At 45.7% G+C, this 71896-nt stretch overlaps 1 protein-coding gene across 2 annotated transcripts; it reads right to left on the bottom strand.

Annotated features, from left to right (window-relative positions):
* Positions 1–14098: 14098 nt before the first annotated feature.
* Positions 14099–45862, bottom strand: LGI2 (leucine rich repeat LGI family member 2). 2 transcript variants are annotated; one of them, XM_059164497.1, is made up of 8 exons: positions 45446–45862; positions 43489–43560; positions 41631–41702; positions 39524–39595; positions 34067–34138; positions 33168–33337; positions 27037–27201; positions 14099–19492 (listed from the first exon to the last, which is right to left on the bottom strand). In XM_059164497.1, the coding sequence occupies exons 1-8, from the start codon at positions 45640–45642 to the stop codon at positions 18675–18677; spliced, it is 1638 nt and encodes a 545-aa protein (XP_059020480.1). In that variant the 5' UTR covers positions 45643–45862; the 3' UTR covers positions 14099–18674. The 2 variants fall into 2 exon arrangements, with proteins under 2 accessions (XP_059020480.1, XP_059020486.1); XM_059164503.1 differs by lacking the exon at positions 41631–41702.
* Positions 45863–71896: the final 26034 nt, after the last annotated feature.

The raw sequence follows: 71896 nt of genomic DNA, 5'->3' as shown, positions 1-71896 counted from the left end.
GTTCTCAGCTACTGATGGATGTTACCTGTCGGCGCAGGTGACTTTTCTTGTGGCGTCTTCCCTGGTTAGCAAGCTGGATTCTAGCTCTGCTTCACTAACCTCCACATATCAGAGCCCGCATGGGGACAAATTTGACACCCACGGTGGCAGCAAGGTTGTTGGAAACCTTAGGCAACCAAGAATTCCCAGAAGTGGGATTTTGTTTCAGTTCTTTCCAAATATAAAGGCACATTGAACTTCTCTATGACTTTGATGCCATGGATGAAATTTCCTAGAGGACTTGATGGTGTCAAATCCGGGCCATGTGATTAGCCAGAAATACCATGGGTTTACAGCAGAGGCTCTGGGAGAGCAACCTCCTACTGCTGACTCACTGCTGGAAAGAACTGAGGTCGGGAGATCAGACCAAGCTCTCTTGAATACCCCTTATGATTCCCAGGGCCTCGCCTCTTAACCCTTGCTCCCCAGCAACCCCTGACCAGCTTGACATGTGTGCAACAAGGCACCCTGAGTGGGATTCACCCTACACCTGTGTCCTTCAGGCTTGGGAGGACATGCATCCTGATGCCATCCTGCAGAGCACCCTCAGAGGCTGGGCACCCCCAGAAGGGGACAGCGGTGGATGCCTACAAGGCCACCTCTTGGCTAATAGGGGATGAGAGTTGAAGCATTAATGCTTAACGTTTCATTCCCTCAGCAGGCAGCTCTGAAGTACAGTTCATGGGCCACTTGGAAGGACCTAGTAGGACTGGGCCGCAGCCCCCAGCTCATCAACGAAATCATTTCCTCCTGCTGCTCCTCAGTCCTGCCCCCATGGTTCCTGCTCCCTGATTGGAGCTCCTTGCAAGGAGGGCTTTGTCTCAGGTCCTGGGGAGCCAGGGGTCCCAGGTTCATCCAACCCCCATAGACTTTCCTGAAATTCATCCATCCATCCATCCATTCATTTATAATAACCTACCTCCACATGTAGTATTTTAAAAAATCAATATAATGCTCTAACTGTATTTTAATGGAGAAATAAAAGTAAGTGATCTACATTAAAAGAAATTCAATATTTTTCAATTGGTATAGGTTCAGGCAAAATTTTACCAGAAGCCTAAGGGAGTGGTGTAGATATGGAGCCTTTATGTCAATTCACCGTGAATGTGACCTAGCACTGAGAACTGAAGAAGTAGGGTCAGGCGCCTGGGTGCTCAGAGTCAGCCCCGCCATTAACCTCCCAGTAGGTCCACTCAGGTCCTTTTCTCTGGGCAGCTGTTCTCTCAAGGATAAAATGTGTCATTGAACTGTATGCTCACTAAGGACCAGTCCTGCTCTATTTCTGTACGGTTTTCTGGCCTTCTGACCTCTTCTGGACACTTGCTTTCTTGTTCTGGCCTCCCTGCAGCTGTTAGATCAGCCGTCCACAGTTGAACTAGTAAAGTTTGTACTGAGCTTCTGTTCCTGCCAGGCCAAGGGCTTGCCATTATGGAGCTCGTACCTGAGGGGCAGAGAGGTGGGCTGGGGAACAGACAACAGGCAAACAATAAACATAGTGTGTGCCGGAAGGAGAGAGCAGTGGAGATACATAAAACAGGTAAGGGCTTCAGAAGCTTGGGGGAGGGACACCTGGGTAGCTCAGTTAGTTAAACACTGCCTTCAGCTCAGGTCATGATCCCAGGGGCCTGGCTTCAAGTCCTGCATTTGGTTCCCTACTCCGGGGGAGTCTGCTTCTCTCTCTGTCCCTCACCCCACTTGTGCTCTCTCTCTCTCAGATAAATAAAATCTTTTAAAAAAGAACACACATTGAGAGGCATAGCGGGGGGCTTGGTGGGTAGGGAAGGAAAAAATGAAACAAGATGGGATCGGGAGGAAAACAAACCATAAGAGACTCTTAATTTCACAAAACAAACTGAGGGTTGCCGGAGGCAGGGGGGTAGGGAGAGGGTGGTTGGGCTATGGACATTGGGGAGGGTATGTGCTATGGTATGTGCTGTGAAGTGTCTAAACCTGTCGATTCACAGACCTGTACCCCTGGGGCTAATAATACATTATATGTTAATTAAAAGAAAAAAACGAAGAAGACACAAGTCTTATAAAAATGAGACCATTAGCGTGGTCCCCATATCAATCCAACTGATGATGATAAGAAGAGGAAATTAGGACACCCAAAGAGATACCAGGAGGCATGTGTAGAGAGAAAGGACCATGTGGGGACACAACAACAAGGAAGCTGTCTGCAAGCCAAAGGGAGGGGCCAACCATCGGCAGAAGCCAAACCAAGCCAATACCTCAATCTCAGGTTCCCAGCTTCCAAAACTGTGAGAAAATAAATTTGTGTGGTATAAGCAACCTGATCTGTAACATTTTGTTTTGGCAGCCTTAGCAAAAGAATACACTTGCCTTGGAAGAAGTTGGCTGCAGTCACAGGACATGAATTCTACCAAAAACCTGAGGATGCTTGGAAGTGGATCCTTACCCAGTTGAGCCTCCAGATAAGACCACCACCCAGCCATCACCTTGACTTCATGCTTGAGAGACCTGGGCAGAGAATTCTGCCAAGCCCTGCCTGGACTTCTGACCCACAAAAAGTGTGAGATGATAACACATGTTGTGGGAAGCCAGTAAGTGTATGGCCATCTGTTATGCAGCATGGAAACCACACCCATTTTTTATGATCCAGCCTGGAAAGTTACAACACAACCTCTGCTGTGTTTCATTTGGGTGCAAGTGAGCCATAACCCCACCCAAATTCAAATAATGGGACCAGAGGTATTGTAGCAGCCAGATTTGGAAAATACAGCCTGTGGCACCTGCATTGTTTGAATTGTAATTCATGGCTCATACGTGAAACCGTAGCTTGCTTCCTCCATCTACATCAATGTTATTGACACTGTGTGTGTTCTCCAATTGGTCCTCACGTGAGCTTCTACTGAGGCCCATTCGAGCCCCCCCGGAGGATGTCTGTCTCTTCCTTTAAGGAGACACACAACAGCGGGTGTCACAATCCCTCCATGTATTATAAAACAAGCTTTTCCAAACATGCTGCCCACATTTGATGACTCTCCAGTCGAACAGTTTCTCTTGATGCCTTGATAGATGATAGAACCATTTTAAAAATTTTTATAGATTTTTCCTTCATCCCACCTTTGCGGCTCCTAGTGGCTGGATCCATTGGTCGAGCCTGGGGAAACATGATCGTAGTGAGTGGAATGGAAGTGTGTCCTTGGCACCATGAGAAATGGCCTTGGAAAGAGTCTGGTCCTTAGCTAGGCCCCTCCCTGTTTCTAGTGCCTCCAGTTAGAAAGGGCCTGGGAGGACATTCGGCCAAGCAGACATCTGGGGCTCGGTTCCCTTCTACAACATCCCCACCTAGTGGGCCTGCCAGAGTGCTTCTCCAGTGGGGATAATCATAACTTCCAGTTGCCCCAGGGAAGGAAAGGGAAGGTTCTATCCAGAAGAAAGAGGCCATTCACCAGCTTGACTCTCTAAGCTGCTTTCCTTGACCTCTTTAGTAAGACAATAGCCTTGACAGTCTGGCACTGTCAGAAAAGAAGGATTTTCTAAATTTCTCCACTGTCATTATGATATTAGAGTTTGGCTGACTAGATCCAAGAGTTTTACCTAGAGACAGAAGAGGAAGAAGCCATGGTCTGAGGCGGGGACAATGCGAAGACTATTCCTTCTACTTTGGGAGGTGACGGGAGGGAGAAGAGAGAGAGGCAGGAGAAGCAGAGAGGCTGGCCAAGGTTCTGGATGCAGGGGTGTGGGGTGGGAGGGTGTTGCGGAGGTCAAGGGGAGGACCAAGAACTCTGCAGAGCCATGACACACTTCCCCATGCATCCAGGCAGAGACTGCCAGGATCTAGGAACAGCCCACCAAGTGACCTCTTCCAACATGGCACAAGGTCAGGGCCAGTAAGTTCGACAGAGCAGCACTTCTGGCCCCTGGGGCTCTCAGAGTTTATGCGCCTTGGTGAGGAGACCAGGGCGTGCTGTGGAGGGCTGGAAGAGTGGCCTGTAGGGGGACAAAGAGGCCACTATAGGTAGGCACCTAAGACTGGGGCAAATGGCCAAGACCCAGTGTCAGGCCTGGTTAACGACATCTGACCCATAGTGACCACTTAGTGAAAGTGAGGTGTTGCCATAAGACCTTACTGTTATCTCATTTAGTCTATGAAATTCATCTTGTGAGGTAGGTACTACTGCGATCCAAATTTTGCAGATAAGGAAACCTGTCTGAGGCTCCTCAGCAAGGTTAGATAAAATCAGCCAGACCTTAGAAGTCCCAAAGCCAGGGAGCAAACCAGGGCAGGGCAGAGGCTGGTGGGGGAGTATCTATTCAGGCATTCTGAATGCATGTGAGGACCCTTTCTGTCTGACTCCCACTGCCACAAGGGCCCTGAAAGTTCTCCTGAAGGAGAGGCCAAGATGGGGGATATCTGAAACACTGTGCATTTTACTTCCCTCAGCCTGAACGATCTCACTAGACTATTTAAATAGTTGGATTAACTGAGTTTATGGAATTGGCCTACATTGACTCATTGTCCACCCAGTGGGGAGAGGTCCATAAAAAATGTTAATTCAATTAGAGGAAAACTAAAGAAGCTTAGTTTTTTGCATGTTTGAGGGGAATGCAAATCAATCCATGACTTGACTTTTTTTCTTAGCCTAGCTTATGTCGAAGGAGCAATTTGATCTGAACTTGAGAATCAGAAAGTTCTGGGTCTGAACTCCTGCTGAGCTCTTCATTCGGTATTAGACTTTAAACAACTTAACCCTCTCAGGCTTCATCTTCTTCACATGTTAAATGACAATCGCAAGTAAATATTGTTTGAGCCAGAGACCAGTAAACATTTTCCAAAAGAGGCCAGAGAATAAATAATTTAGACTTTGCAGGTCATAGACTCTCTTTTGCAACTCTTCCACTCTGCTCCTGATGCATGAGAGCAGACACAGACAATCCATAAATGGATGAGAACAGCTGTGTTCTAATAAAACTTTATTTACAAAAACTAGAGCCAGATTTGACTTAAGAGTCTTGATATGCTGGTGCCTGTGTTAGAGCACGGAGCTACAGAATAACAAAGAATCCCCCAAATATGGGGGAGTTATTGACAGACAAAGAGTTATTGACAGGCAAAGAGGCAGGCAGAGAGAGAGGGGGAAGCAGGCTCTCTGCTGAGCAGAGAGCCCGATGTGGGACTCGATCCCAGGACCCCGAGATCATGACCTGAGCTGCAGGCAGAGGCTTTAACCCACTGAGCCACCCAGGCGCCCCCTGGACATATTTTTAAATGGAAATGTGCCCCCCACACACACTTTTTTTTTTTTTTTTTCTGGGAAGATTCATGACTTTATTCATCTTATCCAAAGTTGATCCTTCAAAAAATTACAGATCACTGACACATTTGGAATGTGACCACAGACCTCAGGGAACCAGTTTCCGGGCATCCTCACAGCAAATGGGTCCACTCAAGTAGGTAACAAATCTATTTTGTTAGATTCTGAGTCTCCAGTGCTTAGCACAATGCCTGGCACATAGCTGGCTCTTAAACAAGTATTTGTTGAATGAACGAACAAACAAACAGGTGAATGAATTTCCCCAACAAAATACAAACCCGCAAGGCTACGGATTGTGTAGCAGCTGACACAGAGTCAGCAGCCAATAACCAAGTGTTTGTGTGACCTTCCGAGCAGACGTACAGCTTTTACTCTGGAGCTGCCACCACGTGAGACTGAGAGAGCAACAGAGCCGAAAGGAGATGGAGGGATGGCACCGCTGACTCAGCCCCCGTTCAAGGGGCCACAGAGCCACGGGCCTCCTGGTTGTGCTTCAGTCAATCCCAAAGGCAGAGGCTGTTACGGTCTTCGTGACTTGGAACCGAGATGGTTAAAGCCGCAGATTCCAAGGGGCTGCCCTGTTCAAAATCTTTTCTTCGAAGACACAGTAAAAGCAGGAAATTGCTGGGTCTAGGACCTTTGGGCAACACACATTGTGACGGTTAATTTTATGTGTCATGGGGTGCCCAGCTGTACGGTAAGATATTATCTCTGGGTGTGTCTGCGACGGTGCTTCAGAATAAGAATTGCATTTGATTTAGTACACTGAGCAAAGTGCCTGCCCTTGTCCTCCCATTCCTTGAGGGCCTACACAGAGCAAAAGACTGATGGAGGGAGAATTCACGCTCTCTGCCTGATGGTCCTGGAGCTGGGACACCGTTCTCCTCCAGCCTTTAGACCCAGACTGGCGCTCTCACCACTGGCTCTCGCAGTTTTCAGGTGTTCAGACTACAGATCTAGAGAGTTCTCAGCCTTCTTTATGGCATGAACCAATTTCTTATAATAAATCTATGAGCGCTCTCTCTCCAATTGGTTCAGCTACTCTGGAGACTCATGGCTAATACACGTGCCATTTCTGGGCCTTGGCTTACCACCTAAAACAACCACGTTGGAACCAGAGGTTTCCAAAGGATGTCAGGCCCACATGAACCAGGTCTGTGGACTCGGGTGAGTTCCTTAACCCCTCTGTGCCTCTGTTGCTTCATCTGTAAAAGGAGGAGAATGATTGGACTTCCTTGCAGAATTAGTGAGGATGAAATGAAAAAAAAAAAAAAAAACCAGGTAGAAGTTCTTAGAAAGCACCTGGCATGGGCAAAGTGCCACATGAGGGTTAGATAGGATTAGTGTTTTTCGGCATGACCTTGGGCAAGTGATGTGAGCTACGAGTCTTGGCTTCTTCATCTATAAAAGAAGATAATAATGTTAGCCTTGCCCCTCGGTTATGAGGGTCAGATACAAAAATGTTATATACCATGTATATGACATATAAACTAAAATGAGAATGGGGCTCATGTTCCCCGACTGTACTCTGAGCATTTTGAAGACGGTGCAGTGGTTAAAAGAGTGGGTTCTGGATTAGGGTAGCCAGATTTAGCAAACAAAAAGCACGGGGTGCTGTTAAACTTGAATTTTAGAAAAACAAAGAATAATTTTTTTAGCATATGTCCCATGCAATATTTGGGGCATTCTTAGACTAAAAAAAAAAAAAAAAAAAAAAACCAAAACCAAAACTTGATTATCTGAAATTCTAATTTAACTTGACACCCTGCGTTTTAAATCCAATTCTGGAGGCGAACTAATTGTGTTCGTATCCCAGGTCTTATTTGCTGTTCAAACCTGAACAAGTTACCCAACTGCTCTGGGTCATCCATGGTTTCCTGGCTTGGCCAGTCTTAAGCTGTGTGACCAGAGAAGCCCTCAATCTCTTTGTCCATTCATTTTCTCATCTGTAAAACAGGGAGATGAGGATGCTTGCCTCACAGAAGAGTTACGAGAATAAATGAGTTAATGCAGGTAACATTCAGCTCAACGCTCACCAAATGCCAGCCATCACTCAAACAGCATTCTTTCGGCGAATATGAATTGAGACGCTTTTTTGGGTAGGCGACACACTGGGTGCTGGGGAAACAGTGGTGACCTGCATAGACCTCTTTTTAAGGGGCCTCCTGCCATGGCCTCCTTTAACCACCCGTGACTTTAATGGTTATAGAAATTGCATGTCTTTAATTTCCTAACATCCACTGAGTGTTTGTTTGAATTCACTTATTATTGCTTTGCAAATGTCCACTTTTTCTTTCCCCTGGGCCATCACGACGATAAATCATTGTCTTGTGATTCCATGCTTAGAAAGAGCCAGGGCTAGAACCTACTCATTGGAGGTTTTACTGGGTTATTTATTGTGACAGAAAATGCAAATAGGTTGGCAGTAAACATAAGGGGAAAAAAGCTACCTCAGCAGTCTGCACAGAACGTAAATGCAGATGGAAACGGTGGGGAGACAGTGTCATTTTTAGTAAGTGGAGCAGATACTCCACTTTGCTGAAAATATGAAATGCCAGAAAATTCTCCTGACTTCCTCTGTTACTGAAAGACACTTGAAGTTGACCTGCTTCTTCTTTCAGGACCCCAGAATGACATTCTATTTTACTGTATTTGGTGCTCTTCAGTGTGAAAAGGCTGATGAGGTAGCGAATAACACACTAGAAGGGAGGTATGGGGCAGAAGAGAGGTCTGCTAAACTCTACCAACTTCCATCACCCACAGAAAAGACCCTCTCTCAGGCCTGGCCAATTTCCCTTTTCTACAGGTATATTTCATCCCAGAAAGATCTTTGCCAAGTGGGAAAAAATATATTCTCCTGGTCTCCATGGGTGACTTACACACAGAGGTAGGAGATAGGGAGCTCTTGTTCCGCAGGTCTGCTCGTGGATACAGAAACACTGTGGTGTCCTGAGTTGGTGATAAGGGCAGGAAAAAGACTTCTTGCCTACTCCTGATGTTTCCCTCCACACAGGGAACCCCAGGAGCATCGTACTTCCCACACAGACCTGTATGCTTTCCTCCCTCCACTGAGAGGAGGTGGAACATCCTGATGTGACTGGTGAGTTTGCACGGAGAAATGGGCATGCCAAAACCAGCCTCCCCCTCCCCCTCTTGTTCTGTCCGCAAAGGGCTGTCCCCTGCTCCTCCATACTGTCTGTCTGTCACCGGCGATGTCTGTCTGTTTCAGGGTTCAGTGTTAGGAAACCCACCTGCCTGCAGACTCTGACTCTGTCACAGACTCTGATGTAAACCCCATCAGGAATAAAGGTGCTATTCTGGCATTTTATTTTTTTTCAATGGGTATAGTTTTCAGAAGGAGAACATGAGCTTGTGTCTTAGCCTAATTGCACTGCTATCAAAGAATACCATAGACTGGGTGGTTTAACATTTATTTCTCATTGTCCTGGAGGCTGGGCATCCAAGATCAAGGTGCTGGAAGGTTTGGTATCTGGTGAGGATCCAAGCTCACAGTTGGCCACCTTCTCCTATATCCTCACATGGCAGAGAACAGAGAGAGAAAAAGAGATCCTATGTCTCATCCTCTTTTCATAGAGACCCCAATTCTATTTATAAGGGTTTCATCCTCATAATCTAATAGTCACCTCCAAAGACTTCATCCTTAAATACCCTCACTTTGGGGGTTGGCCTTCAATATACAAATTTTAGAAGAAAGAAACTTTCAGTCCATAGAAGCTAGGGACAGAGTTAACCTCCAAGCTGGGGGGTTGACCTAGCTGTCTCTGAGGAACCGTGGATGGTCTTCAGAGCATCATTATATTTCTCTACATCAGCCACAACCCAAGAAATATAGGCCAGATGCTGCTTTGTCACTAAGAAACCTTCTTGGGAATGGTTAAGGAAGCTAAGACAATTACATTTTTTGCCATATTCAATTTCCAGTCAAGACTTCACTTAAATGCCTTGACCCTCCCCTGAGTACTGTGGAAATGGTGCCTGACCCTCAAACAATGTGTATGGAGGGAGAGGAATGGTAGGGTGTGCATGTATGTATGTTTGTGGTATGTACATGTATGTGTGGTGTGTGGCATAGTGTGGTATATATGTGTGTGTATGTGTATTGGGAGTGGGACTGCAGTGGCAGTGTGTGGTGTGTTGTAAGGGGTGTGTGTGTGTGTGGTAAGGGGTATGTGTAGTGTGGTGTGTGTGTGTGTGTGTGTGGTAGGGAGTGAGGGGGATTTATTTGTGGTATGTGGTATCGTGTAGTGTGTGTATGTGTGTGGTAAAGGGTGTGTGTAGTGTGGTATGTGTATGTGTAGTAGGGAGTGAAGAGGATGTATGTGTGGTATAGTATAGTGTGTGTGTGTGTGTGGTGGGGTGTGGTAGGGGTATATGTGGTGTGTGGGAGTAGTGTGTGGGAGTAGTGTGAGCTGTGGGGAGTGAAGAGGGTGTGTAGTGTATGGTATAGTGTGTGTGTGGTGAAGGGTGTGGTAGGAGTATGGTGTAGTGTAGGGTCAGTGTGGTGGGGAATGAAGGGGTTGTACAAGTGTGGTACATAGTATAGTGGTGTGTGTGTGTGTGTGTGTGTGGTAGAGAGCGCAGTGGCTGTGTGTACTGTGGGGTGAAGTGGGGGGCATATGTGTGCACCTGTATGTGTAGAGTGTGTGTGTGATGTGGCTTATGCGTGGAGGGTGGGGGGTGCTGCATGTTGGTTCCTAAACTTTCTCCCATTAAGGGTTCATTTGGCAGCAATCTCATTCCTACAAGACATTAAAGATGGTGTACAGGTCATTCATCACTGCACAACAAATCACTCTAAAATTAAGCAGCTTAAAACAGTAAACACTTATTATCTCAGCCTCTGTGTCCAGAAACCCATGAGTGGTTTAGTGATACCAGGTTTCTCATAAGGCTATAGTCGAGATGCTGGCCAGAGCTGCTGTCATCTGAAGGCCCGACTGGGGCTGACAGATCCACCTGTTAGATGGTTCACTCACGTGGTGCTGGTTGTTGGCATGAAGACTCAAATCCTTCCATGTGGCCCTCTCAACAGTCTCACAGCTTGATGCCGGCCTCTCCCCTCTTTTTTATTTTTTTTTTTAAGATTTATTTATTTGTCAGAGAGAAAGAGTGTGTGAGCACAAGCAGGGAGAGCAACAGGCAGAAGGAGAAACAGGCCCCCGCTGAGCAAAGAGCCCTACGTGGGGCTCAATCCCAGAACTCTGGGATCATGAACTGAGATGAACTCAGTGCTTAACCTACTGAGCTAACCAGGCACCCCTTCCAGTGAGCTAAGAGAGAGCCAGGGGGAAGCCCCCTGCCTTTGAAGGCCTATTCTCAGAAGTTACCCAACATTTCTGCTACATTCCATACCTTGGAAACAAGTCAGTGAATGCAGCTTGCATTCGTGGGAGGGAAGTCAGTCTCCACCTCCCAAAGGCGGGGCCCCAAAGAACTTGAGAGCATATTTTGAAACCACCCTGGGTAAGACAGTTCAGAAAAAGAGAAGCAGAAGAATCTTAAAATTTACTGAAGTTACTAAGGCAGGAATAAAATATAGTAACAATTGAGGATTTAGACATTTTCCTCAGGAAAACTGATGTGGAGAGAAGGGACAGAGGCTAGGCAGCAGATGGAGTGGTGGCATATGGGAGGGGGTTTTGAACACTGGAGAATAAGGAGGGACCGCTGCAGAATGTGAGATGTTAGAAAGCAGGAAGCTTGGGGGAAACTGGCTTTAAGAAGCATCAAGTCGGGGGGCACCTGGTGCTTAGTCGGTTAAGCAACTGCCTTCAGCTCAAGTCATGATGTCAGGGTCCTTGGATCATGCCTGGCGTGATTTTCCCTGTCCCTCTGCCCCCCAAACCTGCTCATTATCACTCTCTCTCTCTCTCAAAATAAAATCTTAAAGGGGCGCCTGGGTGGCGCAGTGGGTTAAAGCCTCTGCCTTCGGCTCGGGTTGTGATCCCAAGGTCCTGGATCGAGCCCCTCATCGGGCTCTCTGCTCAGCAGAGAGCCTGCTTTCCCCTCTCTCTCTGCCTGCCTCTCTGCCTACTTGTGATCTCTGTCTGTCAAACAAATAAATAAATCTTTAAAAAATAAAATAGAAGCAACATGTGGAGGGTTATGACTAAGCTTTCCTCTTATTTCAGGGACACAAGGAGAGACCAGAACTACTTGTAATTACTCCCTGGTTTAGGGGTTGTTTCATTAAACTCTACACTGGTGAAACTAGATCACCTGGGTCTTATTATTTACTCAGACTACATTCACATTCCCTGAGAATTTCCACCACAAATGTAAAATAGCAAGGAAGCACTGTTTTTAAACCTTCTCAAATGCTTTTGTAACTTCTTTAAGAGTTTTGTATTCTCAGGAACTAGCACAGCACTGTTCACACAGTGGGTACTGGAAAGAATCAAGCAAAAAAGTTAATTTGGATTTTCACATGATTTATGTGTCAAGAAGTTGCTATGATCCAAAGGGACAGAGAAACCATGTGAACTTGTAATAAAAATATTTTGAGGTTGCCAAGTGTCCGGAATGCCTAGATGGGTTAGAAGAAACAAGTGCAGGAGATACAGAGATACAGGATTCCGCCAGGAATGAATAAAGTAGAGCCTGGGCTCCAGGACAAGTGTCAAGACTACTATTTTCTCTGGAGGCCCCAACCTGACTTTCACATGTTCTTCAGACCACACAACCCTTGAAAGTAAACAGGGACTAAGTAGGCATGGTGACACAACCAGGGATCTCTCAGCCCTACTGTTGGAGGTGAGAATCAGGACTCTGGGTCAGTTCTGGGGATGACACATGGGCTGAAGTGGGGCAAGGAAATCTGGACAGGTTTCCCTTTGCCCTAACAATTGTTTCTTGCAAGATGAAAGAAGTTAGTTGTATTTTTTTCCATTGATTTCTAGTAGACTTCCTGGAATAGACACCTGGAGACATACGCAGGAGAATGTTCTTCAGGGCTCGCATACAGATTTCAGAAAGTGCTGGGAATTTGGGGGTAGCACTGAAAACCCTATATGCCTCTCCCTGTGTTGCCTTGGTTTGTTGCCTGGCTGAAGGCAGAGGCTGAGGTTTAATGAGAGGCTGCCTGGAACCGAGGCCAAGAGGTGGATTTCACTCCAGGCCTGGAGTCTCAACTCTGCTACCAATTTGCTAGAAAAAGTCATCTGTGCCAATTAGGCTCTGGTTAGTAGACGGTTGTCCCATCTGGGAGGCAGGTAGAAGAATCAATTGTAAGAAGTGATCAGTGAAAGTGACACATTACTCATGCCTCCAATTCTTCTTAGACAGTCCTCAATTAGCTCTCCGAGAAATAGAGTGTACTTGCCTTGCTAATGACCACACCGTCAGGACTGAGCAATTTACCCACCATTTTAGCTACAAGATGAAATGTGCTGAAATATTGGGATTAATGAGTTTCTGACTTGCAGGTCTGGAAAAATTCAGTTCTTTTCTGTACTTCTCCACAAATACAAAACAACAATTTAGTGGTAGAACAATAATGAAAAGGAACCAGGCCATTCTCCCCTCTCCTGGTCAAAAGAGTACTTGCTCTGGCCTGAAGTGACCCTTCTTCCTATGAATTTATTATCGGTATTCACAGTTTGTATTTCACTGGAATGCACTGGGCCCAGGTCAATGGTGGTTTATGGTTAATACCTACCTGACCAGCTGCGCATCTATTCTCTTTGGTTGGTGCTTACTATAAGGTGACCCCCCACCCCATGGGTCCTTTATAATACCCTCCCTTTTAAAAAATATTTTATTTATTTATTTGACAGTGAGAGAGGGAACACAAGCAAGAGGAGTGGGAGAGGGAAGAGCAGGCTTCCTGCTGAGCAGGGAGCCTGATGCGGAGCTCTATCCTAGGACCCTGGAACCATGACCTGAGCCGAAGGCAGATGCTTAACGACTGAGCCACCCAGGGGCCCCTATAATCCTCTCCCTTTGAGTGACTGCAAGACCTATGACTTTTCTTTTTAACTAGCTTTACGTCTCCGGAGAGCAAGAATTCTGCTTTTGTACTTATAAAAAGACTATTTATTTATTTATTTATTTGAGAGAGAGAGAGACCATGAGCCCTTGAGCAGGGGAGGGACAGAGAGAGAGGGAGAATAGGCTACCTGCTGAACAAGGAGCCTGATGCACGGATTCTATCCCAGGAGCCTGTGATCATGACATGAGTTGAAGGCAGAAGCTTAGCTGACTCAGCCACCCAGGCACCCCTCTGCTCTTGGACTTTTTCAAAATCTCCACAGCATATTAAAGTAATTGACACACAGTTAAGTACACAGTCAAATGTGGTTTGAGTTTTTGACCTCTCCTCTGTCCAATGAAACCAAATGGGTCTAAAGACATAGATAGAGACACGAGCCGAGACATGTAGAGAACAAGACAAAAGTCTTGCCCTCAGTTTGTTCATGGTCCAGCCCAATCGATGGGATCTTGTAACCTCATCTTCCCACCACGCAGAATCAGAGGATGCCCCAAGATCCCTAGACTCTTTTTTTTGTCAGTTTGTCAAGATTATGATTCTGCAGATCAGGTAGAGGTATAGCTGTAAAGTCCCTCAGTGACTTTTTAGCGACTTTTCGATTTGCAAGTAGAAGCAAAAGTCCCCTATGGGGCTCATTTTCCATTTAAACCAGGAGTAAGCCACAAAGATAAATGGGCATACTCCGCCCTTCCACAATAGCCTGTGAGCCCTCAACTCTGTGACTCGAGTGGGCATATCCGTATTCAAGCAGACCAGAGATCAAAGCCACATTAGGCATGAGCTACTTTTTATTCATAGACTTACAGGATATATCGAATTAAGAGGCATGTTTTTTGTTAACTGTATTTACCAAAAGAGATCTAAATATATATTCAGCCTTAAAATGCATCCATTGTAGCTTGCATACTGCAAAATTTGCTTTCATATACATAGAAACTATTCTTATTTTACCTAAGTTATGCATCTAAGATACATAAAAATGGTACCAAATGGCATATTGGCTTATTTTATCACAGTTCTTATACATTCCTGATAGTCAAAGGGATTGATAGGGAATGCATAGTCTACTAGAAAAAAGGTAGATTCTGATACAAGTAATGGAATAACATTAAGGATAAGAGTGCCTCTCTAGGTTTAGATCTCAGTTAGCTTTACAACACAATTCTTATTTCAATTAGCATTACAATGGGCTCTCTTCGCTATTAATTGGCTGTTAACTTGCCTCCTTGTTCCAACCTCTACTTGCCTGGCTGACACAAAGGAAGTCATGATGACCTTTTTCCTTCCAGTTTATTTCTACTTTTCCAGAAGAGCTCCCTCCATGGCCATCAGCCTGGCTTTTCTGCCCATTCCCTTTAGACTGTCCTAAGTCTGGACCACCTTACAGCACCAACAGCTAGATGACTGCATTCTACTCCGGAGCCCTGTACAAAAGAATCTTTGGCCACTGCCTAATTAAAGAACTCTCTTCCAAAACTGTGGAGTAGAGGGAGGGGCTGATAGCTGCAGAAGAATCCAGAAGCCTGGCTAAAGGATTTCCTTTAGGTGGCATGCAAACAGACTCCCCTCCAGCAGACCTTCATCTCTCTTTCATTAGACCCCCGGTCCGAAAAATTTCCATCCTGAGTGTTCCTGGCAGCCAAACCTCCAGCATGACTTCTTTCCTAAAAATACACAGCCTCTCACTCCATTGGGGAAGAAAAATGCAACACTTGCATTTCCAGCGTGCTCCCCAAAGGCTGATTATGACCTGGAGCAATTCATCACCACTCGGGCCTTCGAGTTTGTAGTTGTTCCCTCACAGAACTCTCTTGTTTATCTTGTGGACGTTGTGACAAGAACCAGATGTGTCTCGACCTCAACATTGCCCCATCGCTATTGGAGGGGTCGGTGTGTGTGGAGAAGCAACCGTGCCAGATAGCAATCCTCTTTAGAACAGAAAATTATCTGAAACTTCTGGAAGACTTTCAAGAGTGGGGCCTCATGTGCAATAGGGGTCCCATAGCGTTTAATTGGAAAAGGGACCAGTTCATAAGATGGTGTCTATTCACCTCTATTTTCCTCCTGGCTATGCATATGTTGTTGTATTTTTTATTTGATCTCAAGGTGTCGCTACATTTTGAATCATGATTAAAAAAAAAAAAAAAGTCTTTATTCGGAAGGCATGTCAGAGTCACAAATCACAGCCCGCCGTGCAGGGGTAAACTCGGCCTTTGCCATTCACTACCAGATGATCTTGAACAGGCAATCGACTTTGATCTTCGTACTGGTTTCATGTTCTCTGAAATTAGAATACCCGCCCACCAATAAACTGACGAACTACTCATGGAGAAATGAGATGGATGCAAATGCACACTGAAAAAAATCGTAAAGCTCTGTTGAGAGGCAGGGTGGGCTTACTCTCCGTTGCCCGAGAACACCGTGCCATTCACATCTAAGGCTTGTTTTAGTCTTTGTGAGAGAACTGTTCCAGATCCCACGCTTGAAGGCTGTGTGGCGTGGCCACTTGGCTGCGTGGAGCGACCTAGCCTCACTACAGAGATTTCAAAGAAGAAACAAGCTGACAAGAAGGCAACCCATGGGTGATGGGAAGGAATGGGCAAGAGCAGCCCAGAACTCCTTCCACAGTGGATGGTCCCATGTGTCTCTCAGCTTTTGGGTTTTTGTTACTGTTGTTTTTTTTTTTTTTTTTTTTTTTTTTTTGGTCTTACATTATTACTGGGAAAAAGCTTCTTGCAGAAATTGTTCAAAACTAGAGGGGTTCTTAGGATGGAGCAGCGAGATTAATGAAGCAAAGCTTCCACAACCTCGTGCCAAGAACATCTCTGCTCCTTTAGCAAGTCGGCCAGAACAAATATTTCCTCCCTCAGAGCCGAGACTCTTGTAGGATGCAGACTCTGCTCTTGTCTAATTTCTTAAGAAGAAAAAGAGAGCCTGACTGCAGCCGTGTGGACTACCCACCCTCTTGCCTTCACCTCACCCATAGTTCCTTAGATCTTTTTTCCACCGGCCAATGTCTCCCCTAGACCCGGAAAGCACCCCTGACCCCAGCTCTGCACCCCAGGTTTCCTGGTTTTCTAGATTCTAGGCAATGGTTATCAGCATGGTGAATGCAGATGGTTTCTACAGGCACTTCTCCCTCAGAGGGGAAGCTGGGGGGCAGATGCCCCCTTCCCTAGAGGCAGCCCTGTGAAAAGATGCCCCGGTTGCCTTCCCAACAAGCGGCTGGCTTGGGAACATCATTTCAAACTGGCATGAATGCTAAGACTGTCGAAATGTCCCCTACCTTGTTTGCCAAGGGCCCGTCTTTCCACCCAGGCTTGTCTGAGGGGTTCCATGTGCCAGAGAGAATTGCTTGCCCATCCTAATAGAGGAAGAGCAGAACTGTCCCACTTTCTGCTGCTGATGCGGGGATCTGGGCATTTGTAGTCAATTCAAATGAACCAAAAAGGCAAAAAAACATGGAAGGGTGATTTTGTGCTTCAGAAATGAAAACAAACCACTTCTCCTGTTTGGTTGGTGCCTAGCAGGAAAGCTTCAAGCAGCAATGCTGTACTATGTGTGGGTGACTGAGTTCACCGAACTCCCTGGTGTGTTAGGCTGGAAGCCCTCAGCCTGGGATGTACCCAGGAATGCTGTTGCAACATCCATGTTATTGGTTGCCTTGACCTGCATCGCTTAAAGCAGAAACAACACCGCACCCAAACGTGTGGCAAAACCTTACCTACTCATGTCTCGGCAAATGATCATTAAAAAATAATGTGCCAGTACCACATGATTGTGCTGGTTTGGGGGCTCCCAGAGACGCTGTTGGGTGGGTCTTTGAGAGCCACTCCTAAAATCCACTTCAGCAGAACCCACTAAACTGGCAGAACATCCACTGGGAAGCTTCTGCAAAACCAGACCCCGCGGGCTCCCTGATAATCCACACCAGAGAAGCCCAGTTTGAAACAGACCCTCCAGTCCCCCAAGCACAGACCTGGTCTGTGGGATGCAGTGGGTCAAGATCCAAAGTGAGTCCCTGATGATCGGTCTGAGCCCGGCCCACCCCCCACCAACCTATTCAGGAGGAGCCCCCTGCCAGTACACGGTCCCACATCACGGTGTGAGCCCTCCAGGGGGCTTTCCTTTGCTAAACTACTGGGAAAGGAAGGGGCACTAGCATCAAGGGCACCCCAGGTTCTGCCGTCTGGTGCCTCAGCCCCTCATTGGCGGCGGCAGCAACGGCATATCTGCAAAGCAGGACTGACATGGGAGTAGGGAGGAAGGCAGGTGGGCAGGAAGGTAGGCTGGTACTCAATGACTCGAAATAGGAAGCTGCCCAGAGGGCATGGCCATGCACAAATCAAAGGGCCACCTCTAGGTATCAAAGTACAGCGAGACTCGTGTAAAGTCCTCTTTGATCCCACAAAATCTTGCTTCCAAAATCCTACCAGATGCTCATCGGACGGAAAGACCTGTTCCAGTACTTTAAAGGCTGGGATGAAAAGCACCGTTCAGTCTTTGGCCTGTCTGCTGACTACCCACACACTCAAAGAGCAGGTTCAGGGAAGCAGCCGAGCCACGGAGGGCATCTAACAAGCAATATTGTTCCGGCTGCCACCGGGTCGGCTCTGAACCACAAGTCAGAGGGGAAAATGCGTTTGTCTCACTCATGGGCCTACAACCTGGGCGGGGCCTGGACGCGTGTCAGCAGAGTATTTTCTTTGCGGCAAAGGAAGCGATGTCCAGCATTATTTTGTTAACATTCCCATGACGAGTATCTCTCCATAGGAGCCAATGGAATAGCCAAAGTTCTGCTGGGAAGGGGGATTCAGGAAACTGAAAGGACTCAAAAATAGCATTGCTGAGTGTTATCAGATTTTTAAACGAATCATCAGCAAATCTTTTTAGCTTTCTTTGGCTTTAAGAGTTCTTACCAAAAAAGATTGCTAAAATGGAATGAGACGGGCCCATCGTTTGTTTGGTCTTTTTGTTTGTTTGTTTGTTTGTTTATTATTTCCATTATAAGAACTATCCCATCTTATCCGATTTCCTCCTTCTCACTTAAAAAAAAGAAAAAAGCACATGACTTTCCTAGATGGTAAGAGTTAATGCTGTTCTCTTTTCTCAGAGATAACAGGCTTCAAGATGTCTTTTTAAATGGGAGAATGGACATGTCATGCAGTTAGCCAATAAATGCAATCCCTGACCAAAATGGGAGTTCTAAAATGTTGAAAACTTCTAACTAGGTCCCCAGTGCATTTTTAACTGCAGAGGCCTGAACTTGGCTTTGTATCTGCGTCTTGGTCCTCTCTTGTGAAAGCTAGCTCTACGTGTCTTTAAATTCACAAATCATCCCCTCACAAACTTAAGTCAACGACTATATGTTCAAAAATCTTTGTTTTCCCTTTGAAACTGGATGCAAAAAAGAAATCTCTCCTGTCAGTGGAGACAGCTGTGAAGGAACGAGGTGCCTGAACGTAAATCTCCTTGAATTTTTTGAATAGCTGCTTTTCTTTATCCCACTGGTAGATCTGGGAGAACGTGTAGTCACTCCCCAGGGCCAGGTAGTGGTTATCTTTAAAAGAAAAGGGCTGCAGGGTCATGGCCCCCCGGGACGGAAGAGCCTGAATCTCCACAAATTGCTTATTGTTCCACCTCATGACCCTGGAGTCCCCGATGAAGCGGGTGAGGGAGAGGTAGAGGGCGTTCTGCATCCTAAAGCTTTTCACGGCCAGTACGTCCTCCATGTTGGGGATATCACTGTGGGGGACAAACTTCTTAGAGCTTTTATTCCACTGGAGGATGATGGGGACCTGGGAGCGGCTGGACAGAATCAGATGTGACTTCCCGTCTATGTCAACAAACTCCGCATCCGTGTCCCTGAACCACTCATGCAGAGACTGGTAGGAGTAGAACCCTTTGCTGTTCCATTTATATACCGTGGACAGACCAGCTTTGGAGCTGTCTGCGATGATGAAGAACGTCTCGTCCTCGATCTGAAACAGCTCGATGTCGTTGGGCTTGGAAATGCGAGAGACTTCGATGTCCTGGAATTTGACAAATTTGGTCCAGCTCTCGTCGTATTTGTAGATGTGAGAGCCGCCGAAAAGCTGGGCCACCACCACGAAAACCTGGTCGTCGATGAGGATGGCCTTACAACCCACAATGGACTGACCTGCGCCCCAAGAGAAACGAGAAGGGATTAGGGCACCACAGGTGGAAATGCCCCTCTGTAGCAAAACTGGAACCCCAGTGAACTGGAAAACAGGAACAGATGTAAAGAAATGTGAAAAATGGGGCAGCCGATGTGGGGAACAGCATGGCGGCTTCTGGACAAATTGAACATAGAAATACCATATGATCGAGCAATTCCACTTCCCAAAAGTACTGAAAGTACCCAAAAGTACCAAAAGAGGGTCTCTAAGAGAATTTGCACACGCATGTTCATAGCAGCACTATTCACAATAGCCAAGAGGTAGAAGTGACCCATTTCTACTGATGGATGGATAACCAAAATGTGGTGTAGATACAACAGAACATTCCTCAGCCCTAAAAAGGAAGGAAATCCTCAGAGAGGACACATGACAACATGGATGAACATTGAGGGTATTATCCTAAGTGAAATAAGGTCACAAAAAGATAAATAATACATGACTCCACTTACGTGAGGTCCCTAAAGAAGATTCATCAAGACAGAAAACAGAATAATGGGGATGAGGGGCTGGGGGAGAATGGAGAGTTAGTATTTAATGGATACAGAGTTTTAGTTTTTCAAGATGAAGAGCTCCAGAGATTGTTTGCGCAACACTGTGAAAGCACTTAATGCTACTGAACTTAAAAATGGTTAAGATCGTAAGTTTCATGTTCTGCATATCTTCCCACAATTAAAACTTATTTTAAAACTTTTAAAAAAATGTATCTCCATTACATGCTGGTCTCCTAGCCTCTGGTATCTTTAGAGGCAGGAGCACAATTCAGGAAAGGCACCAAGACCAAAGGAACTGTCTACAGCCTATTCAAAAACGTTTCCCAACTCCAGACAGTGGAATAAAACCAATGGGCTTCTGTTTGGGATGCTGGGGTAAGGGAGGGTAAAAAGATAGGAGTCAGGTCTCAGAGACAGGAGGAAAAGAATATAAGGAGGGGCTCGTGAAGACATTCGGCCCCTTCTGGTTTCCAGAGCCAAAAGAAGCTAAACAAGACGGAAGTTGAACAGAGGAGAGTTAAGCCGTGTAACTCTAGACCAGGTGGCCCAGGGGTTGAAATGCAGCCTGTACCTTATAAGCTTTCTCACCCTGAGCCAGTTAACTGTCTGTGCTCAGGCTCCCCATCTATAAAATGAGGATGTTATTGGCACTGACTTCCCAGGTTTAGTAAAGACTAAGTGAGAAAATTCACAGTGTTTTTAGAACAGAGCACCCCAAAACAGGAAGTAGTCAACAATTAGTAGCTATCATTACTGGAGAATTGAAACAATTGTCTTGGTAATGAAAAGACCTTGCCCCTTTAAAATCTTCCACAGCAGACACAGTGTAAATACCTGTAGAATGATCGATGACTGGAATGATCCAACTCAGGCAGCCCGGAACCGAAACTCTGCTGGACAAGGGACCACCTCGTACTGTCTTCCCCCACACCACACCCAGACCCCCAGACTGTCCCCCAAACTCCTCAGCCCACCAGCAAGAAGTAGAATCACCTACAACACAAAAAGTATTGACCCTCCATGTAGGTCATTGGATTAAAAGTTCTTTCTTCCCCTGGTTTTCTAGACAATTTGGACCAAAGTGAAGTTGGTCTGTAAATTACAAGGATAATTATTCAATTCCTGTCCTCAGTTTTAATTTGGGGGGCAGCCAGTGGGTAGTTTTTGTTTTTGTTTTTTTTTAAAGATTTTATTTATTCATTTGACAGACTGAGATCACAAATAGGCAGAGAGGCAGGCAGAGAGAGAGGAGGAAGCAAGCTCCCTGCTGAGCAGAGAGCCCGATGCAGGGCTCGATCCCAGGACCCTGGGATCATGACCTGAGCCAAAAGCAGAGGCTTTAACCCACTGAGCAACCCAGGCACCCCAGTGGGTAGTTTGTAGAGTGATACTTCCTTTTCTCTTTCACTATTTTGGCCTCTTGCAAGAACTTGGTTCCTTTCTTTTGTTTAAAACTAACTATTCCTTTTTTCTGAGTATAAAAAGTTTTCAGTGTTTCCCAAAGCAAATTTTAAAAACAGCAGATCACATTTCTAGTGTGTACTATGACTATGACCAGCACTATACTAAGCATTTTACATGTATTCACTCGTTTAATCCTTACAAGAACCCGATGAGACCAGTACCATCACCACCATCACCACCATCATCCCCATTTTATAAAGAGTAAAACTGAGGCACAGAGAAGTGAAGGAACTTTTACAAAGCCACACAGCTAGTATGTGGTGGAGGCTGGGATCTAAATCTGGGTAGTCTGGCTCCAGTCTGCACTCAGCTGCCAACATGCCAAAAAGAACAAGAGGAAAATCAAAATGACTTGTACTGCAAATCTGAAACAACACTTAATGTCTTGATATATTTCCTTAATCGTTATTCTACACACATACTCAAATGTGCTTTTTAAAAATAAGTTTGGAGGCGGGGGCCCCTTGGCTGGCTCAGTCGGTTAAGTTGACCTGCCCTCGGCTCAGGTCATGGTCCTGGGGTCCTGGCATTGAACCCTGCATGGGGCTCCCTGCACTGCTCGTCCCTCTCCCTCTAACCTCTCACTCCACCCACAACTCATGCTCTCTCTGAAATAATGAAATAAACTCTTTAAAAATAAATAAATAAATAAAGCTGGGCTTATAGGATACATGAGCTTTTTATGACCTACTTTTCTTTTCATCTGACCATTACCTTGTAAACATCCCCCGCCTCCGTTTACTGCACCTTTTACAACTTGATTTTTAAATACTATCAGACATTTCGTTGTATGGGTGTATCCTATTTTTAACAGATCCCCTATTGTTGGACACTGCGGTTATTTCTAGCTTTCCATTATTTTGTGTAACATGTTTCCTTGTAGAGAAATCTTTTTTGAAAACCATCTGGCAGTGTTCTTAAATGTAGGCGCTGCCGGGGTAAACATGGTGCACACTTCAAAGGCTTCTGGATTTAAACTACCAAACTGCTCTTTGGAAGCCACACTGCCTCCCTCCCTGCCAATGCTAAGTGCCAGTGCATATTCCGGGCCCCTAGCTCGGGAAGCCCCTGCCACCCAGGGGTGTCCTACAGGCCTGCCTGCCTGCCTGTCTCAGAGGAGGGGCTGTGTAAGACAGAGATGTGCCAGAACACCTCCATCCAGCTAAACACTTTTAGTCTATAGAACTGTCAGTAGGAACAGAGATCACCACGCACGTGCGTGCATGTGTGTGTATGTGTGTGTGTGTTTTAATGCAGGAAGAGAGATTATAGGCTGGAACACCTGGCACGGAGAAATCAAAGGCAAACAAAATAAAACCAAAACAGGAGAGCTGAGAAGGGGAAAGAAAGGAGATGGGAAATTCAAACCCTCAGGGTGACCCTGATCGGGGCTTTCCCTCTCCTCGCAGAAGCCCAGAAGCAGAGGCGTGGCTGGAGCTGTCCCTTCGGCACCACACTCCTGGCTCCTCCGAAAGGCAAAGGAAGATGCACATATGTGCCCCTCCCATGGCTCAGAGCCCTGGTCTTGCTGGGCATGGGTTGCCTCGGGCTCTCCTTCACGTGGGGCTCAATCCCAGCCAGCTACACTCCCTTCTGTGCAGAGGGATCCTTGCGGCTTCTATGAACACCCTCTTCCCTTGCTCCCGTACTGGGGGCGGGGGTGGGGGCGGGGGGTGGGGGGATAGTGTGCTTTCCGTGCTGGCCCCTCCTTTGCTGTGCTGATGAGAGTTGTGGAGAAGTTTACCTGAAGTGAAAGATTTAGGGACTGGGAGCGGGGAGAAAGAGGGCTGCTCCTTTACTTATCCCCAGGTAAGAAAACTGACATTTGTTGCAGATTTATTTTATGCCCGGTCCTGTGCACGGCCTTATACACATGATCCCCGTCAAACTCTCATGGATCTGAAAGGGTGGCGATCCCATTTTACAGAGGAAATGAGATTTCACGATACTCCCATTTTACAGATGAAAGGGGCTCGTGGAAAGTAACTAACTTGGCCGAGGTCACCAGCTAGAAGGAGCTGGAGCCAGTCCTATCCAAAACCAGCCTGATGTTTTTGGAGCTATTGTAACTTTTTCTCAGGCTTGGTTGTGAAGAGGATCTAGGTGGGCATCATGGGAAGCTTCCCACGACTCAGAAGATTGAGAACGAGTCACTAGAAGCTAGCAAGGCCCAGCCTTGGCTCTGGCCCTGGCCACACCCAGTGTTCCCTCACTGCAAGCTTCCTACACACCATGGCAGTAGCCTTCGCAGGGCCCTTGCCATCACCGCTTGCTTGAACCCCTATGAGCTCAGCTAGTCGCTCTGCTTCAGCCTTTGTCCCCTGTACCCAACCCAGGCTGCTCACAGCCCAGCAACTGTGCCAAGCTCCTGCCTCATCCTGGGCAACCCTGCTGATCTTGGGACATAGCCTGCTATTGTTCCATAGAGCACTCAGATTAAAAACCCATGTCCTTCCCAAAACCTGCAAGGCCCCTGTGCTCAGGCCTTCCTACCTCTCTGACTTTGTTCCTTGCAGCTTTCCCTCTGGAGCATTTTGTTCAGGCCAAAATGGCCCCCTGGAGGAGCCAGACAGGAAAGATAGCTTTCTGCCGCAGGACCTTTACACTTGCTGTTGCCTCTGTCTGGAAAGTTTCCTCCCCAAACTGTCGCCATGGATCAACCCCTCATGTCTCACTCAGCTTCTCCAAACAACCTTCTTCATGAGGACTTTACCAGACACAGTCTAAAACGTCCACCATGGCCGGCTCTTCAAAACTCCCATCCCCCCCCTTCCTTTCCCTTCTTAGTGTGTTTCTATCTGATCTGTTAGCTGTATTATAATTATCTTCTTTTGTTGTCTCTCACTCCCATTATAATGTGAACCCGTTGAGGGTGGAGGTTTCCTCTGGCTTGGGCACAGCAATGGCCCCAGCACCAAGATTGTGCCTAGCACTGAGTAAGGGCTCAAGAAATCCTTGTGAATGAATGAATGAATGAATGAACGAACGAAGAACTTGATGAACATGGAATGCGATCAGCTGCAGTCAGTCAAAAGGGCAAGTGGAGGACAGTGCTGTCCCTTCCTACCGAGGTCAACCTGAGAGAGGAAAGGGGTGCCATGCAGCAGCGACAGGCCCTGGGCTCTGCCTCTGAAGTGATTCAGCACGCCTGGGCCTTGATCGCTCCATCTGTAAAGGTGGGAGAAGGAAGCCAGCATTCATTAAGGACTGCTCACTCAGTGCCTGGCACTCCCTGACTCCTCACAGCAGCCATATAAAGTACATGCACTGCCCATTCTGCAGATGAGGAAACTGAGCCCCAGGGGCCACCAGTCCATATATTTCAGTGCCTGGCAGAGTCCGGAGTACATTCCATGTTCATCAGTTTCCATAACCCGAGCTCTTGATCATCTCTCTGTCCCATTTCCCTTGCACAGAGCTTCTGTCCTCTACCTGCAGGCAGGCACCCCATGCTGAGATCTCCAGGGGCTGTGAATTTCCCACGAGATAAACCAGCATCAGGACCTCACTGGCCTTGGCAACCAGCCCTGGTGTGGACCCCTCTCCCCTGCCTGGCACAAAGCAAAGCTTCCCTCTGGTCCCACCACCCAGCATGGGGTAGGAGAGGGGAGGCCGAGGGGCTAGCCCATCTCCCAGGTCTGGAAAAAGAGGAAAGCAAAAAGTATGTGGATAGTGGGTCTTCCCTTCCTTGTCCCCTTTAATATGTACCAGGTTTAGAGTCCAAAGGCCTGAGCTTCCTCGCCAGGTTCACCTGAGGTGCTTTGCACTGCATGTGTGCTTGATGGGAGCAGGGCTGCTTGCGGGGGTGTGAGCTCAGCACTAGGAGGCCAGGGGCCACACAGCGGAGGGACATCTGACAGGGCATCTTCAGGGCTTCCGGGGTGTCTGTCGACTTCACAGACTCCCTGTACTGCTGAGATCAGGCTCCATGAGCATCTTTGCTCTGGGAGTGCCCAAACCACACTCTCCCTGCCTCCCTCCACCCCTGCTGGGAAACGTTGCGCCTGGGAGCTTCCTAGGAGCTTCCCGATCCAGAATGTTGACCTGACATGCTTCTCACTGCAACAGCAAAGTACTGCTCTAACTCCAAATCGGGACCCACCGTGGGAAATCCTCTCATGGAGTCAAGTTAGGCTACCGTAGCACTGTCTCTGAGATCAATATTACTATCAGATTGCACTTGATAAATGAGAAGTCTTTAAAAGATTATTGACTTTACCCACTTATTTAAAAAGCAAGTAAAAAAAAAATTAGAAAAATAAAAAACAATTAGCCCATTTTTAGTAGCGTTGAGACACTGGGTTCCTGACAGTGTTGAGAAGCATTAACTAGGTCTTAACCCAAAGGCATGAATTTAGAGAGCCATTTCTTCTTATTTTTTTTTTTTTGTATTTATTTAAAGGAAACAGTGATCACCAGGACCTGGCAAGAGGGTAGCCGAAACAAGCCATAGAGTGTGCCTGTGTGTCCTTGCATGAATGTGTGCCTCTGTGTGCTTGCATGGACGTGTGCCTGTGTGTCCTTGCATGAATGTGTGCCTGTGTGTGCTCGCATGAATTTGTGCCTGTGTGTGCACGCGTGGACGTGTGTCTGTGTGTGCATACATGCTTGGATGTGTGTCTCTGTGTGCATGCATATATGTGTGCCTGTGTGTGTGCATGGATGTATGCCTGTGTGTGCACGCGTGGACGTGTGTCTGCATGTGCATACATGCATGGATGTGTGCCTCTGCATGTGTGCATGGATGGTTGTGTGTCTATGTGTGAGTGCATGAATGTGTGTCTGTGTGTATGTGCATAGACGTGTCTCTCTGTGTGTGTGCATGGATGGATGTGTGCCTGTGTGTGCTTGTATGCATGTGTCTCTGTGTGTGTGTGCATGGATGTGTGTCTGTGTATGTGCATGGATGTGTATCTGTGTATGTGCATTCATGGATGTGTATCTGTGTGTGAGCATGGATGTGTGTCTATGTGTGTGTGTGCATTCATGGATGTGTATCTGTGTATGTGCATGGATGTGTGTCTGTGTGTGTGCATGGATGTGTATCTGTGTGTGAGCATGGATGTGTGTCTGTGTGTGCATGGATGGATATGTGTCTGTGCATGCATGTGTGTGCATGAGTACGGGCGCATGAGCACATGTTAGCATTTTAGTTAACTATCAGCATAGCAAAAGTCTAAGGTATCATTTAACTACTAAAATGCTATTGCAGTCTTAGGCTGCCTGCAGCACTCAGGATTAAGGCATTCTCAGGTGACTTCTCACCACTACTGGAAAATGCCCCCCACTATATCAACCTATCCTCTCTCCCTCTTCAAAAGATCACAAAGGATAAATAAGATCACCACCCCCAGTTTCTGTTCTCACCAATAACTGACCAAGTTGAGAAGGAATCAGAGAGGAGAGGGTGGGTTGGAACGTGATTCCCAACTCAAACCAAGTCTGAGAGCCACACCTTCCCTCCCTGGGATGCCAGAATGCTGCTTCTCTCACCAGCTTGAGACCATAAAGAAATGAGGTCAAGACATCTGATCGAAGTCACAACACACCTGTAATGTTGTCATAGCTCCGGAAATTCATTTCAATGTGGTCCCATTCCAGTACCATGCAGTTCTCCATGCTGGGCTGAGCAATGGCCACATACACATCATTCTTGGAGTTGAACGTATCCACTGAAACCGACTGGTAGGGCAAAGTCTGATGAACAACAAAATCTGGGAATGGGTATTAAAAAAAAAAGAGTTTCCATGAGATCCCTTGTGGGAATTATCGCCCACCATTACCCTTCTATCCTTTGTAGCATTGGATTGGAAGAGGACTGGGGAGGAGGGAGGACCAGAGAGAAACAACACACACATCACAGCATGTTTTACTCTGGACGATTCCAGAAGGGTCCTGCCTTGGACAGGATAATGAATACACAGCTTCGAACGCAGCTCCTTTGAGACCACTAGCTCACGGTTTGGCTACCAGATCTCAACATTTTAAACAAATTTGGTGAAATCTGGCTTTCAAAAACACCAGCGAAAAGATGCCATGGAACAATGTTCCAGAAACAGTCATGAAAATCACTCTGGGAGAAGCGCTGTGGAGGTCTCATTGGTTTGGGAGATGTTGTTATTTCTAGCCATCTCAGGATGGCCCTGGAAGCAAAAAGCCTGTCTCGGTTTGCTTGCTGGGCGCTTCTCAAGCTTACCTGCCCAGGCGTTTGTTTCAGCAGCTGGGAAACTCCCACGCTCCCTTACTCCAGGTTCAAAACCAAAAGTAAACTCCCCGCAGGGCACACTGCGCTCGTGGGAACCAAACCAAGCCCTCTGATACAGAGCCAGAGATTTATGAAGCCCGGAGAGCAAGGAAGTTAACTGAAGCACGTTTATTGGTTGTTGGACTCAGGGGTGAACAACAGCTATGTCTATGATCTGGACAGCGTCCTGCGGCTCCATGAATAATTACAGTTCTGCGGGATTGTTGTGCCTCGTGGGACTGTCCCGTCTAAGCATGTGTTCTACTCCTACGCTTAACGTTAAGTCAACACTCCTCATCCAAAACCCCCCTGAGCTACCAGTGACTCACTGTGTTCTCTTGGTAAGGAGGCACCATTTTACCAAGGAACCGGGGAGCGGTGCCCTCGGATGCAAGGAGAGTGAGTGTGGGGGGAGCTAGAGAAGCAATGAAGAAAGAATTAAAAAACAACAACAACAACAACAAAACCAAACACTAAGAAAGTTTAAGGTAAGTGATTTCTAGGGCTAGAAATTCTTCAATGTGCCCGGCTTCTTGGCAGGCTGAACGTACCCAGGGTCAAATGGTAGTGGGCGTCTGGCTAAGGGAAGTTGCTCCTCTGAGAAAACCCTGGTGAGCAGAGGCAGGATAAGGCAGATGGGGCAGATGCAGGAAAGGAGGGGAGAGACCGAGAGACACTGAGAGATGAGAAGAGTAGAGCAGGGATGAAAAGAGCAGGTATCCCTGATGATCCCTGATGATCCCTGATGATCCCTGATGATATCAGGGACAGGGGAAAAGGGAGCAGGGCTGAGGGAATGAGGGCAGCACGAGACACAGGAAAGAGCCCTGTTCCTGGATTCAGACCCCCTGAAACCACTCGCGGCACTTGAGGCCCGGGGCTGTGCCCTTTCCCTGACAAGTCCTCAGTTTACTTCGATAACATGGGGATGATTCTTACCTACCAAGCTTGATGGCAAGGCTGTAATTTCCCCCAACCGGTAATGTTGGGGGAAATGCCCATCTCAGGGCTTGGCATGAAGTAGATGCTTCATAAATATGGAATTGAGGTCTGAGAAAGGACAGCATGCCTCCCCTGTCCCACCCAACCCCGTGCTGTTTCTTGAGGAAGTGTCCATCCTAACAGCATCTAAGACAACACGGCAGAGCTGTGACTCCAACGTCTTGCTGAGTGACCCTGGAGAAGTTATCCCACCTCTGGCTGGCTTAGTGTCCTCATCGGATAGTTTAATTCTACTCGGAGTTGTGCGTCACACACACTGAGGGCTCAATACATGTTCACTTTTGGAGCTGTCCCTATCCCTATTCTGAGTACCTAGTAGGTGCTTAATAAATACTCTGAAGACGGTTGGGGATGAACGAATGATGCATGCAGGTAAGTGTAGGGACAAGAGGGAGAAGCAAAGAGGAGACTACCTCTGCACCTGACAGCAAGACATGGCCAAGGGAGAGCAGTGACAAATGACAGTAGTGGATGGGGATCCCCTCACCCCCACAGCAGGGAGCAGAGCATCTGCAAGTGCTGAGGCTTTAGGTAAGACCTGCTGGGCTTCTGGTTCCTCTTCTATTTGCAGCTCTGTGCCCTTGGGCAAGAAACTCAAGCCTCAGGGTCCGCATCAGTAAGGGCGACACCTATGTCATGAGGTTGCCCTAGAGACTATGTAAGAGAGCATCAAGTGTTAGCAGCAGAGCCTCGTGTATGGGGAATCTGATACCGTAGCTTTATGTGCTAGCTTTGTATGCTGTTGAACAATGGCCGTGTTGAGTTGGGGCGTGAACACTTAGGTTCACAACTGCCTCCCAGCTCCCCCGCTTTGTCAACACCCCCCCGCCCCCAGCTGCTGCTCTATCAAAGAGTAAAAACGGACAAAACTCAACCAGTAGATAAACAGAAAAAGGAAAATGGTAGCCGTCCTCGTCTGCTTCTGGACGTCTTTTCTGGAGACAGAAAAGGGCTCTGACAATACGGCTACATTCTTTTAATTCTGAGACAGCCACACGCGCCTTCTACTTCTCAGGCTGCCTTTGGCTAACGCAAGCCTGGAAGGGTCTGAACGCTCCTGCCTTGCCTCTGACCGGCGTCGCCCGCCTGCACGCTGACATCTCAGAAACACGAGCATTCCCTGACAAATGTAGGCTGTTTAAAGGGCAGACCAAAAAGTTTCCATTTTTTATTAAAAAAAAAAAAAATCCCAGAACGAAAGAGAGCTGCCAAAATTAGACAGCATTTTACAAATCTAGCTTTTAACGGTTCTATTTTCATTTGTTTTCCCAAAACATTGGTTTCATAGTATTTTCTATATGCTGACTCTCTGGTACAACACAGACTGTTAAATCATTTGAATTATAAATCTAATTCTTAATAGGAGAGAACTTCTCCCCGCCCTCCACCCCCACCCCCAAAAGGGTGGAGGAGGAGGAGGAGAAGGAGGAAGACATGTCTAAAAGAAAATGATGGACCACTATGTACAGGGTGGGGTGTGTGAGGGGAGGTGCTGGAGGAATTTAAGATACTCTACTGTCTCCATTTTAATTCATCTTTCACGACCAGCAAAAGCACATTTGTTTATGCAAAGATCTCCAACAATATACATATTGATATGACATCAATTTACGTGTGTTAAAATATTAATGGCATTCTCCACACAAAGCTTGGCCACTTCCATTCACGTTGGATTAAGTTCATGATGTCAGTGGGACGCTTACAATTTGGGCCTTGCTCCCACTGGAATCAACAGATTTTTACATCGCTATTTATAGCCCTCGCAGAAAATAAATTATACATGACGCGGATCCTATTGGGAGAGAAACTGCACATTAATGCATTATTTCTCTTTGCATTTCATCAGCCCAGCAATAGGGAAGCTAACAGGACAATTAGGATGCAAAATCCTCTCCCTCTAAGGAATTTAGCGAGTTATCCACCTAACATGGGGAATCATGAGTAGGTAACAGGGATTTTTGAGGTGGTTAAAAATAGACTTGAAAGCGGAGGGTTATGGAAGGACGGTGATTAATCTAGAAGCTGAAACAGTCCGGCGGTGGTTCTGCCTTGTTAATTATACCCGGACGCCAGAACACAATGGCAAGAGAATCGCCCTCTCTCTGGGAAGAATAAGATTTTCCTCTACCTGAAGGATTTACGCCTTTCCTGAAAATCTGAGCTAAGAGAAAAATAATGCCCTCCGAGAGTGTACTTCTTACCAAAAATGTAGGAAGGATGCCGTCCTCACTAGTCCTCAGGCTCTAGCTGGGCTTGGGCTTTCTAGCTGCCATACGTCCTCACGCGTTTCCCTCCTGGCCTTTAATAAGGCAGCAAAGGACAAGGCTGGATATGAGCGGAAGACTGGAACCCAAAAGACTCAGAATTTATTGACTTTGTTCTTCCAGACTACATCTGGGGGTAGGTCCCGCTGGGGCACACCATTTATTCTTGATGGAGGAAATCATGAACAAAAGCGAATTTGTTTGTCAGTCTTAAAGGGAGAAGATGGTAGCAAAGATAGAGTCATCACCTGCCTATTACCAGGGAGAAGTGCTGACGATCTAAATTTTAGTAGGAAGGTTTCTAGCAAAGACAAATATATATAAGAGAGCGAGGATGCCCTAATATGTTAGCAGGCTCATGCTGCCCCCTGGGTTCTCTGGGTTTAGGACAGGTTTCCAGAGTGGCTACCTTGGTTCCAAGCCCCCTTTCCTCTCGTGACAATTCTGACAGCCCAGATCATTTTCATAACCGTCCCCAGGGTGCAAAAATCAGAAATCATGTTTTCTCATATAAATTATTCCCTGTTCCGGGCCCTGGATAGCCCATGGCATGTCTCCCAGAGACTGGCCAAATTTTCAGCCACTCTGGCCAGGCGTGAAGAGAACAATGAAAAAGCGGCTCACCTCACCCAGGGTTTAGATAGAGAACTCTCTAGAAAAACTGGAGTGGAGACAGAAAGGCGCCCCAGTGAGCTGTGATTTGGCATTTCACACCAAATGGCCTTGAATGCCACCTTTCGGTGCAAATGTCATTAACTATGACCTCTGATTTATTGCACTCCTCTGCGATATAATAAATATCCTGCTCATGGCCTCTGCTGGCCAATGGGCACCGGCCAATTACACAGCTGAATAAGGCCCTTCCCAATGCTGGGAGACAAGGGCAGCCACACACCTGCACCTTTTCTCCTGGTAAAGACAGAACTTGTCAGGTTCCTTCTTTACTCAGATATCTAGAAACAGTTTTTACTCTGTGAGTTCTTGTTTGTTTATTTGTTTGGAGGGTAGCAGTAGAACTGGCCTAAATGTCACAGTTTGTTCTTGGAGGTTTGTTTTGTTTTTGCCTTTTGAGTTTCTGTCGCTGTTTTCTGAGTTCTCCTGCCTGCTGTTCCCACTGACATGCCTTGAGGCTTCGCAGATATCGGCTCTCAGCTGAAATGTTTATTTTTATAAGTTTGGTAAGCAGGTTTCATACTGGGGATTGATCTGCTTTCCTTTAAAAGCTGGCTTTAGAAGCTGGAGAGACTTCTCCAAGGCCTTTTGGATGGAGACATTCCCCCGCTCCCCCAAGAGGTGTGACAGGGATGCCGTTAGTATTCTAATTTTGTCTTATAACCTGTAAAGTGCATAGATGGAAACTTTGAGGCAGGCTGTGGAAAAATGTAAAATCAAAATTTCTTTACATTTTTCCTCAACAGGAGTGTTTTTCTTTAGGTAGCTAGTTGTTCCCTTACATTTCTATTTTGCCATTGCTTCTAATTCACCAAGTTATCTCTTGGTACGTAGAACCACAAAAGGAATTTATGGATGTTAAAGGCTGGCATTTACCAGGTGCCTGGGTGGCTCAGTAGGTTAAAGCCTCTGCCTTCGGCTCAGATCATGATCCCAGGGCCCTGGGCTCAAGCCCCTCCTTGGGCTCTCTGCTCTGCAGGGAGCCTGCTTCCTTCCCTCTCTCTCTCTGCCTGCCTCTCTGCCTACTTGTGATCTCTCTCTCTGTGTCAAATAAATAATGAAAAAAATCTTTAAAGGCTGGCATTTACTAGCTGGATGTTCAGTAAACTTCACATAACTCAATCAGGAGGAGTGTGGCCACCCGGACCCCGAGAGCAGGAGCATGGACCTCTCCGTGCTCCACCTGATTTGTACGTGTACTTATCCCCAACTCACCAGTTTATACTTTGACCCTTAAAAAAACAAATAAAAACTTCAGAGAAATTGGAATTTTGTAAGGAACCAAAATTCAGGCAAAGGACAGTTAACAAAAATCCTTGCAAACTTCTGGGACATTTTCCTGACCACATCATTTCTTTTAGAAGGTTTAAACGTCGCCTAAAATAATTTGGGTAGGATGCCTCTACACCCACTTTTCTCCATTCCCCGTGGATGACCTAGAAGAAGAACAGAGTGATTATCCTCCGTAACGGTCTTCAGTGACAGAGGTTCAGAATACCTGTAGTGGTACATTCATAGTCGAAGCTGGGCACATCATTTAGCTTCTTTTCCTGATACTCTGGCGGACCAATACAGAGGACATCAGAGACTGTGGAATTGGTCATCTTCAACCACAGATACAGCCATTTGGCTTTGCAGTCACATTCAAATTTATTGCCCCTTAAATCGCTAGAAAACAAAACAAAATGCAAACACATAGATGGAGAAACAGACAGGCCTGACATGTTTGAGCAGTCGTATGACACTCCAGCATGATTGAACATCCTCATGTATTAAATACCCCCCCAAAATGAAATTTTTTTTAAAAATTGTTTTTAATGCATCCTATTTCTTGTACTTATCACTGACTGTATTTAATGATCTTCGGTGCCCATGATTTTAACTTGAGCCCGCAGAGAGCTCACAGAGCTAACCTATCACCGTATCCCCAAACTCTTCTGAAATGGTCACCAGGCCATGCTGGAGATGGGGACGTGGGGACAGGGTTGACAGAAGAACACCATGCCCCAAGATGCAGGTTCTCACAAACAAAAGCAGAACATTCTAAGAAGATAGTTTTCTTGAACATGATTGAAACGTTAAGATCTTGTTAAACAATGTCCAGTAAGAAGTTGACAGACATTAGAAGATAAAGCAGAGGGATCCACTGTCTTGAGAAAGGAAACCTCACACTAGCAATCCTACCTTACCAGTGGCCTAATGCCACTAAGTGTATTCCAATAGGGCAGGACGTAACGAATACAATATCAACTATATGCTGTTTCCCACCACGCACTCTTTGTCACCGATTTCTAACCACAACATAAAAGAAATGCAGCAATGGGGGGAGGGGGCTTAAAGACAAGAGTAACTTAGGCACAATGACAGGCACACATAAACTTAATTTTCCTTACTTACAGTTCAATCAGAGAGTCCAAATCACTGAAGACGTCCCTTGGGAGTGCTTTTATGTGGTTATTGGCCAAAGAACTAGAACAAGAAAGTCATATTTTAATGTGGTTATTATCCTCATGCCCTGTCATTCCGAAGTCCCTGAAACAAAGCTAATGATTTAACACAAAGCTCTAACCCCCTTCAGCACAACACGGTTCAATTTCTGGATTTGCGCATTGGTACTGAGATAAAGAAACGAGTTTTGTTGTATAAAGACAGCATTAGAGATGCTAGAGTACAATGTAAGGGTTTTTTGTTTTCTAAGGAAGCATTTATTAAGCTCTTTGTTTATATACATTTCTGAAACTTTGGATGGCATCTTGTGTTTCTCAGAATAAAAGCCAAATCTCTTTGATGGCATACAAGACTCTCCATTGTCAAGTTACTTACTGATGGACTAAATCTCTGATTTCTCAGAACACCCACACTGGCCCCCTGCTACAGCTCTAATGTTCAAGGCACGCTCCCGCCCCGAGGCCTCGGAACTTGTGATTCGTCTGCCTGAACATTTTTCCTTCAGCTACCCACACAGCTCATTCCAACACACAGCTCGCTCGCCTTTAGGTCCGCCCTCAGCAATCCCCCATTCCCTGACCTCTACCGTCTCCCTTCCCTGTTCTGTTGATCCTCACCACACAGCTGTCCCTTGGCATACTACCTATTTTAACGATCTATTCGTTTATTGGCTGTGTGTTCTCCTTGTACATAAGCAATACAGGGACAGAGATTTTGGGGTATGTCCACATTTGCATCCCTAGCATCTAAACAGTGCCTGGCACATAGCTGGTGCTCACTAAGTCTTCGTTGAGTGAATGAAGGAAGCACTCAAGAGCGAAAGATAAAAGAAAAGGTGTACTGTCTTGTCCAAGAAGCTCCCTCACAGTCTGAGTGAATTCTATGACTTGTGACTCTATAAAGGATTCAGTAAATTACTCTTTCACATAAAGATGCTCAGCTGTAATCTCATGATAAGATAAAAATCGCCGTGAACTAAAATGTTTAGAGAACAGCTGACTGTGATCAATTTCATCTTTTCACTAAGGTTGACCAGAAGCCATTTTGCATTTTTGCTCTTTCTGTTGAAGATCTTTCCAAAACGTCCTAGTCTGTTCTCCCTCTCCAGGAAGAACAAATATCGTCAACCCTTTTTTCTGATGATTCAGGATCATGCAGTGCCCTGTCATCATCCTGCTGAAGACGGATGTCCGTGGTGCTGGGCTGTTGATGTAGCGAGGCGTTGGGTGTTGAAAGACACACATCAAATCTGTGCTTCCCCCTGGGCATCGTGTTCTAATGGGAATCAGCCAGGAAACCGTTGCTTGCTTTTGTTTTCTTTTATATGGGTGAGTGCAAACAGCAAGACACATAAATCATAAACGCACAGGCAAGTCAGCGCTAACCTCTTTAAAATATATGTATGAAATTAGCCTTTTGTAGCCTCATAGTGATCCATGGCAGAAAGAGAAATTATGGAAATGGGCCTTCTTCTCTCCTCAGCATCAACTCGCAGAGAAAGCTCTGAGCCCATTTTAACCCGCACATGCCTCCTGCAAGCTACCAAGAGACTCTGGGGAGACCTAATCATTTCAGAATTATGTGCCTTCCCACCTAGGTAACCACAAATGGATTAAAATACAATTTCATCTATTCTTTTATCTTCCTTTCCTAAATGATTTATTGGTACATTTTTAAAAGTTGTTGGAAAATAGGCTGAATATGGGATCAGACTGAACATGTCCTAGAAGTGGATTTCTAAAATTTAAAAAAAAAAAATTGTTTGTTTTGCTTTTTTGTTGGTTGATGGTCACTTCTTTTGGAAAACCTAAACAGCTTTTTTTAGCTAATTAAAGGTTAATTATTTAGCTAAACATTTTTAGATAATTCAAACGTATTGTACTGAAGCGACAAGAATAGACGGGCTGGTCAAAGCTAAAAAAAAGTGGTATGTTTAGCAACCTTTCCAAGTGTTCAATTTAGATTTCAGAAAGCCAAATTATTTAGATGGACTATTCACTGCACTCACGCTAAGTGCATAACATCTCACTTTCCACTTCATTTTGTCTACAAATTTATGGCACTTACTTCATTTCTAAAACTACTTAACGGCAACCTGTCCCTTGGGCTTCATAGGACTGCTGGAAAACAAATGGCCTAGATTTTAGTTACCGATTGGGATTGCTTCTTCAATGCTTTGAAACCTGATATGTGTTTCTTGAGAACAAGAATGTGAGCCTGTAGGTGTTGGAAAAAGCCATAAGAGATAAAAACCAGATAATCATACAAGCAAATTCCAGACAGTGAATTCTTGCTCTCGTTGCTTAGAAGTTGACATAAACTGGGATGAAGTGGGAAACACTGGTTCATTCTTTAAACAGGGTATTACATGCTTTAATTACTATCTATATCTTCAACCCGAGGAGTCAATTTTGAAAATCCCTTAGCTTGCCCAGAAGCACAGTACATAAGGAAAATCCAGCCCAGTAAGGAACCCATTGATCAACCAGGGAATCAGAAAGAATGTCGTGCTGGCTTTCAGCCCTGAGCTAGATGCCGGGGAAGAGCAGCACTAATGAACCATCTGCCTGGGCCCTGCCCTCAGGGAACTTTCAGTGCAGCCAGAGGGGGATCAAACTGACATCATGGAACAGTACCAACGGGTAGAGCCCCTGCCATGGTCAGGAGTTGGGGGTGTGGAGTCAGAGCAAGGGCTACAGGAAGGGCAGAGGGGAGATCAAGAATGGTTCCAGGGGGAGACAGAATTTAACCTGGACTTTGAAGGAAAGGCCGATTACAGGAGGTGGAGGGTAGATGAAATAACATCTGGGGCAAGGGAGAGATGTGAGTAATAGGATGGATTGGGTGTGCATAGGGGTCCACAGAGAGATCAGTGTTCTGTAGACATTTCAGGAAATGAGGCCGGAGAGCTGGGGAGAGGCGGGTTCTATAGGTTTGACTGTAGGATGGCATTGCACACTGGACAAGTGTATTATTGCATCGGGAGTACTCTGGACCTGGGGCGCCTGGGTGGCTCAGTCAGTTTAGCATCTGACTCTTGATTTCAGGTCAGGTTATGATCTCAGGGTCATGGGATCGAGCCCTGTGTCGAGCTCAGCACTTGGCATGGAGCCTGCTTGAGTCTTCTCTCCCTCTCCCATTATCTCTCTCCCCAGTCCCACAATGCACGTCCTCTCTCTCACTCAAAAAAAAAAAAAAAAAAAAAAAAAGTACCCAAAGGACTCTTGATTTCTACATGTCACACAAAATAGGAGCTGCCTCTACATATGCACACATTACATACACATGGGGTCGTGTGGACAGATAACAAGTACACACACAGTATAAACACATATCTACCCATGTATCAGAGACCATGCATCAGAGCAAATGTGTGCAAAGATATGCAATTACACATGCACAATACCTGCACAGTCACACCTCTGTTCAGACCAAGGACCTATAGCCAACTGGTCAAATAAAAATTGACCTCTGGGTTAACTCAGCCAGTCACATGGTCTTTGCTCAGGTTCATGATCTGCCCAGAGCTATTGCTCAAAAACAAAGCCACTCATTCCTGACTTCTGGCAACCAGATCTATCTGGCCACAGCTGTTCCTGCTGTCTGCGCTCCAGACACCCCCAGCTGTCTTCTTAGCAGACCCTGTCTGGTCACTGGCACTGCCAAGGGTCCTCAGCAGTCCATGAAGAAAGGAGAGACTGCTTAATGAGTGGAGGGGGGCAATGATGTTGCTGTTGATGATGATGGTAACAACCCCAACCATACCTTGAGCCCTTGAGCATTTACCAAGAATAAGGGTCTGGATAATGGCAGGCAAGCAGTAACCCCCCATGTACAACAGTCCTGTGGGGTCAGTATAATCACCCGCATCGTTGGGATAAGGAAATTGTGGCTCAGAAAGGCTAAGCCATGTTAATACATGATGGCCTTGAGATTTGAACCCAAGTCTACATGACTCCAAATCCATTATCTTAACCTTCACAAGAATATGGGGATTTGGTATCTGGGTTCAATCTGAAAACAAAACAACAACAACAAAACAAAACTTTTCCAGAAAGGAATGAAAACCTGCAGCAATAATGGCAACAAGAGGTTGATACTCTCTGGCATCAATGGTGCCAGTCCAGATGTTTGGACCTCCCTCCCATGCGCCTCCCTCATCTCTTTAGTCTGAAAGCTTTATTTATCTCTGATAGGACTTCTGCTTGGTAGGACTCCAGAATCAAGGGCTCCCTGAGCCTGCTGACGGACACCTTTGGCTGTATCAGGACTGAAAATTACCTCTTTAGATGTATGAAGTCAAGTCCACCTGCTGAAGTTTCTAGCACCCCTGCCCCCAACCCCACCCAACATCGTCCGATTCTCCCAATTTTCTTTTTTTTTTTTTAAATATTTTATTTGTTTATTTGACAGAGAGATAGCGAGAGAGGGAACACAAGCAGGGGGAGTAGAAGAGGGAGAAGCAGGCTTCCCACTGAGCAGGGAGCCCAATGTGGGGCTCGAGCCCAGGACCCTGGGATGGTGACCTGAGCCAAAGGCAGACGCTTAATGACTGAGCCACCCAGGTGCCCCCAGTTTTCTTTTTATTACCAAAATGAGACACGTTATCTTACTCAATCACAAAGTATCTATCATGCACATGGGACCTGGCTCCTGGCTAATATACTGCTCCTACCAAGACAATGACTATTTTTGCATTTCCCTAAACACAGCCACAATTTTTTCCGGTTTCCTAAGTTTGCCAAGTGTGTGCACTTGCTTCATTCTGATATGCCAATTCAGATCAATTTGTTTAATTTTTTTTTCCTCCAGAAAGCTATTAAAGAAGCCAGAGAGCTTAGCTTAAGCTGCAGATTAATCCAACATAAAAGAAAAAAAGCTATTTGCATTCAAATTAGAGCCACCACAGAAATGTCTCTATTCCACCTCTTCCTAATTTTTATCCCACATTCAACATTCTTCAGTGAGTCATGGAAGCCTCAGTTCCCAAATCTGTAAAATGGAGATTTTCTAAGTATCATGAAAGATAAAGAAAAGAAGGCTCACGAAGCACGCCAGCCTGTGCCCAGGAAGGCAGCAGAAGTAGGTGTGTGAAGGTTTCCACCCCGTTTCTTCCCCAAGCTGCCCCCACCCCTAGCAGCGCAGCGGGTTCCATATGGCCCATACAGGCACGTGGTCCACACCAGCCAATCAGGATGATGGAAAAGATCATAAAGCCAAGTCCATGAGTAATGACACTGGGCTGCTGCCCATCACCAACACAGAAACCTTTGGGGCCACCTGGAAATTAGTTTCCTTGAGAGAATGTTACCAATATGGACAGCGCAGTCAAGAAAGAGCAAGGCACCAGGAAGTGGACTTTATTCCACCCATGAAAGGGCCGGCAACATGTTTCACGGGACTTACAGGTGAGTCAGGTCACGGAGGCCACGAAAGGCATTTCTTGAAATGGTTTCTATTTTGTTCCCTTCGATGAATCTAAAGAGAAGAGCAGTAGCATTCAAGTGAATTTTTCTCGACTTGGTATCTCTAAAAAATGATATTCAAAACAAAATCTGAAAGCATGCATGAATTTGAAATATTCGTCTCTGAGGGTTAGGTCAGCCACAGCGGCTGCCAAGTAGGAGCTGGGTTTGTGTGCAAGAATGCGTGCACACAAGCGTATGTTTGGCGCTCCTTCCAGAAGCGGCATGGAAGGCTTCACATTCAGAGTTGGCAACACGGGTAAAAACATCTTGGGGGAAATGGGAGGAAAAAAAAAAAGAAAGAAAGCCCTATAAGCCCTATACGAAGGCAAGAAAGTCTTAAACCTCTGCAAGACTGGAATGCTTCCAGACATCTTCCCCACTCCAACCTGCTTACATTTCACAGTGCCTGGCTATTAATACTTTCATTAATATCATTGTCTCTTGGGGGGAGCCCATTGTTTTACATCTCTGCCTTCAAGTTTTTGCCGAAGGAGAATTCCATTAAGCTCAGCTTCTGGCAAACTTGACTTCGGCATGTCCTACACAGTCTAATCTCTGAACAAATGGATAACAAGGCAAGGATTCTCTCAAGATCTCTAAGCCATTAGAAAATAGGAAATATAATGAGGTTGAGCATGGGCCAGACTTCTTGCTCTGTGCTAACATGGCTCAGGGCTAGCACACAGGACCTTGCAGTAATAACTCTGACCATGCTTCAAGACTTTATGGGAAATACATGAAGCGAATTCACTCCCAACTATTCCCTAGGACCACAGGGAGCTACATTTTAGTTTAGGGCATAGCATGACAGCAAATGTAAGAGGGTCTTTGGTGAGATGGTCCAGGGGAAAGGCTTTGCAACACAACACTATGCCATTCGTTAGTGAAATAGTTCTTGATTCTTATACTAACATTTTTTGATGTTTTTTTTTTTAAATTGGGGGTCTATTCGGTAATAGAATTCAGAATAGACTGATAAGCGAGCTTCCCCCCAATAACCTTGGCAGTCAGATGAACTGCTCACGAGAGAAAACTGATAGCTTTATATTCGCTACCACAACCCCGCTGTTCCCGTGTTTTGATAGAACCCAGTAGGGCTTAGAATTTCAGTCATACCCCACTTTCCATATTACATATAATATCAGGCTGTGTGAAAGTATACATATTATGTGTACTCGGGAGGAAGAATTCCTTCAGAGACCTCCTTCCTAAGGACATAAAATCAGCAGAGTTTTCTTAGACCCAGGATGCATTTAGAATTCAAACATCTACCTGTTAACCTCAGATAAGAAAGCAGAGAGGAGGCTTTAAAAATCCTTCTGAAGGCTAAGTAAGGAAATCCCATCTGATAGTGGGATTAATATTATTACAAAGTTACAAAAGGCAAGGATGAGAGCATTTAAGGGGGAAACGGACAAGAAGGGGGCGGGAAGGGGCAAATCGGGAAGGAAATCAGGAAACGAAATCAGAACACGGGCAAAGCTCATTGCTAGGGGAAGAAAACTGCACACCTGAAAAGGAAAAAAACAAAACAAAACACCCTCTTCTTTTAAAGAAGAAAAAATAAAATTAGACTCTCAGCAGCAGCTCACAGGAGATACTGCAAATGGAAGAGAGGAGAGTCAAATTAAAAACATGAAGGTGTATCCCCATATAGGGAGAATTTCCTTAAAAATAAGAAACGCTCAGAATCCTTCAGCTTTATTTCTGGCTGATCAGCAAATCCATGCCTAGTTATGAGAGGTAAAAATATCCAACGCAATTTCCAATTGTGCTTACTACATGCCAAATTAAATGTCAGCAGAGAATGAATGAATATCTTTCCTTCTTTGTTTGCTTTCACCCGCTTTGTCTCCAACATCCTACTGTCCCAGCATGTTTATACACAAGTAAACTATGAAAGGTCAGTGCTGAAAAGAGAAGGGGTTTTTCTCCATTTTCTCCACCCCTAAGCTCTCTGGGAGATGCTGTTCTGCTTGGAGAGCAATACAGAGACTCTATGGACATACCAGATGCTCAGCAAAGAGACAAAGCACTGAACTTACAGGTATTCAAGATGGAAAAGTCCAGCAAAAGCATCATCCCGGATGACGGTAAATGAGTTAGAGTTCAGCAATCTGAAAGGAGAGGACAGATCTCAGCGCAGAGATGAATACCTTAAGCAACACAGCAAAACTCTTTCTGTTTCTTTTGTTGTGTTCTGATCCAGGGCAAACATGGGCTCTTCTGAGCCTAAGACTGGCTCCTTTCCCCGAACTCACAGATGCTGATGGACAGTGGCAAGTGGATTCCTTTTGGCTAGATTTTTCTGGTCACCCCCACTGCTTCACTCTTTCTCCCCTGTGGGTCTCAGTAAATAAGACCTGAAAGCTGTTCTCTCAAAACACTCCAGTGCTCAGCACAACTGATCAGCCAGTGAATGCTTTATCATGCACAAGTAACCATGGAATCAGAGATGGAAAAGAACCTAATCCGACTCTATTTTGGGGGAAAATTTGTGCCCAGAGAAGTTAAGTGACTTGACCAAAGTCACACAGCTGAGACCAAAACAATAAACATTTAAAAAATTAAAAAATCCTTTCTTCTATATTACACGTTCCCATGGGAAATAATAAAAAAGCTTAAGAAATCTTCAAAAGCCTCTTTATCAGCACATAGGTTTCTATTAGTCACTACTTAAGTCTATTTGGTGAGATACCTAAAATTGTATTTCCAGCATATGGAAAATATGTTTTAATAGAACTACAATTACCAAGAAATTACAGATTTTAAAATGTTAAGTACAATGTTATAAGTAGGTCCATAACATTTCAAGAACAAAAAAATATCAACACCAAGTTTAGTTAGGAGAAGTGACCTCCTGATGGCTATTTCCTCATATTTTTCTATAGTGCATTGCTGATTTTCAATCTCATCTCCAATTTAAGAAATAGGACAAACAGAATGAGCTATGTATTCATGACTTTGCCTATCACTGACTTGCTTTTGAAAACTGCTTTTTGGACATTTCTTTTCTTCAGCAAACAATCACTGAACTGCGATACCAGGCATGGCAGGAGTACTGGCCAAGAGTGGCTAGATGTGGAACAGCTATGAGTGTGGGGAGGGGGGTACCGGGATGGCTCAGTTTGTTGAGCAGTTGAGTGTCTGACTCTTGATTTCCTTGATTTTGTTTGGCTCAAATCATGATCAAGGGTCCTGACATGGAGCCCTGTGAGGCACTCCGCGCTCAGTGGGGAGACTTCTTGAGATTCTCTCTTTCCCTCTCTTTCCCTCTCCCTTTGCCCCTCCCCCAACTCATATGCCTGTGCGCGCACTCTCTCTCTCTCTCTCTCTCAAATAAATAAATAAATCTTTAAAAAAAAAAAAAAAAGAATTCTGGCTGGGATTTTGGAAAAGTCACTCAACTTCTCAGCGTCTTCGTTTTCTTGTATGTCAAAGGGGGAAATAAAAATACTCTCCTTGTAGGGATGATTAAATAAAATTTTCCATATAAACGTATAGTATGCTGCCTAATCATTTACATACTCAGTCAACTACAAATGTTTCTATTTCCAAAGACACATAAAGAGTTTAAAATGTAGGTTTTCTTTTAGAGTGAGGTGTCTGGGAAACACTTCATTTAGGTGAAATTCAGGCCATCGCTCAGTGTAATCACATCCCCCAGTTGCCAAATACAAGTGTTGGGATCTATGATAAAGTCCTTGAGGAAAGCATGTGTCAGAAGAAGGAGGGGACACTGAGCAAAGAGCCTGAGACTCAGGTGGGGACACCACAGGACAGTTAACACCAAGAGTTTATTGGGGTATTTAAGGAAGGACTGACACAAAAGAGACAGAGATGGCTTCTCCCAGGGCGGCACCTTCAGGATCCCCATTTTCAGAGAGAACTTCCCATACTCACAGCAGCTGCAGGGAAGGCAGATGGGAAAACATTCGGTCCTTGATTTCCGAAAATGTTCCATTTACCAGGCTCCTATAGGCAAGAAAGAAGCAAAACAAGGCCTGGGGTGTTTTGTTTTTTTTTTTTAGAAGGGATTGCAGGCTGGGCAACCAGTATTATCCTCCACCTGTATTTCAAACTCCTCCATGCAGGATGAGGCTTAAAATAGTCAACCAGGAGCTTCTCAGGGGTAGAAATGAGAAGAGTCAAGCCTTCTTCCAATGAACTGGATCAATATGAAAACTAGTCTGAATAATAGAAACCTTTACCATCAGCCTAGCTCCTTCCACAGACATTATCTCAGCAAGTTTAAATCAATCCCCTCACTTCCTTTTCTTAACTACAGGAGGCCCTGGCCGAAAATGGATAATTGCTTCACCTCTGGCCATGATTCTGTTTGTGTAGACACAGCATTAATGTTGGCAGGGGAAACTCCGGGGTAGGATTAAGCATTCCCCTTGGGAGCACATCTCTGAAAGACACTCAGAGCACTTCTGATTAAATGTACTGTGAAAGCCTTGGGGGAAAACTCAAGAGACACCTGAACTTGAATGTGCGATGGGAGGCAATGCCATCTGCCAGATATAATGGTCAATGCGGGGGGCAAGCCACTTGACTATTTTTGTGACCAGGTCCGCTATCCTTTCTGGCCACAGCAGGACCTCCACACATTAGTTCGAAATTATTTCAGTTAACATGCAGATCAATTAAGCAGCTGCTGTTCTAAAGGATTTAACAAGGGGAATTCCAGTTTCTGGAATCCTCCATGTCACACGACTTAGCAACATTAGGAATAAAAAAGGCCCTCCTTTCCTGCCAGCCAGGTCATCCAGAGTTTCTACAGTACAAATGGGAACCCCTTCACTCCTGGACCTTGCCTGGGGTGGGAAGCAGGGGATCTGTAGTACAGGGACCTGAGCAACTTCACCCCTGGGATTCCCTGTCTCTGACTCAGTGGACATCACCCCAGCACCCAGCCCTGGAAGGAAGAAGTTCTTTCAGCAGGAAACATTTCCCAGCAGTAAAGCTATGGTCCAGTAGCCCTTCCACTGCCATTAGGAGAGCCCACTGTAGGGCCTGAATGGTGGTTTGAGGGCAGGTGGAAAGCATCTCTTAGCAGGTGAAGAAGTAAGGTGAACCCTTCCTGTCAATTCCGGCAGTGCTGAAAAAGCAGCCACCCTAATGTGGGGTGGGGAGAGGGGCAAGAAGCTTGTGAACTCCGGGCAAGAAGTCAGGCTGCCTTTCAGAGCTTGGCCGGTGACCTGGGTGCTGCACATGCCCCAAAGCTCTGCCAGCCCTGTGCTCCCCTCTTCCAGGCCTCAGGAGGTGGCCCACCACTTCCAGAGGCTGTGCCTTTACTCGGGTTCCTCCCAACCTGCTGGGTGGACGGGTCGGGAGGAGGCCACAGTGTAAACCACTGCCCCAGGCACGAGGTGGGACTGTGAGGCCTCATCCCTCCTCTGTTTCCGTTCACTCCACTCACGCTGGGCCCCTACCCAATCACCCTTCCCACACACCCCTCCTCTCAAACTTTAATGCGTCTCCAGAATCACCTGGGACGCCAAATGCAGACTCTAAGTCTCCACTCCTAAGACCCCACTTCATTTAACGCGGGCCCGGGAATCTGCATTGGCACGAGCTCCCCCCAGATGGGTCTGAGGCGGGTGGCCCGCGGGCCACACTTCAAGAAACACTGCCACGGGGACTTGTCTGGGTTCTCAGGCTCTGGGGCTCGGGTTCCCTCTACCCTCCCCGGGGCCCGAGACTCCACCCACGTCCCACAGCGCGCCCCCACCCAAACGCCGAAAAGAGGCTTGGAAGTGGGGGGTCAGGGTCGCAAGGTCCAGCGCCAGAGACAACTCCCCAGCGGCGCCGGGCGCCGGGTGGGGCGGGGACTGGAGGGGTCCCACTCACTCACAGGGAGCTGATGTCGCCCGGCACGATCCTGGGCACCCAGGAGGAGCCCACGCAGATGATGGACTCCTTGGTACAGCTGCAAGTGGCGGGGCAGCGCGCCAGCCGCCTCACCTGCGCGCCCGGCGGGATCAGGCACGCGGCGCTGAGCAGCAGCAGCAGCCACCCCAGCGCCCCGCCGCCGCCCCGCCGCAGCGCCATGCCGGGTCCCCGCCGCCCGCTCCCCGCCCGGGCGCCCACTGCCGCCGCCGCGCCTCGCGCTCGGACCCCGCGCCGCTGCAGACACGGCCGCCGCTCGCTGCTCCGCCGCCGCCGCCGCCGCTGCTGGCTAGGACGAGGGCGCCGCGGGTGTGGGAGGCCGAGCCGCAGCCGAGCAGCATGCTGGCCGCCACCCCCACTCGCGCCCCCCCACCCGAGCCCGGGCTGCTGGGCGGCCGCCGCCGCTGCGCCCGCCGCACTCGCGCCCGCCTGACATCAGCACTCGCGCCCGCAGCCCGCTCTGGCCAATGAATAATGCCGGGCGGGTGCCCGCCCCCGCCGCGCCCCGCCCGGACCCTCCCGACCCTCCTGGGAGCCGCGGACCTGGGGTGGGAGGGGGGACAGGGAAAGTTGGGTGACCTTGGGGGAGGGGTCGCCCTGGACGGAGACAGACACCCCCTCCCCTCCGCCCACTCTCCTGGGGGCCCGGCTGGGCGGCGGGAGGCTCAGATCCCCGCAGTCCTTCCTAGGGCTGCAAATGATTTGGGGGGAGAAGACACTGGGCTCCTTTCATCTGGGACAAAGTGTGAAGCCACAAAAAAAAAAAAAAAAAAAAAAAAAAAAAAAAAAAAGTAGCACCGGGGGACCTTCCTTGATGGCTGGGTGCTTTGAAGAGTACAGAATTTCGAGCAGCCTTCACTAATTTTTAAGAGACGAAATGAAGTGAATTTTTGCCCTTGAGTTCGGCGGGATCTGGCGCGGGTTCCCGCAGCACCCGGGGGTGAGTGAAGGCAGCTACCTTTCCCTGCTGGAGGAACGCAGGATCTGAGAGCGGCTGCAGCAATGCACGCCCCTGCCTGCTGCTCCCGGCCGGCCTCTGGCTTGCTACAGAGCAACAGAGGCTGGGAAAGTTTTCCATCGCTCAGCAGGCTCAGGGGCAGCACACCGACCCCAGTGAAGGGGTTAGTGGAGACTGGCGGCCCGATATGTCCGAGGCGCCGTGCATTTCGTCTTCTGCTAACTTTCTGAGGCAGGTCCTGTACATCTCCCCAATTCACTGATGTGGAAACCGAGGCACAGTGGCTGGCTGGAGGTGGAGGAGTGAATGGCTGGGCAGGGATGGGGATCAGAGCAGGATGGGGACTGGGACCCTACGGAGCCCCTCTTTCCACTCAGCACGTTTGATACACTGAGCTTGAATCTTACCACAGGGCGGTGTGACCTGGGGAAAGCAAAGAAAATGGCCAAAGCAGAAGCAAAATAATGGCGAAAAGCCCAAACTGCTGGGGCTAAAGAATCAAGGGCACCATCCGGGCTACTAGCCAAGGAAAATCCTTTTGTACATTAAGATGTACCCGGAGGGGTGCCTGGGTGGCTTAGTGGGCTGAGCGGGGGACTCCGGGTTTTGCCCCAGGTCCTCCTCTCAGGCGGCTGAGATCCAGCCCTGGGTCCGGCTCAGTGTGGAGCATGGAGCCTGCTTAAGATTCTCTCTCTCTCTCTCACCCTCTACCCTTCCCTGTTCTTTAAAATAAATTAAATAAACAAAATCTTTAAAAAGAGAGTGATACCCAGAAAAGGTGGTACCTAATGGAAAAGGTTATTACTATTGGAATCAGCCATTATTGATCCCTCACAAATATTTTGAGTGCAAACTGGGCTGGCCACTGTGGGAGGAGACAAGAGGACTGGCCCTAGGGATCCCCAGGGAGCTTGAAGTCCAGCTGGGCAAAGAGCCCTAAAGAAGTCACTCCACACGGCGCCTGGGGGTTCCAGGCTGACCAGGAGAAGTTCGGGAGTTGAGAGCGGATTTGTTATAGGCAGCTTCACAGACGGAGCTGGACATTCATTGGAGGGCATTGTTTCTCCAGCACCAGCATCCCTGTCCATCAGTTTCCATTCATCACCATCTCACTGTGACATGTACTCCAAGAAGGGGGTCTTCCCATTTAAAAGATGGGAAAACGGAGCTCCGAGACAGTCTTCTCGTGACTAAGCTCACACAGGACATAGCCAGAAGGTGTCTCCTCCGCTGTGTCAGACCCTCACTGCCAGATTGGCAGGCCTTGGATGGAGACTTTCCTCAGCAGGGCCCAGTGCTGGGAGCTGAGGACACAGACTCTCAGAAAGGCAACAGGCACGTGGACCCACCATCACGGCTGTTTGTCCTGCACATCTGAAAGACACCAGGCTTGGGAGGGATGGGCTACTGCTTTATGGAGAGAAGGGATGAAGCTTTCCTAGTGCGGGGTTTTCCTGCTGTCCCAGGAGAAGAAACCTGGGTTCTCAGCCCTGTGGAGTGGAGCAAAGGGGAAGGGTTGAGAAGGTAAACCCTCAATCACCAACCTGCCCCCCACGGGGTATAACTGTGGGGACAGTGATAACCTCTCTAAGCCTCAATTTCCTCACCTGTAAAATAGGAGCTGGTATCCACCTTTGGGAGTGAATGGTGACCAAGAATGCGCAGCACCCGATTCTGCTCAGGATGGACTGGATGTTTGTCCAGGGATCTCTGTGATCTTGTGGGCAGTGCAGTTCTCAGCAAAACCCAGGGTCTGGAGGTGAGAGACAGAGGCCAAGAGGGGCTCTAAAAAGAGAGGAATTTTCCTGACTTTTGTGCCTCCATTTTCATCAAGGACAAGGGCACGATCTAGCACCGTGGTTCTCAGTCAGTGGTGACACTTGGCCATTCTGGGTTGTCACAGTGGGAAGGGTGCTACTGGTAGCTAATGCGTTGAGGCCAGAGATACTAGTAAACACCCCATAATGCACAGCAAAGAATGATCCAGACCAAAATATTACTGGTATTGAGGTGGAGAGACCCTCCCCTAGTGTCCTGGAAAGACACTTGGCATGAGGAATTCTGGAAATTAAGATTCTGAACCTGACTTGACTATTTGTAAGCAAGCATTTTCTATCTTTCTATCTTTTCATCTGTAAAATGGGGGGGAGGGTGGTAATCAGACCTTCTCTCTTTCCTAAGTAAATGTGACATATCATTATTATTGTCCTTCCTTTCCCTAACGGGAAAAACTAGAAAGTTCCTGAGAGGAAGAGTGCAGAGAGAAGACTCGGGTAGAGTAGCAGAGCTGGCAGGGTAAGAATTTGTTTCGGCTCTGTTAGAGACACCAAATGAAAGCTTGTAAATTATAAGGTGCAGTTTATAAATTAAGATATAAAAATGGAAATGCAGATTACTTTGGTTTGGTTCCAAGATCTTCAGCAGTTAAAAAGAAAAAAGAAAAAAGAAAAAAAACTAACAGACCATCAGAGAGACACGGACTGTTTCCAGGAAATAGCAAGAGTTTTTCAAAATGTAAAAATCCTTGTTCAGATGTACACTTACTCAAGCTGTGGCTTCCTGACATGAGAGATTCCTGTGGGGGTTGGAATGGCAGGTGTAGGCAGCTCAAGGCATTGTTCATTCATTCCCCTTCTCTTTCAACCACCTGTCTGTTCCTTTGGTCAATGTTGATTGAGAGCCCCCTACATGCTGGGTTGGATTTAGGCGTAGAGTCAAAGAAATGTCAAGAATGCCTCCCAGGTTCTAGCTTGAGTGAGTGGTGGATGGAAGGCACCATTTCTTGAGATGAGAAAGCCAAGAAGAGAGCTTGGCTGTGGGAGTGATACCAGCAGTTTAGTATTGGAGATGCTGACTCTGAAACGTCCAGCAGATACCCACATGTGGCTAAATTGGCAGCTCATTGACCAGTGGGGGTAGCAAGGAAATGATGGGGGGAGGGGTGAGGAATGGGAAATCTTCATACCCTGGATGAAACATTGATTTCATCTCAGCAAGCATTCAACGTAAAGTTGGTTGATCGGATGAGGGAGTGGATGAACGACATTTTGCACATACTGACATTCAAGAGAAAAATATCTCTCAGGTACAATCAGCAAGGAGCACGAGAAATCTTAGAGGGTGTGAATCTAAGAATATTGCTGTTTGAGGGTCTATTTTTAGACCCAAAATGATCTTCAAATCCTAAGCCGAACTGTAAATCTTGTAAGAATCTCAGAGACCTCATCATGCTTCTAATCCCCCTCCCCTATTTCCAACTAAACCCTACCCCCACCCCCCAGCTGGTCTTCTCCCCAGAACCCTGAGCTTTGGAAAGGCTTCCCTAATGTCAAACATTTCTGGCTCAGAGGCTTGCTGTCAGCAAAGGAAGAAAAATTATTCATCCAAACCTCAAAAGCACTTGGTTTGAATGGCTACAAATTGGATTCCCTGGAGTAAAAATTGTATAAAGTCTCATCCATTTTTTTTTTTAAATCAAAGAGTGTGCCAATCCCTCTTTGACCACATCACCCCAACATACCACTCTTGTGGTTGGCTGCTGGTCAAATGTGGATGCCGTGTCTGCCTTTCGCTATTTCCTCTTTTCATAAACTCAGTAGGTGTTACAAGTCTGGAATTCGTTCCAAATTTGGCCCGACTGGCCTCTTGAGGTCTGTCATGTTTTTGAAGGACTGCCTGTGGATATCTCATGCGACTTCCTAAATCAGAGGGAAGGCCCTCAAGACCCTGCCCATGGTGTCTGGTGACCCTTGCCACCTCTGCCCCAACACCAGTGTGGGATGTTTCTCACCCAGCACCAACTGCTCCTTCTTCTGACAGTAGGTCATGATTTTGCTTTGGAGGAAATGACTCCTTCTCAACATTCAATCCATGTGACTTATTTGATAAATACTTCCATCTCCTGTTGTGAATGTCAGGACTAGAGCTTTCCAGAACATTCCGTCCTTCCAGCTTCACTGACTGGCTTAGTGAACACATTATCCTGCTGGAGCAATCAGGGCTAACAAAAATCCCTTGTCAGGGTTTTTACTTGAAACATCAGGAAGGAGTCTTGCTTTCCCACTTGCCTAGGAATTGTGGTCACAAGCCTGAGAAATGAACCTGAGAACCTGCCTATCCTGAGAAAGACATCCACCTAGGGGAGAGATCTCTATGGCTTTGTTTGGACCGCCTATCAAACTACCCAGTTCAACTCTGCAGTGAGGTGGAACCGTAAATTCCCTTACTTGCTTCTTTAGTCACAGTATGGGTTTTGCTCTATTGCAACCAAACAAATCTTAACTAGCCCGTTCAGACATCAGGCCGCATGCCATCACGCTAAGATGAAACCAGAAAGCAGGTAAATCTCCATGTCTCTAGCTGTGTCCTTCAATGCTCTTTGCCCTCATTCCCCAACTTTGTGGTGTCCATTTTCTTTCCCTTTGCAAGGAAAATTTTTAATTTTTGCATTGTTTGGGTCATTTTTCTTCTTGCTCAATACTGCCAGAATTTCGTCTGTTTTTTTAGTTTTCTCCAGAAATCAAGTTATGCCTGTGTTGATTCTCTCTACTGTCTTCGTTGTCTCCCTCATTTCTATATGTTCTCATCTTCATCATCTGTTTTCTTCTACCTATTCTGCAATGTTATGCCTTTTTTAAAAAATACAGAGTTAATCAGTTAGAGTACATTTATTTTACAAGTCACTTTATTTGACCAGAGTCCCTTGTAAGGGCTAACTTTTTGTGTTAACTTGACTGGGCCATGAGATGGCAGATAATTGGTAAAATATTTCTGGGTATGTCTGTTCAAAGGTGCTTCAGGAAGAGATGAGGGTGTGAACTGGTTGCATGCGTAAAGATCACCCTCACCAATGCTTGTAGGCTTCATCCAATCCACTGAGGGCCTGAATACAACAAAAAGGAGGAGGAGGGATGAATTGGGAAATTGACTGTCTTGTTTTTCAGGCTTGTGGACTCAAATTGGGACTTAACCCTGTGTATTTGTGTCCCTCTCCTACTCCCTATCCCCTACCCGCAATTCTTGGGCCTTCAGACAAAGCTGAATTATAGTTTTGCTGGGTCTCTGGCTTGAGGACAGCAGATCATGGGAGTTCTCAGCCTCCAAAACTGTGTCAGCCAATTTCTATAATAAATCTTCTCGTATGTATTTTATTTGTCCTGTTTCTCTAGAGAACAATGACTAATATATCTCTTCGTTTACATTTACAAGACAAACTGCCTAAAACTCCATTTCTAGTTCTGGGAGTGTGAGTCCATCGTTGAGTTGGGTTGAGCTGATTAGAAGTACATCTGTGAGTCACAGACAGTGGATCTGTGAAGTCTATCCCCTAAGACAAGGACAGTTTTCTGCGTAACAAACTTTCACGATCTCAAGTGTGTACGTCAGTATGATAATTTTAAGGGAAATCTCTTTGCTCTTCTTAAGAAACAGACTAGACAGAAATTCTACTTTAAGAAGACGAGTTACCAAATGAGTACAGATTTAACTAAAATGTTTAATAATGGATCTGTAAATATCCTCTAAGCTCTTGTGTTATCCATTAACAATGGTTAATTCAATGCTTCGTATTCTCAGAGGATATATATCCTTTCCAGATTCCTGCTATTGAAGCCTGTGGCCTCTCATCTCAACTTAATTTTAATCAAGACTAAATTAAAGATATTTGGGGCTTATAATTTTCCCATTCCATGGCATCTGAATTAATCTGTGGTCTCCTGCCTCTCTGATCAACCGGCCTAGCCCACATCAAAATGTGTTCTGATGGAAGTACCTGAAATGCGTCCACATTTCATCTCAATGGCTGTTTATTCATTGGGCTGTCAAATCCAGAGACCTTTGTGTTTGAGCGTAGCTCACAGGCATAGGCTAAATACCAAGGGGGAAATTTCAGACAGAGTTCGGAACTCAGAAAATGGACCAAGGCTTCCCCTGGTATCCTCAGGCCTAGCTATGGGTCTCGTCTTCACCCCACCCATGTCTTCCAGGAATAGCGGTTCCAAGGAAAAGTGTCCAGAACTTGTCTTCAGAGCCCTCTCCATGCCTCCTTTCCCCACTCTTCAGAATCCTGTGCTAAGGAGTGGAGAGGCATGGGAGGCGTCATGGAATGTGTCGATGGAGGGCCTGATTAGAATCCCAGCTTCATCATTTATCACCAAAGAGACCTTATCTGGTCACCTTCAAGAGCCTTAATTTCCTCTCTGCAAACAGGAAAGGACAGGGCATATCACCCTGGGTGGCTTGAATCATGAAATCAGTTGAAGAATGTGAAAATTCTTCGAAGTAGTGCAAGTTTGTTAATTAAGCATTTCGCTCATTGGTCTCTATCTGTTCACGGAAGACCATATCTGTGGCTACAGATATGGCTACAGGTATAAATAGATCCTCTTCAGGAAGCTTAAAATGTACACCAAGAAATAAGACGTTTCTATGTCAAGAAAGCCTGCTAGTACCTTAGAAATGTCTTGGTTCTTCCCCAGTACTTTTTCTCCATAGCCCCCAAGAAACGGAATCCACGCATTTATCCAAAAGCTGAAAAGACTGGTTTAATTGTCCAGGGAATATTTACTCTGTGCCTCCCACTGGCCAGGCACTGTGCTAGGCTCTGGGAATACCATGGAAACTATGGTCTAGCTGTGGATTCCTGCTGCCGTTTGTCTGCCCTGTGCATGCAGCAAATCCAGGTGACATTCTATGCCCTTGGATTAGCAGCACCCCCCCCCCCAACTGGGCAGGATCTCAGGATCCTCACCAAGGGGTGAGGGGGTGGTATCTCCAGCCCAGTCCCCTCACACAGTACTCCCCTTACACCAGGGCAAGATCAGCTCCAGGCTCATACAAGGACAGATATCCATCCTTTAAACCAATCTCATGCCTTCTTGTTCTTGATCGTTAAGAGCTTAGAATTTGTGTGGCTCCTAGAGACTGCTAGTTCAGTAGGAGAGTGGATGATCCATCATTTAAGGAAGGGAAAGAGGGCTTGTCCACCTGAATGCTGACACTCAAGCGTGGTTATTTCAGGAGAAGGGCAGTTGTAAATCCCATGATTGCCCTCAGCAGGCGGTCTTGGTTCATGTCAGGCAAAGGCCCGGAAACAAAGTCTGGGGAGGGTTTCTATCTCAAGCATCCCTCCTGGGTTATTTCTCTTCCCTGGCAGAAAAACTGAAGTAGTTCTGAAGGGTGCGATGATGAGGTCTGACGTTCACGTAGAGGTTTCACGGTTTACAAGGCCTTTTTACCCCCATGATCTCAGCTGCAGCCCCCCAGTAACTCTGCAACAGAAGACATTTTCAGAAGGAGAAACTGAGGCCCTGACAGGTTACACGGCCTACCCAAGATCAAGCAGCCAATGTCCATGTGTCAAAGACTGCACTGAATACAATCCTGCTGGAGAAGTTGGGGCAGGGATTAGGGATGAGTTGGAAATAAATGGATCAATGCTTTCCACGAGAGTCTAGAATGCAGAAGCCATGATATTCCTTCCTCCATCTTGCCCAAGTTATTTGAAGTCATCTTTTTTTCCCCCCTTTTCCACTGTTGGTGGGAATATAAATTGGTATAGCTATTATGGAAAACAGCCGTCCCTCTAGTGAGTGTATGGCCAAGGGAAATGAAATCAGAATCTCAACGAGATATCTACACTCCCATGTTTATTGTCATATTATTCACCATAGCCAAGATTTGGAAACTACCTAGGTGTCTTTGATGCAATCTCCTCTCTCACGCTGGACAATTGTCCAAGAGCTGTGGTGAATAGGACCATTCTTCAAGCCTTCAAGAGGCAGGTCTAGATGATTTCTAGATGATATATGTGACCTTATATGATGAACCTCTCCAAATATCTCCAGAAGCACTAGCTGAGGGCAAACGAGCAGCAGACAGAATGAAGGCCCCCTAAAAATGTCCTCTTGTTGCCAAGGAGGCCTGGCTTGTGGCAAGAATTCCCAGGAACTGGGGCACCTGGGTGGCTCAGTGGGTTAAGCCTCTGCCTTCAACTCAGGTCATGATCTCAGGGTCCTGGGATCCAGCCCCGCATCAGGCTGTCTGCTCGGCAGGGAGCCTGCTCCCCCAACCCCTGCCTGCCTCTCTGCCTATTTGTGATCTCTGTCTGTCAAATAAATAAATAAAATCTTAATTAAAAAAAAAAAGAATTCCCAGGAACCATGAGAGAGCTGCTGAAGGGAGACAAGGGCAGAGGCAGGGACAGACATAGTCACCCTTGGAGGGCAGGGCAAGTCATGGACACTGCAGACCACCACACAGCTAGCTGGAAAAGCCACCCCTAGCCAGCCTCTGCATCCTCCCCAACCCGCAGGTCCCCGGGGTGGACACTCCAAGACAGCACTATTTATTTTTATCTATATCTCATCTGAGAGGAATAATGGGATTCATCAATAATGTCTTGTTTCTGGACTCATTTGGGAAATCAGAAAATTTTCCACAAGAATAGCGTACTTTCTGATCGATTTTACTATAATATTCTGGGCAATGTAATTACAGCTGGATCTCCCCATAAAAACCAAAGGACTGCTGCTGTCCTTCCTGGTATATGGACAAGCCACTGGACAAGGCTTCCAAGGGCTGAAATTGGTGCTGTTGTTTCCCCTCAGGATTCTGAATCTCCTCACGTGCCCTAAATGCTCATGGCTCCCCGAAAATGAGGTCAGCCTCCCTTCTGGCTCCTTCTAAGCTTTCTTGGGATGCTGGTCTGCAGTGGCATGTTATTTGGAATCTTTGCAAAGCAGAAGCTGAGCTGGAATAGAAAAAAGTGCAAAGGCTTTTTTTTGGTGGTGGTGGGGGGTAATGCCATAAAAGAAAAGATAGGGAACAGCTTGGGCCCGGAGAGCCGTTAGATTGTGATGTAGATCCCACAAAGATCAGCCAACCCCTGGCAGGGGGCTCTGAAACAGAGCTAGCTGTTACTGGAGTCTCCCAGAGACAGAAATGGCCAGCCCTTCTACCACCGTCCTGCTCAGCCAAATCCAGGAGTTTCCAGAGGGAAGAGTGACCTCGCTTGCAAGCCGAGGAGGATCCCAAAGGACCTAACCGCTGCAGACCCGTCAGCAAAGCACCCTCCTGGCCTTTCACAAGGAGAGACCTGGGCTGTGATTCTCGGGGTCAACTAAAAATAGTAAAAGAGACATCTGGGCTTTGACAGTTGACATGAGCCAAAGTTGTTACAGAAGATCTCTAGGCCTTTCTGGATGCAAGAGATATTAGCAGTGATGGCTTCCTAGAAATCTGTTGCCTAGCAGAGGCTGATGTCTGCTGCTTATTCAATTCCATTCTTTCATACATCATCAGTTGATTGATAAACATACTTGGGGCAACTTCAGCGTCTATCTATTGAGCTGCTTGCATATGGCAAAGCCTGGGTAAAGGACTAAGGCTATGAAGTTTGCTGACACTGAAGCCCTGCCCTCCAAGAGCTGGTACTTAGGGGCGCCTGGCTGACTGCGCCAGTGCAGCGGCTGACATCTGATTTCTGCTCCGGTCATGAGGTCATGATCTCAGGGTCATGATCTCAGGGGTCTTGAGATTGAGATCAAGCCCCATGTTGGGCTCTGCGCTCAGTGCTGAGTCTGCGTGTCTCTCTCCCTCCCCCGTTGCCCCTCCCCCCAGGGTGCTCTCTCTCACTCTCTTGCTCTCTCGTGCTCTCGTTCTCTCTCGCTCTCAAATAAATAAATAAAATCTTTTTTAAAAATAGCTATTGAAAGGAATGACATTTGGGCTTGATCAGTGAACAAAAACAGAGAGGAATTCCAGAAAAATTGCTATAGGAGATCTTCAGGTCTTTCTGAACCCAAGAGACTATTATCAGTGATTTCTTCTTATACATTCACTGCTTAACAGGAGTTAATAACACAGAGAACTGGAAATGCGCAGAAGAGGGAGTGATTTCTTCTAACTTGGAAGGCATCCCAGGACCGGCTTCCCTGGGCCACGATCGCCGGAGCTGGGCCATGACAAGTGGGTAGGATCTGAACAGACAGATATGAAGAGAGGGACGTTCTCCCTGGAGGGAATAGAATGAGCAAAGCCACTTATAATCAACAAAAGCAGGAATAACAGCTAGCACTATTCTAATGACTATTTATACCAGGCACCTCATATAAGTTTATCTTACTTAAGACTTGATGTATCTCCACCGAGGAGGTGCTGGGATCCCCAACATGCAGAGGGAGAGTTGAGGCTCAGAGAACCTTTCAGAGAGACCCTCTGAGGGTCTAGCATTGGAACATCTGGGTGGATGTGCCCAAGGACCAGGTGGAAATTTGCCTCTGAAATGCAGGGAAGATAGTGGGGTCAGGGAGGGGTTTGGGAGAGATAAAGAAGAGATCACTGCTGTGTGGAGGTGGACATCTAGGGGTTTGCCATGGAGAACAATGGGTCTGCTTGCAAAAATAGTATGAGTATGAGACTACAGAGGTTGGCTAGATGCCTTATGGGAGGAGAGGAGCAGAATATGTTTTGCTGGGGCTAAAGCAGGCTAGAGAAGGAAGGATGGAGACAGAGAGATGAGGAAGTTCCTGCTAACTAGGAGCCCTTCCTCAAATTCCTTGATCTTTGGAATAACTACCCAAAATACACAGGTTTCAGGATGAGTGATTTATTTATTATTATTATTATTACTATTATTTTGGTAAAAGGCAACAGAAGAAGCTTTCATGTCACCCACACTGGGTGACACAGAGACTCTGGCTCAGAGCAGGGACCCAAGATGGAGAGACCTTGACAACCCAAGCCCTGGGAACTTGCAGCAATCGTGGGGAGAGCTCTGGCCTTTCACGAACTGAAGGTTCAAGTCAGACGTACCAAATTCTCTATGGAACAGGGAGGCCTTGCTTGAGCAAGAACTGGCTGAGAATGGAACTGTAGTCACCCTTTAAGGAGCTATAACAGGGGAAAAATCCAGGGAAGAAGACAGAAAAGGGCAAACTAGAGACAGGATGGAGGTGACTTTGAGCAGAGGTAAAAGCCTGGGGCCTGGTTCTGCCCTGAACCGATTGCTGAGCACTGGAAATCTGGGTCTCGTGTCTCCATGTAGAAGCTCCAGCAACCCCAACACCCAGAGCTGTTCGCTTTATAACACATGGGCTTTCCAGAAGATTGAACAGGAAGGTAGGATCAGCATAAAGAGCTGTATGTGCTGGACAGACAGAAGGACATTAGAGGAGGCAGTGTCCATGGCTGAGACTGAAAAGGTCACAAGCTAAGAGCTGTCCCCTGGGCTTGGTTGAGGGGGATGCCTTCTGGGAGAGTAAGTAGTAGGTCCAGGTGGCCGTTTTCCAGCCTAGGAGATCAAATGTCCATGAATCCCTTTTTAATATGGTGTGTCCAGTTTGGAAAGTGTCTGTGTACCAGGGTAGTGACCCTGTGGTGCATTCTGGGTGAGCCTGCCCACATAGCATGCGGCACATTCTGTCCTGGCTGCTGATCCATTTCCTAAAGCCAGGTGACAGGAACCCCACAGCTCAAACTCATGGCTCCAGGGATAAGCAGGTTCCAGTCATGCAGCTCTGGGAAATGATGCTCCCCTCTCCTAAATGGATGAAGGGCTTCCAAGGGCCGGGAGGACTGTGATCTCCAGTGGCAGTCAGTGTCCCTTCTGTTACTCTGACTTTGACTCTTCCAGCTGGCTCTCCTCAGTCCCCAGGCTGTCGTGTCTCCAGTCAAAGAGGACACTGGGCAACATCACATACAACTTCATCAGCCAAGAGGCAGGCAGAGAGATTCTGGGAAGACCCACTCCTCTCTGAGAAGCCTCTCCCCCACTCAGGCATCCCAGGTACCGAGACAACAGAGGACTCCTTAATTGTCATGTCTGCCCTTGGGTGGACTAATAGCCCATCACTCGTCTTCAGTCATCAGAGGCTCCACCCACACTTCATTCTCATATCTTCTCTCATGTCCTGTCTTCACCAAGCTGTCCTCACCTCCACTCATCTAAAATGGTATCTCCATGACCCTCCATCTGTTCACACAGCTTTTCCTTCATAAGCACTTCCCACTACTCACCATAGTATATATTCATTGGCTGGTTTATTTGTTTAATACTGTTTTTCTCATAGAATGGCACCTCCACACAGGCAGAGACCTTGCCTGTCTTATTCTCTGCTGTCTCCCGAGGGTCTAGAAAAGCCCCTAGCACTGACTAGTCACTCAGTAAATAATGAAGATTGAGCGGATGAATGGATGGCATTGAGATGGTATATTTCTGGGGCCCAAGGGCAGAGATGATCATCTTTGGTTTGCTCTTCTGACCCCAGTGCCTCACATGGTCTCTGAATCATAGATTCTCAAATATTTGTTGGATGAATACATGAAAGAAGGAAGGAAGGACCAATGTTCATGCTAGCATCCCTGTCGTGAGAGTGAGGAAGCATCCTGCACAGTGTCGGGATTGGAGCATTTGGAATGGACCATGAAGAGAAAAAACCTCAAAGAGAAGTCATGGAGGACCAAAAGCACTCTAGACTCCTGGAGTTACTCAGATCTCTGGTCTAAGATGAGGAGGCTCCTATTACATGGTGCGAAAGTTGCTACACTATCATCATGGGGACTGATGCTCCAGACAAAAATGATAGACTCTGTCACCAACTGGCTCTGTGACCTTAATCACTGAACCTCTTTGGGCTCCATAAATGGTTATTTGAATCAATTAATGAATGATGCTGTAGGAACTTTCAGTGGTTCAAACTTTCAGCAGAACATGAAAGGGGGATTAGAGTGACTCCAAGATGTTCTTCTAGTGTTAACCACCTACATTTTCATTTTTCAAAGTATAGAGGAAATTCTTTCACAAGAAATCAGATATATTTAAAGGTACAAGACTGAGCTTGGAAATCAATATATAACTCTTCTTCTCTCTCTCCATCTTTTCATTCTGTTACCTTCTTGAACAAATTTCCTAGCTCATCTACATTCTTGGCTTGCTGTATTGGGTTTACATCCTCTGGATGGATGATGGGTTCCTCTTCTGGGCACAGAGATTAGATCTGGGGGTGTCTTATTTGGCTTCTAGTCAATAAAACCCTTGTGGGGTGATTGGGATTGTTTTCTCCAATTACCCAATACAAACAGGTCCCATTGACTATCATGAAAAAGACACCTGGAAGCCACTGACTCATGTGAGTTGTTGTGTTTGAATGATGATGGGGGAATGTTTTAGTAATTTGAAATCATTAAACTTGGTAACAGGCTCATCTTATCTTCCATGTGTGTCTGAATGGTTTATTTACATCTGTTTATTAAAATTATTTACTCATACTTTCATTTGTACCCAATGCTCCCCATCAACTTTTGACTCTCTTTTGATTCTTCTTTACTGTTCCACATCCATGGTGTTGCTCTGTGGCAATAGGGTGGGAGTATAGGGAGGGATTTACCCCCATGGGGGCTGAGTGCACCAAAGGAGTATTTTGGCAATTGAGGGCATACCATTACTGGGGACAGCTCAGGCGAGAGCTGTGCTTTTTTCTGCCTGAGTGTTTGTGCAAACCATTCCCTCTACTTGGAGTCCTCTGTCCTTCCACACACCACTCAGCATTCCCTCACTTAATAAAGCCCTAGAGATGGTCCAGGCCTCAGTCTAAACACCACTTCTTCAAGAAGCTTTTCCTGAGCACCCTTAGGTAGCTGAAGTGGCCCTGTCTTTATGTTTTTAATACCTGTGTTATCCCCCAGAGAAGCACTGTCTTGTAGAAAGATAATGCAAGCTATGTGTGTAATTTTAACTTCTTATTAACTATGTATTTAAAAAGTAAGAACAAAACTGGTGAAATTAACCTTAATAGGATATCTTATTCAACTTGTGTGTTAGCTCCTCAAGGTTACTATAACAAAGCACACAAACTGGGTTGCTTAGACAACAGAAATGTTCTGTCTCATAGTTGTGGAGGAGAAGTCTAAAATCATGGTATCCAGAAGGTTTGTTCCCTCTGGGGTCTAGGAAGGAAGGGTGTGGTCCATGCTACTCTCCTGCTTCTGGCAGTTTTCTGTCAATCTTTGGCATTTCTTAACTTGCAGGTGATATTCTTTCTTGGGTCTTCACATTATCTTCCCTTTGTGTGTATCTTTTCTCCATTTGCTGTTCCTTTTATAAGGACACCCAACAAGGTTATCTTACTTCGATATGACCTCATTGTAACTAATTACATTTGCAGTAACTCAATTTCCCAATAAAGTCACATTCTAAGTACTGAGGACCAGGGCTTTGATGTAAGAATTTGAAGGGACACAGTTCAATTCATAACATATATTAATTTATAAATATAACTTATAATATTTAAAATATTATTGTTGCATCATATAACCAAAATAAAACTTATTGAGATATTTTCATTTTTCTCCATTCTCAGCCTTTTGGAATTCAGCAATGTACTTTACACTTATATATATACTGGTGTATTTTATAGCTCAAATAATTTATTCTTATAGCACTAAATTTTCATCAGAAATACTTTATATTTAGAGTTCATAAAATTTCCAGTGGAAAGCAGACTCATGTGTCCAAATTTACAAAGCAGACTTAAAAAGTTTCACAATAAGTGAATTAATTACCAAAAGAATCATTTTCCTTTGGTATTTGCAGAGTGTAGGAACACAGTTGGTCTTGCGTCTTGAAGGCAGGAGCACAGTTGGTGTTCCATCTTGAAGGCAGTGGTCTATCCCACTGTGGACATGAGGGATGTCCCTTTTACTCACATTGTCAGCTGAATCTCTGACATTCCATACTTCTGGATTTATTTTTCATTGTTCCATGACCAATAAAGTATATTATTTTGTTTCTGCTAATTTGAGTTGAGTTTTCTGCTCCTGCTATGAAGAATGCTATCACAGTCAACAAGATCTCGTGAATTCACACATCAGGAATCACCATATTCATCCCATACATAAGGAGAGAGGCTTAGAGAGCTGGAGCAACATTCCCAAGTTCACCCAGCCAGGAAGTGGCAGCGCTAGGATTCACCTATTTTTTTCTGACTCCAGTGGGGGTGGCATTTCTAACAGTCCCCACTGCCGCCTAAGTGCAGGACACATACCAACCAGAGAAAGGAAGAAAGTCAACAAAATGGCAAATCAAACTGCAGAAGTGTAAGGTGGTGTGTGTGTGCGGGGGTGGGGGGATTTACTTCCTGTGCATCAAAAAATGGAAATTAACTACATTCATGAACATGGAACCAAAAGAACTGGTCCTAAAATAGGGAGGCTGAGTAAACACTCTTAAGAGATGTGCTTTAATGAGTGGGGAAAAGTAATTAGGAATTATTATGTCAATTGCATATAAATAGAGGCTCTTAAAACATTAAAGAGTATTGAAAATAATTTGAGGTTTTACATGATTTTACCATTCTGCCTGGATTTGCTCTTTGCCCAACTAGCAGTTCTGTGCTTGCTGATGACTCCTTGTGATGCCCACAGAAAATGGAACCACTTGAAAATGTACACCGGGACTCTGCGCTTTGTCCTGCCTGCTTGCTGAATCATTTGGGACACACCAAACATTGGAATGAAGCGGAAGGACCCCCAGAAAAAGGAAACTGTTCATCGTAGAAGATAGCGGGCCAGTCATGGAGACACAAGCCCCTTCCCTAGCGGAGCCTAGGGGGTCCGTTCTCACAGAATATCTCATTAGTCCTCATATCCTTCTCCCGGATGGGGAAACCTCACACCCTTCCCCTGGATGGGGAGACTGAGGTTAAGTAACTTGCCTGGGTCATGCAGCGCATAGGGGACAGAGCTTGGCTTCACTGTCATTTATAGACCCAAAGACCTATGTGGAGAGAGCCTGATGGTTTTTCACTTGGCATTTCTTTCTTGGTTTCCTTTAGATCTCCTCTCATGCTTCGTGAGGTTTGCGTAATTCCTCCACGCCCTGCCACCTTGTGTTCTCATAAGGAGACACAGACACTAATGACATAATTGGGAGGTCTCTGACACGTTGACAAACAGGTCCCCAGTGCAGGAGCTCTGGAACCCTTGAGACGTCAGAAAGTTTCCTGGTGGGAAGTTGGAAGGACATCCATCTCCCAAATTTATGTATTGCCCTGTTAACAGAATGTTCCAACAGCACTGAGTGAACCTAAGAACCTCCTAGGGATTTCATTAGAAATACGTTTTTCTGGAACAACATGGCACTTTGGAACTTCCAGTCCCTGCTCCCCAGTTAGAGTTGGGTGAGCCCGAGTATTCCCCTTACTCTTCGTGAGAATCAATTTGCTCATCTGTAAAGTAGTCAAACAATCCCAACCTCACAGTGGTTGGTTAGGTGAATTACATCTGGGTAATGTTTAGACGTTTTTCTTCCTAACTGCCTCCCCTGTGAAATCTGTCTGTGTATCTGCTTTATACATAAAAACAGGATGTTTTCATCACCCAAGAACTAGTTTGCACACTGAGATCAGCATCGTCTCATGCCATCCTTCCGTATCATCCGCTGGATCACAGCTCCAATGCATCTGTTTCCCGAATAAACCGTCAGTGTTAAGCCTTGCTACCCAGGCTACTTTACTTTCAAGTCACTTTCTTCAAGTGCCCAGGAAACACGGTGGCCGATTTGAAGACCTCTAAGCCACCTCCTTGTGTGTGTTGTAGGTTACACATACTATAGCTCTTTGTGGAGTTATAGAGCCTGTCTTTTCTGGCTGCAGATTTAATTTCCTTGGCACTGGAATTCTTCTTCATTTGGTCTGTCTGGGCTTTTCGCAGGCAATCATGGAGCTTAAGGAGGTTTTCCTCACTGGTGTTTTGGGTGTGTGGGGCATAAACGCCTGTCTTCTGTCTGATCTTTTCATTGTGGCCCACAGGTCTATGGGACGGGAAAATAGGAAGTTTCTAATGCTTTTTTGGTGGTGTTGTTAGACAGTTATAATTCAAGCATGCACAATGAAAAATTAGATATTCATAATATGTTATTGAAGTATAGAGGTGGGTTTCCTTGAGTTGAAGGAAAAAAAAAAAAACCTCACTGTTGTGAAGAATTTGCTCATTTATTTAGTAGATATTTATGGAACCCCTGATATGGGGCAGGTTCTGCTCTAGGCCCTGGAAATGCAGAAGTGAAGGAAGCAGTCAGTGTTCTTAGAACTTCTGTAAGTGTGGGAGACAGACAATAAACAAGTAAACGCCCAGCGGTCAGTATCATGAAGGGAATACAAGCAGGCAAAGCTTGGAGAGTAGGAACAGAGCACTGCCTTTGAGGACATAGCATTGAATAAGGCAGAGTGGTTGAGGGATCTAGGAATGCCCTACTATATATGTGGAAGCACATGGAAACATCAGGTGCGAGGGCCAGGAAGCCAGCAGGGCTCTCTCAGGCCACAGTAGGAGGCTTATGCTCATTTTAAGTGCAATGGGAAGCCTCTGGAAGGCAGCGGAAGGACAAGGTCTGGCATGTAAAGAATATACTGTACACAGCAAGCAAGAAGGGGAGCAGTCTGGAGAAGGGACTCTGAAGATGCTGGGGGTGCTCTGACAAGTCATGGTACCAGGAGGTTTGCGATCTGGAAACTGTACTTTTTATATATGTACGTAGGTATATATGTATGTATGTATTTATGTATCTGGAAGCTGTATTTATTTATTTATGTATTTATTGGAACCTGCACTTTAAAGAGTTATGAAAAATAGGCAGTCCCAACATTTTATATTCCCACCTTGTCTCACCAGTCTTGAAGGCACTTGCAATAGAGAGGAGTAAGAACACTGCATGAACAGGACCATTCACTGATGGCGGGAGGCAATCCAGGTGAGTCAAAAGTGTGCCAGAGAGATCGACATACATTTCAACCTTGACTGAGTGCTTCCCATGGACAGATCCTAAGCAAGCACTTACGTCATCTTACATCTAAGCATCTTATGTCATTTCTGAACTTCGCTTCAGCCTTCCAGGGTATGTCCTAATCTCCCCAAGTGAACAAGTACAGCATTGGAAGTCTAGCTAGTAAGCAGCAGACCAAAACCACCCAGGCCCATTTCACCCTTAACTAGAGCCCAGCTGGTCAGCTGAATGCTCTTTCACCTGAAGATGCTCTCCGAGGTTGTGTTCAGGTCTAGGCTTTGTGAGTCTATGGTGTTGTCCCAGGCATCGGAGTGTGCTGAGGCTCCTGGCCCTATGGAGAGAACTTGTGCATATGAGCAGGGGGAGGGGCAGAAGTTGGAGGAGACAGGGAGAGAACCTCAAGCAGACTCTGCACGGACTGCGGAGACTGACGTGTGGTTCCCTGTAACAACCCTAGATCATGACCTGAGCCTGCATCAAGAGCCAGATGCTCAACTAAGTGAGCCACCCAGGTGCCCCTGAAATGTGTCTTTCCTACCCCTAACTCCCACTGGCCAGCACAGTACCTGGTTCATGGTAAATCCTCAGCGATGTATGTTCATTGACAAAATGAGTGATTGAACAAATGGGTGAACTCAAGTCATTCACTCTTTTCCAAACCAGAAGCAGTCCTGCCTTTTTGCATCACGTTGCACAGGTGTAGATTAGCAGGTAACTTGCCTGGAGTTGTGCTGTAGCTGGTTGGAAATTTTCATTCATTTATTCATATATGAATGTGATAGATATTTAACAAATGCATGCCATGCATAAATTTTTGTTGAGTGAAGGTGTTCTCCCCTTTCCAAAGGACAGAAAGCCACGCTGAAAAGCAAAAAACCCCAAAAACCTGAATATAGTGCTGAAAAAATTTGATTCCAGAGTTCCAGTTCAGATGCTTACCACCTGGATGAACTTGATCTACCGAGACTCAGCTGCTTCAGCTGCATATTGTGACTAATCATACTTCTTTCATGAGGTCATGAGAACCAAAAGAAAAGTCCTCCCATAGCATAGATTCTAGAGAGTTAAATCATATATTATTGTTGCTACTACTACTGTTATCATTAGTCTGTTATCTCTTACTTTCTTTTTATTAATCTAATTTTCTTTTATTCAAATTCAGTTAATTAACATCTAGTGTATTATTAGTTTCAGGGGTAGAACTTAGTGAGTCATCAGTTGCATACAACACTCAGTGGTCATTATTTCAAGTGCCTTCCTCAATGCCCATCACCCAGATATCCCATCTCCCCATCCACCTTCCCTCCAGCAACCTTCAATTTGTTTCCGATGGCCTAGTCTCTTATGGTTTGTCTCCCTCTCTGATTTCATCTTATTTTATTTTTCCCATTCCTTCTCCTATGTTCCTGTTTTGTTTCTTAAGTTTCACAGATGAGTGAAATTATATGATAAATTGGCTTCCTCATATTTACTTATTTAGCTTAGCATAATACCCTCTAGTTCCATCCACATCATTGCAAATGGTAAGATTTCATTTTTCGATGGCTGAGTAATAACCACATCTTCTTTATCCATTCCTCCATTGTTGGACATCCAGGCTCTTTCCACAGTTTGGCTATTATGGACATTGCTGCTATAAACATTGGGGTGCAGGTGTCCCTTCCGATCACTTCTTTTGGGTTAATACCTAGTAATGCAATTGCCAGGTTGTAGAGTTATCTCTTATTTTCAAAAGAATCTCTGTCCTTATTTTTGGCCTTTGTCATTCTCTTCCCTGCCTCCCTTGCATGGAGAAAGAAGAAAAGAATGTCAATGCCATGAGCCCTACTGTTAATTAGATTTAAAAGCCTCTGCAAACACATGAGCTATTATTTTATTAAATATGCTTTTCCCACTTAATCTATCTGAATCAAGCCCATTTCATTTAGTGAAGACACTCCAGTAATAGCATGAAACATTTTATAGCTTTAATAAATACACCAAAGTCATGTCAACCACCCACCAAAGTAAAGCGATTATGCCGAAGCGTCGAAAAGGGGCATCTGTCAGAATGCAGTGGGATTGCCTATTGCCTAGAGGCATTCAACTGTATGCCATTTGTAGGTGCAAATCAAACTCTAACACAAGACAGCTGTAATGTCATTCACTGTAAACAGTGTGGCTTGTAACTCCCAGGATCGCATGGAGTCACTACCGTTATTTGCTTAGGCTTCGACTTTCCTGGAGCTTCCATTGCAGAGAGATACACTGAGAAATGAGTGGGAAGGAAAAAGCACTCTTTCCCATTTCTGCTGTTTGCACATCATGTCAGCTGGAGATATAATAATGTTGGATGTTTTATTTTGCTATTTGCAGTAGAAGGTAAAAAACTAATAAGTTTTTTATTGCTTCGGTAGGAAATGACCACAAACTTAGTGGCTTCCAACAACATAAATTGAGTATGTTACAATGCTGGAGGTCAGAAATGAAAAATTAGTCTCACTGGGCTAAGGTTGAAGTGCTGGCAGAGCTCCATTCCCTGCTGGAGGCTCTAGGGGAGGATCCTTTCCTTCCCTTTTCCAGCTTCTGGAGGTTGCCTGCATTCCATGGCTCGTGGCCACTGCCTCCATCTGCAGAGCCACGGTTCTAGCCTCTGCCTACATCACGTCTCCTCCTGAATCTCTGACCCTCTTCCCTCCCACTTATAAAACCCCCATAATTATGCCAGATAATCCAAGATAACTTAAGAAATTAGCATGTGGACATTTTTGGGCAACCATTATCCTGTCTGCCACAGAGGGAGGAATAAAATATGTATATTTTATATATATTTATTTTTATATATTTATATACATATAATTATATAAATTATATATTATATATATATTTTATTTAAATATGTATTTATAAATAAAATATATATCTTTTTTTAAAAGATTTTTATTTATTTTATTTGACAGAGAGAGAGAGATCACAAGTGGGCAGAGAGGCAGGCAGAGACAGGGGGGGAAGCAGGCTCTCTGTTGAGCAGAGAGCCCGATGCGGGGCTCGATCCCAGGACACTGAGATCATGACCTGAGCCGAAGGCAGTGGCTTAGTCCACTGAGCCACCCAGGCGCCCCTAAAATATATATGTCTTCTATATTTTTATTTACATATAAATAAAATATATATGTATATGATATATATACACATACGTATGAATATACAAGGGAATGATTCCAAATCTAGGAAATAGGTAGAATGCCATCTGACCTCTAGAGCATTTTTTCTGCAATGTGTCCTCATGATAGACCCCAGGTCCTGGGCAACCAAGTTCTTAATCCATTCCTTGCATTTCCCTGTTCTGTTCCCTGGAGGTGGTTTCTTGGGCTTCCCTGTGAGGGAGCTGCTGGCTGAGCTCAGCTAATGGGAAGGACTGAAGAAGATGGAAGGGAACAACATGGGAGAAGCTGAGGCATTCCTTTCTTCCCTCTCTACCTGGTAGAATCTCCCACTCCATAAGTCCACCATGGTTCCAGCTTCTTGTTGGTGACCCTGACCTCTGACCACCACCTCCTCTCAAGTGGTGGTCATGGCCTCCCCTACTGCCAATCTCTCAGTTCCCTCTCTGTGTCCTTTTGGCTTCTCTCGTCTGTGGAATAATAAATTCCTGTATTAATTTGACTCTCTTTATATACCCACAGTGGTTTCAATTTCCCTAGTTGGACAATGACTGATACAGATGGCGAGAAATTATTTTAAGCATACCTTAGAGGAAAATAGACACTTATTCTAATGATAATATCACTGCTCAGATTAGTTCTGAAATTCCTTTCTCTTTGAGAAGTGTCTCAAAACCACATTTTCAAGCCAAAAAATAAGCCAGTGTATTAAATTTCTGGAGCTGCTGTAACAAATTAGCACAACATGGCAGTTTAAAACAAAATAAACTTATTCCCTTAGTTCCATAGACCAGAAACCTGCAGTCAAGGTGCCTGTCAGCAGGGCTGTCCTCGCTCTGAAGGCTCTCAGAGAACCCTTCATTGTCTGCTCCAGCTACTGCTGGCTCCATGTTCCTGGATTAATGGCTGCTTCACTCCTGTCTCTGCCTCTGTCTTCACATGGCATTCTCTAGGCTGTGTTCCTTGTCTCCTCCTGTCTCTTCCTTATAAGATACTTGTCATTAGATTCAAGGCCCACCCAAATAACAGAAGATGATCTCATCTTGAGATCCTTAATTATCTCTGCAAACACTTTTTCTTCAATAAACTCACATAGATTCCTCAGAGTGGGACGTAGACATGGACATTTTCTGTGGGGGAGGAGGCACTGTTTAACCTGCTACAACCAGTTTCATTTATGGTCAGTTTGGAAGATCTTGTATACACATATACAAACGTGTGTGTGTGCACGTACACACGCATGCACACACACTCATTACCTTACTTTATCATCAGGTGTATTCAACTTAGTTCTCAATGCTTTTTGCTGTCTCCCAAAATCAAATCAACTCTTAAAAGACTTGAGGAGTAATGGAATAACAAATAATGAAAAACCTTATCATAGCAGCATAAATAGAGACGAAAAATGTTTTGCCGACATCGCAAAAGCTGGTCAAAAGAAAAGGTATGCTTTGAAGTCTGTCCTTCGCTATGGCTGACTCTGCCAATCAGCAGGAAATGAATTTAAGTCTCTTTTCTTGAAAAATGTGCTCAGTCCACTTTATACTTTTTCTCTGCCCTCACTCAGCAGTTGCTTTTTCTGTTTTTAATCCAAATATATGTTTTCTCATTTATTCTTAGCACTTACTTGTCTACCAAGTTAAATATGTTTAAGACAGCTCTTGGTCTTGTGATTATTTTTAAGGGTACTTTAAGAGGTCCTTCATAAAGGCATGATTTTTCACAGGACCCTCTGAAGGCTTCCTTTATGTCATTATCCGCATCCCGGTTCAAGTCGATGAACCACAAAGAGTGACGGAGATGAAGACTTCAGATGACTAACTGAGATTATACTCCAGTTCCTGGTTCAGAGCAAATAGAATCCTTTCCGAAAATATAGCGGCACTGACTAATGCTCACCAAGAATAAACTGGAAAAGAGCATTAGATGTAGAAATAGAACAAGTAATTGCCCTGAGTTTAAAGAGAGAGAGAGAGAGAGATGTGCTTGGTAGATGAGTCAAATTCCGTATAATTTGTAATGTACATAGGACTTTGCTTCCCTCATGTAGACTATCTGTAGAGTCTTCAGAAAGTGAAGGAACAAGGGAGCTTTAAGAGTGCACCCTAGTGACAGGTTCAACAGTGCCTCTCTTCCCGTGACGGTACTGGTGAAGGCTTGTCTCACAGTATAAAGATATGAGAAAAAGGTTTTGAGCAGCATTAATTAAAATGTAAAGAAGAAAGAGCCCCTTAAACCTTCTTTCCTTTTTAAAATTGTGAGTAGCCAAATGTGTCACTGACCATACAAGGATACAGATTATTCTCGCAAAACCCTCATCTGACACATATTTTATGAAACTCATAATAGACTTTCTATTGATGAATTAAAGCCACGAGTCACTGTGCGGAGGCCATTATATACATCTCCAATATTTACGACAACTCTGCCCTTTTATAGATAAGGAAATTAGGTCTCAGAAAAGCAAAGACTTTACCCAAGGCCACAAATGGAATTACCTCAATTCTAAAATGCCATTGACTGTGGGACTCACCATTGATTTCATAACTGCTTCACAGGGACCAACAAAAAATACACTTCATTAAGTGTACAGCTCAGTTGTAAGATCAATTGTGCTTTCAAAAACATTAAAATTTGAAGGAAAAAAAGAGCATTTGAAATCCATGGAAATGTGGCAGAACATTAGCCCCAAGAAAGGGTTTCAAATCAAGGTCTCTCTGGACCCAAGACCCAGGCTCCCTCCACGACCACCTGCTTGTCTCTGCTGCATGCATCAGGGCCAATGGCCAAGAACCATAACTAGCACCACACTGTACAACAAAACCACATTTTCAGTCCTCTGTGTCTCTTATTCGTTTTTTTGTAAGCTGTGGCAATAAGGACTTTTTAAAAAATCTAATATCAGGCATCAGTGATTCATCAGCATCCTCTTCATCCACTTCCTTATTCTGCAGATATTGTGAGTCAGAGCCCATGCTGGGCCCTGGAGGGATAGCAGAGAGCAGAACTCTGTCCTCATGGAGCTTCCATGTGCACTGAAGAAGGTGGGAAGTTGGGAGGCAGGGGTATTAGTAAGTAATCACCCAAACCGATGGGAGGCACAAATGGGGTATGTGCTGTGCAGAGGAAGTTCTCCGTGCTCTGGAAGCCTCTCTGAAGGAACTTGATCTACTGGAGGAGATCATGCATGGCATTCCTAAACCAAGGTCTAGGAAGTGAGGAGGAGTTACCTTCACTAAAAGGGGAAGGAAGAGCATGCTCAGTAGATGGCATGCAAAGGCCCTGTGGTGATTGTAGAAGGGGTATAGTAAGTGGAAGAAGGCCACTGTCACTGAAGTGCAGGGAGTGAGGAGGTTGGTGAGGTGGTAGGCACATAGCACAATAGCACTAGGCTATTGTCCAGAGCAGTAGGTAAGAGTGTGGCCTCTAGCCTTGTGTTCAAGTCCCAAATTTACCACTTATTAGCTGTGTTATCTCTCTGTTTACTTGTGTGAAATATGAGGATATTAATGAGAGGATTATGTTAATTAATACTGGTTTATATAAAACTTCTTAGAATAGTCTTAGTATATATACACACACACACACACACATATATGATTATATATTGGTGTTATATAAATAGATTGGTGTGTATATATATATTGAACTATAGGGAGGCAAAAAGCTTCAGGTTGACCAGTTAGAATTGTTGCAATACCCCAGGTGATATTTGAACAAAGATGGTGGAGTGGAGGTAGACAGAAGTAGAAAGAATAAAGGGACAAGAGACAAAGTCAACAGGACTACAGAGCAAGAGGAAGGGCTCATCCTGGTCAACATCACTATTTTCACCACTTGACAGTGAAGAAACTGAGGATGGAAGACTTAAGGCAACAGAAAGGAAGAATTTTTTGAGAAAGTCAGAAAATTAAAAACCCAACAGGTATTGAAAAGAAAAACCAAGGGGCACCTGGATGGCTCAGTCTTTAAGCATCTGTCTTTGGCTCAGGTCATGATCCCAGGGTCCTGGGATCGAGCCCCACATTGGGCCCCCTACTTAGTTGGGAGCCTGCTTCTCCCTCTCTCACTCCCCCTGCTTGTGTTCTCTCTCTCTCTCTCTCTCTCTCTCTCTCTGTGTGTGTGTGTGTCAAATAAATAAATAAAATATTTAAAAAGAAAAGAAAAGAAAAAACTTACGAAACTACCAAGTTTACCAACTTTGCACTCATCTATTCCTGCTGGAATGAGAGCAGTTTTCAGGTAGGACCACCATTTTCCTGTCTGCAGACATCAGCATTGCACAAGACAGGGAGAAAGGCATTTTTCTGGGTAATCAGCAATGGCCAGGAAATACTTAAGGAATTGTTTATGTTGGGTACTAGAACTAGGCAGGGTGATCCTGTTCTTCTGTTTTGTTTTGTTGTTGTTGTTTTATCTCAGGATGTGGAGTTTATGTTTTTTCCACCCATAGGGCATGATGGGTACACTTATTTATTCCTAGTGGAGGTGTGAAAAGAGGCAGTTTTGCTTCTGCATTCTCTTTCCCACTTCCTT

Source organism: Mustela lutreola, chromosome 1, assembly GCF_030435805.1.
Source record: "Mustela lutreola isolate mMusLut2 chromosome 1, mMusLut2.pri, whole genome shotgun sequence".
Lineage (NCBI taxonomy): Eukaryota > Metazoa > Chordata > Mammalia > Carnivora > Mustelidae > Mustela > Mustela lutreola.
The sequence above is the reverse complement of the archived record's forward strand: the minus strand, read 5'-3'. Positions and strand labels throughout refer to the sequence as shown.

Excerpts from the sequence above, each read along its gene's own strand:
- LGI2 (XM_059164497.1), bottom strand. The coding sequence starts at position 45,642 with ATGGCGCTGCGGCGGGGCGGCGGCGGGGCGCTGGGGTGGCTGCTGCTG. Across the intron at positions 41,703-43,488 it reads CTGCCTTCCCTGCAGCTGCT|ATTGCTGAACTCTAACTCAT; the intron begins GTGAGTATGGGA and ends CTCTCCTTTCAG. Across the intron at positions 34,139-39,523 it reads CTCCGTGACCTGACTCACCT|TTCTTTGGCCAATAACCACA; the intron begins GTAAGTCCCGTG and ends TTCTTGTTCTAG.